General features: G+C 45.8%; 1 long non-coding RNA gene across 2 annotated transcripts; it reads right to left on the minus strand.

Annotated features, from left to right (window-relative positions):
* Positions 1 to 43,102: 43,102 nt before the first annotated feature.
* LOC143380388 (uncharacterized) lies at positions 43,103 to 44,878 on the minus strand. 2 transcript variants are annotated; one of them, XR_013154507.1, is made up of 4 exons: positions 44,830 to 44,878; positions 44,425 to 44,582; positions 44,021 to 44,099; positions 43,103 to 43,575 (listed from the first exon to the last, which is right to left on the minus strand). It is a non-coding gene; the product is annotated as an uncharacterized LOC143380388 (long non-coding RNA). The 2 variants fall into 2 exon arrangements; XR_013088635.2 differs by having other exon boundaries at positions 44,425 to 44,849.
* Positions 44,879 to 72,089: the final 27,211 nt, after the last annotated feature.

Here is a 72,089-nt window from a genome sequence, read left to right on the forward strand (position 1 = left end):
TCCCCTCTCCAGGGGCCTGCGGGTCAGGCCACCTCTTCTCCTCTGAGGTCCGCGGCGCAGGCCACACTGCTGAGGCCACCGCATCCTGAACAGGACCCTGCAGATCAGAACCCACCAGCTGTGGCCAGCAGCTCCGCTGAGGAGAGCCCTCAGGTGAGGACCGGGACAGCGGGGTCCGGGTGGGCGCTGTGGGGACCGCCCCGGCGGATCCGGGGGACAGGCACCCGGGACCGAGGCTCCAAGGCGGCGGCAGAGTCCTCCCGGGTCGCAACCTCGTGTGGGCGCCTAGACCGGGGCCGCTCCCGGCAGCGCACCTTCTCCTGCCACGGACCCCGCGAGCCAACCCGCCAGGACTTGCAGCCCCGCCGCCGGGCGCTACTTCCGGGCTCCTCCCACACGGAGCTCCGCGCGACAGCGGCTCCAATTTCCCGCCCCGGCTTAGCCCCGCCCCCGTCTCCCTGGCGACGGCTCCGCTTCCCCTTAGGGTTGGCCCCCTGGGGGCGGTGCCCTCCGCGCGACCGCGGCTCCACGTTCCCGCCCTGGCAGAGGCCCCGCCCCCGTCTCCCTGGCGACGGCTCCGCTTCCCCTTAGGGTTGGCCTGCTGGGGGCGGTGCCCTCCACGCGACCGCGGCTCCAAGTTCCCGCCCTGGCAGAGGCCCCGCCCCCGTCTCCCTGGCGACGGCTCCGCTTCCCCTTAGGGTTGGCCCCCTGGGGGCGGTGCCCTCCGCGCGACCGCGGCCCCATGTTCCCGCCCTGGCAGAGGCCCCGCCCCCGTCTCCCTGGCGACGGCTCCGCTTCCCCCTTAGGGTTGCCTGCTGGGGGCGGTGCGCTCCGCGCGCTCCGCCTGCTGGCCTGTCACCTCAGCTGGTGACCTAGGTTGCCACCAGATCCTCACCTAGATACAAACTCCCTAGTGTGAGGCCTGCGGCTGCCCCCTAGTGGCCGTGGGACCCTGTGCACTGGGCCGGATGCTGGGCTTTCTGGTCTGAAACAGCTAGACAGGGTGACAGGTGACAGTTAGACAGGGTGACAGGACTGCTGCACAGGAGGACAGGGGCCCCGGGAAGGCACAGCAGGACCATGCTATATCATTGTGTTTTGTCTCTACTTAGTGGTTTTATACTTTCAACGTGTGTCTCCTGAATATGATGTGTTAACAGGTGGGGACATTAAGAGGTCATTAGGCCATGGAGACTCCTTGCTTGAGAATGGCATTAAGGTCCTTACAAAGGAGGCTTCTCAAAGCCGCCCTTGTCCCACCCTGTTTTACCTTCTGACACAGGAGGTCACAGCAAGAATGTTCTCAGAACGTGGCACCTGATATTGGATTTCCAACCTCCAGAACTTTGAGAAATAAAGTCTCTTCTATAAATTACACGGTCTCTGCCATCACAACACAAACAACCCCAAGGAGTAAATCAACAATTTCTCTAATTTTGTAATTGTGTAAAATACATGAAACATCCATTTTGTAATTTTAGCCATTTTTATGTGCACAGTTCAATGGAATTAAGTACATTCATGTTGCTGCACAGCCGTCACCACCATCTATCCCCAGGACTCTCATTTTGCTGTCAAGACTGAATTCTAGTGCCCTCCCCAGGCCCAAGAAAAGAAAATTCTACTTTATATTTTTATGAACCTGATTACTGGGAATGTGAGATAAGTGAAATTCTAAAACATTTATGTTTTTGTGAAAACTGTCATTGTAATTGGATGCAGTTTACCCCCACTCCTGGGAATACCAGGTCAACTTCAACTCTGCAGGTGTCTCAATTGAATTCTCAGTGACAGGTAGTGGTGACTATGTGCTATGACCTGTTTGTTCATGTCAGTGAACTGCTCTGATCATAGGATCTAGGGTCTTGGGTCCCAGCCTGTGGGTTCCCTCCTCTCCAGGTCTCTACAGGCCAATGTACAGACGTGAGCATGCTAAGAAGTGGGCTGGGGCCATCCCCATGGTGAAGAGGAATCTGATTTTGTCCATCCACACACTGTCTTGTGGGTCATGAAGGCTAGAGGTAGAAAAAACACTACCTGGATTCTCCTGGGATCTGAATGCGCCCAGTCTGTGGGCTAAGAATTGGTGTTGTCTCCTAAAGAACAGGGACTAGGGAGTCCAGAGGGCAGGGCTATTTCAGACCTGAGTGTCTTTAAGCCCACTTTCAGAGGGGGTTACATTGTTCTGATGATCCCTGAGGCAGATACACATGCTTCAAATCCAGATAGAGGTGCCCAGGTGCAGACTGGGATGTTATGTGGACTCCCACCTCCACACACCTGGGATGTCCCAGGGTTCTGAGAAGCACAGCAGCATGACCAGACTGAGGGAGTCCACTGTCTCATTGCATCAAGGTAAATAGGTTTTCTTCAGGGTCCCCAGCAATTCCACATAAAACTAACTCTGCACCCAAGACCTGGGCACCTTTTGAGGCTCAGTCAGTTCTCACACCTGTCTCTATCTGGCAGAACCTTTCTGGCTCCCTTTCGACACATTACCTTGAAGATGAAAACCTGGAGGGTGGGGCTTTCCATCATACACAGGTTCCCAGACATATTCCACAGTGTCACTACTTTCTCTATAGATCTCAACAGTTGATCCCAGAAGGGTAGGGTGGGCCACAAGCCCCCTGGGTTCCATGAACTAACCGTAGAAGGACAATCAAGGAACTATGACAGGAAAGAGGAAGGACTGTTCAAGGCACATGACAGGGGCAGAGTCCAGAGTGGAATGTAGGGCTCTCACCTGGGATCTTTGCATGTGAAGTGGAGAAATGCTATGTTGTTTGTGGGATGTCCCCAAGGTTCCCTAGGGTCATGATGGGCTGGGGATGCCCCAGCATGCTCTTGAAAGACATGGTATGAGGTTCCATTGCCCACCATTGTTCCCATGGAAGAAATAAGAGATGCCTTAGTGTGGGGGTGCCACATGAGAAGCCTCACTTCCTCTAAAAAATCAATGTGGGAAGAAAATCCAGGTGCATGAGCCAGGGATGCAAGGTCCATGTATGCTCCCAGTAGTTTCTGGTGGCGACAGTTCACCATCTATGAATCACTTGCCTAACATGATCCTTGGAAAATTATCTTCCTTTCCCAGGTTTTCTCAAGAGCAAGAAGCTTGGGGTTAGGGGGAACAGGGACTTGGATTGTGCAGAGGGTTGTTAGATTGGGCCACTCCTCCTGGTATCGTGGGGCAGGTCACTCAGAAAACACACACGTCCCAGTTTTGTCCAAATTGAAGAGTCTTTATTTAGCCTGAGAGCCAGTGACTGCTCCCCGCACTCCCATAACTGTTTCTGCAAGGAACAGCCCCAAGCCTGAACATTTTAGAATATTTAAAGGCAAAAAACCATCTGGGGTGACGTAGCTCCAAGCAAGCAGGTACAGAAACTGAATTAGGCAGTTAGCAAGACAATGCAATGGGTACGTTGGTATTTCCCATGGGACTTTCCAGGTTGGCATAGCAGCAAGCAAGCAAGAAGGGAAGTGGGTCAAAATGACCCTAGTTCAGTACAAGTTAGAAAATGGATACTAACGTCTAGACAATCAATCTCTGAGAAGGTACATTGCCCAAGAAAAATGGAAACCAAAAAGAACAATTTTACATTGTATAAGAATTGCTATTTTGTGTTGCCAAGTATGTTATGCTAGGTAACTATTAATAGGTACAGAGGAGGGGCTTTCCCATGGGAGAAGCATTTGTTACATGATATGGAGTCTCACTGTAAAATGGGATGTGTTTGGTCATTGCCCAGATAGCCTGGCCCATAACACTGGGTCCAATGAAAGGACTGTCCTTTTAAAATCTAATGATCCTTATTTGGGTATGGGGCCAGGGTCATAGCCCTGGCTGAAGTGAGGACAACACTCTGGGTCCTGCAGAGGGAAGAAAGAAACAAGGGAGACTCTGATTTCCCTTCATTCCCCTGGAATTTAGAGGATTTACTGCTTTGCACCAGGGACTCTGAGACCTCATTGCCTTGGGAATACCCACACTCAGGTCAAGGTTTTGATTTGGGGTTTCCTCCCTGGGGCATAGTGGTGATGCTGACCACCAGGGGTTGCAGTATTATCCATGCTCAGAGGGCCCTAGTCATGGTATGTCCAAAGTGTCCCATGCCATGGGACCTCCCATCATTAGCATTCCTGTGCATAGTAGGAGCAACTAAGAGGCAGGGGGTTTCTGAATCCATTTCTTCACTCATCACTGTATTCCAGCACTCACCCTACCTAAAGGTCATGCTGGGCCTGCACAGGCTCTGAAAATCACCACCATGAGCCCTACCCTCTGGTAGCTGCACATCTGCAGCTGGAGGTGCACAAAATCACAAAGCAGATGCACGTGAAAGAATAGAACAAGAGCCAGAGGCAAAATAGGGCCCAGTGTGAAGGAAAGCTGGAGTCACTAGGTGGGGACTGAGAACCATCTCTGTGATGTGGCATTGCTGCAGGAACTAGAATGACAAAAGGAAGCCAGTCCTGCTCATTTTGGGAACAGTGTGTTGGGGAAGGTATGGCCACATAGAAATTGGAAGTCCTGATTCAGTGTGGCCACAAGAGGAGGATGGATAAAAGACCAATACGGCTGGAGGGCCTGGGCAGATAGGGATAGGTTAGGCCACACCGCACAGCCTGGAGACTGCACTCAGTGTCCAGAGTTGTGGAGAGGACTGGTCTTTATCACAAAGTTGTATACAAAGACAGCATATCATTTCATTCCTTGGATCAAGATTGAAAGGGAGACAGAGTTGGGGAAAATGCTGGAGAGGGAGCCAGACAGAAGTAAGACTTCCCATAACTCAATCTTGGAGATGACATCCCATCACTTTTGCCCAATTCTATTCCTTAGACACAAGAGGGAACCAGGAAGCTATGGTATCTTAGAGTCTCTGTGGGTTACCTATCTCCTAGACTGAGAAGAGGCACTTGGGCCAATGTGAAATCTCACAAGAAGTCTTGGGAAGTTCTATGCTAGAGGATTGACAGTCTGAATCCCAATAGCTTCAAACTGACTATAGATCAGAGTGGGAACTGCAAACAAGAGGGGAAAGTGGCATTGCCCAGGTCCCTGCGTGGGACACAGGCCTGAATGGGTTATGTTTCATTCTTTCCTTCTTGTAATTGTGAATCCTGTCTTTGAGTTTCACAGACAATACAGACCCTAACCCTAACTCATGTAAGCACACAGACAGAGATATTCAATACACAAATCAATGTGTGAAAAAGACAACTGGTATTTCTTGTTTGGGCTATTTCAAATGAACTCCCTTCTGCATGACCTCCACAAACCAAAGGAAAATATTTGTGAAATTCCCAAGTACAAGACAAGATACACTTGCCAAGGAGACAGCGCCATGAATTTTGACACTGCAAATGTAGTGTGTGTGTTTAGGAGGCAGTCACAGTTCCCATGAGAGAGTCCCATGAAATCAATTAGGAAGATCCATGCTCTAGCCCGATTATACAAGTGATGTGACCTTGAAAGAGTCACTTGGTCTTAGCAACCATCATCACTAACCACTAAGTCAATGAATAAAGGTCCTCAGGTGTCAAGCCAGACGATGCAGGATGAGCATGGATGAGGATGGGTGGGAGAAGTCTCCCCCTCTAACACAATTGGGGAAGGCTGTGCCTGCCCTCAGGTGGTGGGGGGCCTGGGATCCTGCCACAGAGGGGGATTCCAAACGTCACATCCCCTGACCCAGGCCAGAAGACCAAGTAGAGTCCCAGGACCCTGGGGAGGCCGAATGGCAAAAAAGGTCCAAAGGAACTAGGGATCTGCCTGGACGCTCAATCCCCTACTCTGAGCAGGGCTGCATGACAAGGCCAGAGGCCATCCACAGCAATCTGCCTTTACAGGAAAACGAAGGCACTGCAGGCTGCCTCTGGCTCCCTGAATCAGGGTGGTGTTTTCACAAAGCAAGACCACTTCCTCACATTTGAGCAGCAGCTCATGCGCTGACAGCATCATGGCTGGCTTGACTCAGGCCCTGAGAAATGACATAGAAAATTCATAGCAAACCCATCTTTAGCTCTTCCACATCATCAGGGGCTCTGATTCATTTCCGTCAACAAAGATGTCTGAAATGGTGTCTACAGATGCTGGGGACTCACCTATGTGTGGAACTTTTCAGGAAAAAGGGGATCAAATCTCATGAAGCAACTCTTCTTCTTCTAGCCCAAGAGCAATGCAAGGAACCTGCAGAATACCAGAGGCTCACTTCTCATGTCTTCTGGAAATGAATCATTAATGCTTTCTTCAAGGTGAAGCAGAAGCCTGGATTCCCAGCTGCACAGAAGTGTTTGAGGGCACTGTCTCCCTTAAAACCCAAGAAGAAAAAACAGGTCATTAAAGAGGCATATGGATTAGAGTACATGATCAATGATCCGTCCTCCCTGGAGCCTTCCACATGACCATCTTCCACATTCACAGTGCAATGCTTAGCCATTCTCAAAGACCAGGAGACCATGATGCTCATCACCAGGAAGTCAATAAGGAACATGAACAGAGCAGCATGGATTGCAGAAGGTGGCACACCAAGGATCTGCAGCACAGCTGCTAGAACACAAGAGCTTAACTTCAGTATTGACTTTCTGCCACCTACCAAGTACGATATTAGTGTCAAGCACAACATGCAGACATGCGAGTAGCAGGTGACACCCCGCATCCATTCACAGAAGTAGGCAACTTCTGCATCGGAACAAGGAAGTATCTTACCCTTACTCATAAAAAATCATCAGAAAGAAAGAATAAAATGAATGTAAGATTTCTCATTTCACTATTACGTAGCTGTTGGAATTCCCTATTAAATAATACCTCCAAAATAAAAAGCACCTCAGACTTGTGTCAACTATTCAATGGATGACATTTTAAAAACTACGGCCTTTATTTAATATTTATGCATGCTATATCCCTGCCTAATGCTCTTTGGGAAAGGAGCACATAAAACTGAATTTTGGAAAATCTCACAATTGCTGATAAATGTTACTATGTCAGGCATGGCGAAGTGAAAAGTGGGACTTTGGATACTCAAAGAACACAATGTGTGGGATTGGTGTCCCTGATTCATACATAGCATATGGTTTCTATGAAAGCCAGTGAGGGAGCAGGAGTAACAAAGCTGAAGAGGTGACCTGAGGGGATACTGGCAGATAGACCAAACTGAAGAACATGTTCCAGCTAACATTGGTATTTGGGCTCCTGAGCCCAGACCTGTGTTTTAAAAAGGTGCAGACAGGCAGTGTTCATGTACTGTCTACCATTTAAGAGTGGGTAATTTCAATGGCATCTAGTTACACATCAGATAGAATGAAATTCATAAACTGGCAGACCATTTTAACAAAAAAAACAGATGATACATATAAAGATAAAACCTTGTCTTTACCAGGAAGCCTAGAAATGTGTTTTATTTGGCTTAGATGCAAATATCTTTCAATAGAATTTCTGATATCTGAATGACTTTATTCAATATAATACTGCACAGATCACAAGGCTTTCTTTGTAGAATATTCTCTTCTTCTTAAAGTCTCACATAGAAAATGTCTCAAAGGACATATAAGGGAAATGACTCAAAGGATGACAGAATGGCTGGAACCATTCTCAAATGAGCACATATAGCCTGAAGTTTGAAGGTATCTAAAATACAATTATGAACCTATTTGATCCATTAATTAATAAAAATCACCACTTTACCACTTGAACCAAATCACAGAAAATTGGAAACAGATGATCATTGGCTTTGATACCTTTACTTCCATTTCATAACCCAGAGATGATCAACTCTATACTTCAAGTGATGTAGATTTATTACAGAATGCCCAAGATCCTGAGGATCTATTTTGGCTCAGACCATGATACTCCTTCAATATTTTACTATTTTCTAAGTAATAAAATGTAACTTCATGTTGGATGATATATTCAAGCCATGAAATTATCATCCAACATTGTTCTTGCCAAAACATTAGCCCAATTTACTCTTTAGGAATTTTACTAATTGTTTGAATGTTCTAGAGGACCTGTTAGACTTGTAATTGGCAAACGATCCAACATACTCCAGAGAACATATGAGTGCCATAAGAACAAAATAAGGTCAGCCTATAGCAATGGGCAGCTGGGAGAAGCACTGGGAGAAGTGCTGGGAGAAGCACTGGCCATGGCACCAGGGCTGCTGGGCAGCAGAAGCCTCCACAGCCCTGCAGGGAGCCTGGAGCACAGCTCTGCATAACCATGCTCAGCCCTGGACAGATGCACATGAGTTCCCATCACACACTACAGTGTGACAGTCCCAGGTGCATGCCTGTCATGCCAACCACCAGGGAGGTTGGAATGTTTGAGGCAAGAGGATGTCTGAGGTCAGCCTTGGCAACTTAGACCCCATGGCCAAGGGGATAAACGTTTACAGGGGTCTCTGAGGGTGTAGCACAGGTAGGTCACTTGCCTAACAGGCTCAGGGCCCTAGGATCAATCTCCAGAATCACACATACACCAAGAAGTGACCTTGGAACATGGTTTAAAATGATGGGTCAGGTACACAGAAGGAAAGAGGAAAGGGTTTTTAAAGCAAGAACTTAAAAAACAAAACAAAACAAAAAAAAAAAAAAAAAAAAAAAAAAACCTCACAGGTGCAACAGGAAAACCAGGCACAGAGTGAGAAGTGAAATACCTGGGCGAGTCTGTCTTTTAAACCTCCTCCTGCTCCCCAGGTCACACTGGGCTCCTCTGTCGTCCTCCCCTCTCCAGGGGCCTGCGGGTCAGGCCGCCTCTTCTCCTCTGAGGTCCGCGGCCCAGGCCACACTGCTGAGGCCACCGCATCCTGAACAGGACCCTGCAAATCAAAACCCACCAGCTGTGACCAGCAGCTCCGCTGAGGAGAGCCCTCAGGTGAGGACCAGGACAGCGGGGTCGGGGGTGGGCGCTGTGGGGACAGGCAGCCGGGACCCAGGCTCCAAGACGACGGCAGAGACCTCCCGGGTCGCACCCTCGTGTGGGCGCCTAGACCGGGGCCGCTCAGGCCAGCTCACCTTCTCCCGTCATGGACCCGGGAGCCAGACCCCACAACCGGGACGCGCAGCCCCGCTGCCCCGCCGCCCTGTGCTACTTCCGTGCTCCTGGGCTCTGAGCTCCAGGGGACCAGGCTCAAAGTTCCCGCCCTGGCTTAGGCCCCGCCCCCGTCTCCCTGGCGACGGCCCCACCCCTCTTCCGCGACCCACTCAGCGTGCTGTGGGCGGGGCTGTGGGCGGGGCTCTGGGCGCCCAGCCTGCTGCTGTCAGCTCACCTGGTGACCTAGGGTGGAACAGCAACTAACTAGCCTCCTCACCTGTCCCCAACTTCCTGGGTGTGAGGCCTGCAGCTAACCCTCGTGGCCGTGGGACCCTGTGGACGCGGCCCTGGATGCTGGGCTTTTCCATGGGAAATGGCTCCTCAGCCAGGGACAGGGGACAACTGCCTAGGAGGACAGGGCCCCTGAAAAGGCGCCTGCCACTCTCCTTGCTTGCAAGGGGACACTGTGACATAAGGCCAGGCAGGGAGAGTGGTGGCCCAGAGCAAGGCCCAGACAGAGCGCTGGATGGACATTGCTTGTAAAATGACTGCTGTGGGTCAGGACACCAACAACCAATTGCCATCTGCCTTAATAGTCATTAGGAAAATATCGCTCACAACCATTTTTCTACCTCTAATATGTGACTGTATTCCATTCCCCATGACTAAGGTCACCGGCATGTGTTGTTCTGTTTTGCTTCTGTCTCTTATCCCAGAGGCCCCTGGTACTCTTTGTGCCCCAGGACTGAAACTCTGTTACCATAGGGGTTTTTTGTTAATTGATTTTTTAAAATTCAGTATATGTGACAGCAGAATGCATTTGGATTCATTGTACACTATTGCAACACAACTTTTCATTTACCTAATTGGACACGAGGTAGCATTGCAGCATATGTACCTGGGGGAATAATGTCCATCTCATTCCACCATCTATCCTGGCCCATACGTCCTCCCCTCCCCTCCCTCCCATTTGGTCAAAATTTCTCCATTTCTCACACTCCCCCCATTTGGGATCAGCATTCAGTTCTTAGAGAGAACATTCAGCTTCTGGGTTTATGAGATTGGTTTACTTCACTTAGCATGATAGTCTCCAATTCCAACCATTTACCTGCAAATGCCATCATTATATTTTCTTTTAATGCTGAGTAGTAGTCCATTGTGTTTATATAGGACAATTTTTTTTGTATCCACAGCAGAACATCTAGGTGCTTCCACAGTTTACCTATTGTGAATTGAGTTGCTATAAACATTGGTGTGGCTGCTTACTACAGTATGCTGATATTAAGTCCTTTGGGTATAGACCGAGGAGTGGGGTAGCTGGGCCAAATGGTGGTTCCATTCCAAGTTTTCTAAGGAACAATAAAGTTTTGAACTGGCTGTTGGTCACCTGATGGTACTCCATGGGTTTGTCCAAGCCTGACTTTCATCTGCCTCCCTCCATCCTCTGGGATGAGCTAGATGCTCAGTTGTGTCATCTGCAGTAAAGATGGCTTTCCTATGTCCTCTCCCTCATCAGCTTGCAGAGCTGGGTCTGCCCCCAAGATGGAACTGAGCAGTGCATGCACAGGCATTGCTCCAAAGTCCTGCTACCTCCTGACATGGAAGGAACATCTCTGAAGTTTGTTGTATATCCACCCCCACCCCTGCTTTTGCTGTCTCTCATTGAAGTCTTAAGTGACTTCATTCCACTCATTCTAACAAGAACTTAAGATATTCCCCTTCTCCAAAACAATGGCTTTTCTCCTCTGATCCATACCCCTCATTCAACACCCACATTTGCAAGTTGCTGCAAAGATAAAAAAAATTAGGTGCTATACTAAAATTCTCAGAACAGATGCTCTAGCATTGAAAATGCTACAGAGACACTTGGCTACACCACAAACAAGCTCTGCCATTGACTTCAGGTCCTTCCCTGCTAAGAAAGGAGGCCAAGTGCTATCCAGATGCTGCTAATAGAATTATCTCTGTTCTCTGGCTTTGATTCTTCAGAATTAAACACACACACACACACACACACACACACTCTCTCTCTCTCTCTCTCTCTCTCTCTCTCTCTCAATGAAATAAAATTTGGACCATGGCACACGTTTCAATATGTTAAATAATAATTATTTACAGAAGAAAGTTCTAGACCATGTGTTTGCTTGATGTTATTGTTTTTATTATTTTCTCAAGAGGCTAGGAGCAAAGGGGATCCTGTAGCTGTTCTCATTAAAGTCTTCCATGGCTCTTCCTTTCTGGCAAATATCATGGGTTGTACAGCCAGGAAGGGGAAAGAATTTGGAGGCCAGAGCTAAGGACACCCCAGCCTGTGAAATCAGATTTGGGGTTTTCTGGCACAGTTTGGAACACTGACCACCTGAGCCCAAAGATCTGTCCAGAGAGTCAACTTTGAAAACACTTGTCTTTACACATGGAAGGCACATCTTCAGGAAAAGATTAAAGGAAGGAAATGTGCCTTGTAATTACTGTGAAGCATGTGTTAGTAGTTCTATATACTAACATGGCCCATGAAGAATGCCAGATTTATGCCCTGTTTCCAAACCACACTCACACACACAGACACACACACACAAATTCTAACAATTAAAACATCCATGACATCCTATCAAATAGTTGTCAAAAATGGGTAAAATTATCTGTATAGCAAAGGAATTTCAGAATAAGCTTCTGAATTTGTAAAATGAGTCAATTTTTAAAACCCATCAATATGATGTCTCGGGGTAAGCTACATCAAATATATGTTTATTCAGTGCAAAGTGTTGGTTTCCTTCAAGAAAATGTTTCATGATACAAATAGGCCAGGAGCCAAAACCTGGAGATTTTCTCAGTTGAGAGAAGCCAGGAACTTTGTGTTTCATTGGACAGTTTCTGCCTAAATCTCAGAAGCTGGACGTCAATCACATGAACTGATAGTGGGTTTATTGGAGAATGTCCCCCATTCCTACCATGATAGTATGGACCATAGCCCGCTAGGCCAGGGGTAGTTTTGGCTTCTGCCTTCTATTTGATGCCATTTTCCCCTCTGCTCCCCCCCAGCTCACTCTTGAAAGGCCTTATGTTCTGCCAGCCATAGTGACATCTGCTGGCGGACATAGGAAGTCACAAATTGGTGGGGATCCTCTCAACCAAACCTTGTTAATGCTGCCATTTATCACAGGGAGAGGGGTGCGGGCTCTGGAGGGCTGGGCATCATGTCATTTCTCCCATACCCTCTCCCAAGAGAGCAACCATGTCTCAAGCAGCAGTTCCCACCTTCCATTCGCAGAACTGAAAGGCAGGCAGATGCAAACCCCAATGTTAGCATGGGCCCTGGAAAAGAAGCCACCATTCCAGGTGACAATAGACTTGACTGGATGCTTGGGGACTGAAGCAAGGTAGTTCTTACCCACCTCTGCGCCCTCCTCATTTTCAGCAGGCCTCTGCCTGCAGCTAGAAGAGGAGTGGAGCTTTCTCCCCCACCAGGCCCCGCTGTCTCAGCGCTGCTTTAGGGGCAAACTTGCAACTAGGTGATTCGAAAGGGGATTATTCCAACTCAGAGTTTCTTTTCTTCTGAACTAATACAGGAGATGTCTACTTTGCGATTCTGAGAAGTTCATGGTGTCCTAAGAACTCCACGTCACTTTGGCTACTCAAAGTGGGGTCCCTTGCTCAGCAGCACCAGCATCCCTGCTCAGAGCTTGTTAGAAACGCTGCCACTCAGAGGTGCTAGAGTTTTGCACTGACAGAAGCCACGTTTGAAACAAGCCCCAAGGCCATACCTGCAACACCCAAGTTCATGTGCTTGTACTCCACACTGGGTTCCTCACCTTGGCACCCCTGGCCCATCAGCCCAGATCCTTCTTGGTCTGCAGAGGTCTTCCCGTGCAGTGTAGGCCTTCAGCAGCACCCATGGCCTCTACCTGAGTTGTGCACCAGCACCCCTGACTTGTGATAAGTCAAAAGGTCTCCAGGCATTGTCAAATGACCCCAGGGGAGGGGGAAAGTCAGTCACCTGTGTGACCCATCACCTTTAGGGTCACCTGAGACCTTGTTACAAACACACATTCTCAGACCCCACCCCAGATTGGCAAAACCAGGAGCTCCAGTGGGGCCCGGGAAACTGGGTAACTCTCTGCGAGACACAGGCACTCTGAGGTGGAAGAGGACTCGGGAAAGGCCCTGCAGTGAATCACTATTTGGTGACAAAGAAGTCACAGGGGCCCAGCATGACCAAGAGGTTGCAGGACGTGGGTGATAAAGAGCCCAAATCTGGAGCCACATGGGAGGGTTTGCAGCCACACTTCGCCCTGTGCTATCTCCATGACCTTGCCTATGTGACCTGAACTGTCAGTCCCTCAGTTGCCACCTGTGGACAACAAAAGCACTGTTTCTCCTGCAACTATCAAGGGATGAGGAAGCCTTTATGGTAAGTTGCTTAGAAGAGTGCTTCGTACCAAGAGCTTCGGACACGTCACCTACTGGTCTCATCTTCACCATCACTTGCCTGTCTTGCCCCCAATTGTTGAGTCCCCTACAAGTCAGCCAGGCAGGTGCTTCATTCTCTGCCACATCCTCAGCAGGGAGCCCTGGCCTGGCCTACATCAGGCTCTCAATGAACATCGGTGGAGAAAGGCATTGCAGTGCCCACGAGGACATGAAGACACCAGCAGAAGCCCTCTGCCTCAGGGGCTTGAACTTTGCTGTGGATCCTGTATGTTCTGAAAAGGGACCCCAGCTTCCTAGATCCAATTCTATTACAAAGTGTCCTTGCAAATGTGGCAACTGGGCAAAAGTGAGCTTCTCTATCTGTGTGGATTAGACAGGACCTCAGGTAGATCTACAGGCATGCTGTAACCAACAGTCAATCAACACACGCTTAGAAAATCATGGAAAGTCTAATGATGGGGGCGGGGTGCTTCATAGATGCCAGGTGTTTTCTTCCTCTACTTCTAGGAGTCTTTCTACCCAACTCCTGAAGTCAGTCATACAACTATCCCCATTTCAGATATGCAAACACTGAGGCCCCAAGAGGTTACAGAACATGCCCAAGGTCATTGTCTAGTAAGCAGTGAAAGTGTTCTTCTCATGCTGGTCTCTGATTCCAAACCCACACCTGCCTTTCTTCCCAGGGCACTTCCTGGTCTGCACACAGGGATTACATGCCTTAAGATTGGGAGGGCAATCCAAATTTCAAACCTTCTACCTCACCTTATGCTGAAGACAATCCTAAGCAGCAGAGCACGTGTCTTATTTGGTTTAAAAACTCCATCTCTGGCAGTAATGAGATCTCTATGCCACAGCCCCGCCAGATAGCCACCTGGGAAGAAGGCAGAGTGACCACACGAGTGTGGAGAGAGAGGACAAAATTGGGAAAGCGAAAGACGTAGAAGCAAGAGCTGAATACACTAGAACAGACAGGACCAGCAGAGAGATCGCAGCTGAGAGGCCTGGAGCAGGGCTGGGGCGAGCCAGCACATTCCACGGGGATTGATGAAGGTCTGCTGTGTGCCTGGCACTATGCTGAGAAGTAGACGCTGCATTGGGCACAGTCTCTGTCCTTGCCCTGCTCAAGATCCCAGTCTGGGGATTCAAAGCTAGATGACATTGTCCAGCACTATGCCATTTCTTCACACCCCAGCTGACCTCCAGCCCCCAGCACCATGGCCCATTTGCCTACAGTGAAGGCCAGCAGCAGCTTCCTGCCATGGCTGGCAGGAGTGGGTGGAGAACACCTCAGCTCTCTCACCCTGTAAGAGGGCTTCTATTCGTAGCATGATCTACATGGAACCCCAGCACTCCCTAGCAGGCCTGTGCTTGGTCGCTCAGTGACTAATCACTTCCTGTTCCCACCTGGAGTTTTCTAGTATTGCCTCCCAAGAAAACTACTTGCTAACAAATCTGGATCACAGGTCCCCACATTTTAACCTCAGGAAAGCCAGAGCATGAAAGAAGGTTCTAGAAAGGTGTGCAGTGATCCCAGTCTATTTGGCCATTTTACACTTGTATTTAGTTCTCCTTGGCTGCTCTGACTGCCCTGATACGTTTAGGAGAAAAGACAAGCCATATTTTGGCATGTAAAATGCATTCAGGCCAAGTCTCTTTAAAAACACAACCTACCAAGTAGGTGTAGAATCTCATGAAATTTTAAGGACAATAGAATGCCAAATGTCTACTCATTCCAGTGAAGACATGCTGCCAATAAGACTTAGAAGATGTGCGGCAAACAAGACTTAGAAATGGGTCCTCAGAGCAGATTCTATCATTCTGCATTTGCTTCTGAAAGTAGAGGACACCTGTTGGTACACAGTTCTAATAAGCCCAGGAAGACAAGGTTGATACACAGTTGAGTTGGCATATGATGTTCCAGAGCTCAGGACTTCAAGGCAGCTGTCAGGTGGTTCCCGGGCTCTTCTGGTCCTCACCTTCACTCAATGTCTTTTTGTTGGGGATGTAGTTCAGCAATGGATTACTGGGCCAGAGACTTGTTCAGTATTGCTCAGCAATAGCAAAACACGGTCACCAGTTGTAGGTAGCCAACTCCAGGTGAGAAACACGATAGATGTTAATGCTCACGGCTCCACACCCCCAACCTTCCCTTCAGTGAAAATGCTCTCTAAAATGTACATCATGCTTAATTGTGTGGAAGAATTCTACATCTAGCCAAACCCCATGAGCTTTCAAAAGCCAGTCCAATAACATTGAGAAGATTCACTCTCCAAAGCAAGCTTGCCAATGCCTGAGTGCCCACAGGCACCTCCTTGTAGAATGGAATGCACACAAGATATCACTGCCTGTGTTGGTTGAGCTGGCCTTTGCAATGGACGAGGTGGATGTGATGTAACATGTGAATGAATTAGCATTTACCAACAACAGGAAGAAAAAAATTTACTCTAAGATATGATGATGGAGCAGCTCTATGATCTAGACCATCCCCGTCTCCTGCGTCCTCTCTGTGTTCCTCTGCCTGGCTGGACCTCCAACTCAGCCCACAAGGATGTGTCCTTTCTAGTCAGAAGCCCTATCATTGCTTCCAATTCCAGGCCCTGATTCCTGGTTAATGCAGCCAGATCTCGCTTTCAAGGTAGTCTCTTCAATCCCTTCCCTACCCTAACCACAGTGTGGGCTCTGGCCCCACCCTTACTCTCTACACCACCATTCCACATTATGATCTTCCTGTCCCTCTCTGTGACCCAGGACTGCCCGTGACCGACCCCACCCAACAACAAGCTGTTGAACAAGATGCCATCAGAGGGTAGAAATGACCAGAGATTGCTAACTTGAAAATTTCACAGAATACTTAATAAGACAAAGAATATCCTGAACCAGTCAAATGACGTAAGAGGATGTCAATGAATTCTAACCTCAAGGGCAATCCTACGGAACACTGGCTCGCAAATTCAGGTGCACACGGGAACCACCTGGGAACTGTACATAGTACTGACCGCTGGACCACCCACTGGCCCTGGGCTGATGGAATGGCTCTGGGCTAAGATGGGACACTGGGGTTTGTAAATTACCAGTTGAGTATAATATAAAGCAAACTTTGAGAACATTGCTTTTTTCCCCCCACATGAAGAACTAGGTGCATACAGATGCAGAAGTACACCATTATGCAGCATAAGGCTCCTTCAGGTCCATAGATTAAATGCACTGCAGTGACCAGCACCCTGGCTAGGAACACCACAGCCCCCTGGAAGCCTCCTATTTCCACCTTCCCAGGTGATCACAGCCCTGCCATCCAAGCATGGAGGAGTCCTCCCTGCTGAGAGACATCAATGTGGAGAATGGAGAGCTCCTCTCTCCTGAAAGTCCCTGCTTTGACAACAAGTGCACTGGAGAAGTTTGAATCAAGTGAGAGGCACATGGGCAGGCTTCCTGGATGAGGCCCTATTGAAGGGAGGATGGGATCTGAGGAGTGGACCAGAGAGAGGAAAGATGGGAAAGGGAGGGAAGCTGGCGAGGGCAGGGCAGCAGATCACTGGAAAAGAGGCCCCAGGAGGAAATTCTACAGACTCACAGCTGAAGACACCCTTAGGGGCCTGAGGAGTTTTCAAGCACAGCCTTCCTTGCCAACGTGTGAGCTTCGTGTGCAATAGACATTTCAGATTTTTTTCTTTTTTTTTTTTATGACAACCACTACCATGCTGGACTTGGGTGAGTTTAGTGGTAAATGACATTCAGGGATCTGCATGCAACAAACAAGTTTCCTGATGGCACAAAGGCTTCAAAGTGAAAAGGTGTCTGCCAGTTATTATATGTCATTCTGCGGCACTCTAGTTCAAACAGGGACAGCCACAAATTGCTCACTGGGAATCCACTTTGTTCCCGGAAGTGAAAGCTGCTTGGATGAAGGGCTTCACTTCTGACCTTCTGAACTCTCCTGACCATGCACGTTCAGACCCCCCTTCTCGACCAATAGGAAAAGTGTACCTGTAAGAGAGCCCTTGTAGCTCCAATCACCAACTTTAAAGAGGAAAGCTGCCCTTTGAAGAAATACATTTGCCAATGTTTCATTGAAGTCAACGGTTCCCACTCACTCAGAAAACAAACTGGAATTGCAGGAGCCTTCATGCAGGGAACCTGCATTTCCAATAGAACAGATGCTTCAGAGAGAAACCGAGAGTGCCAGCTCTGAGAAGCAGTTCTGCTTCATGCAGCTTCAACCAGACACAAAACCCAATGTGCTTACAGAGAACAAGACCGTTCCTTCAACTGGAAGCTGCCTGCACAAAATGCTTCCATTCTGCACTTTCAATCTTTTCTCAGCCAGCACTTTCAGACAACACTTTACATCCAAAGTGCAAATTGTGCTACCCAGAGAGCCCTTGGACCTAACATCACCAATATTCACATGGAAAGTTGGGCAGTTGACAAGATCAATGACCCAGAGTTTCATTGAAATCCTTTTCCTCAAAATTTTTGAAAAGTCACTGGAAATGAAGGTGCCCACGAGCAACAAACTGTGCTTTATGCAAGACACAGAAACTTCTAAGTAAAGCCCGTGACTGCTGGCTCTAAGAAGGGGTTCCAATTCCTACTAGTTCAACCAAGCCCAAATCCCAATGTGCTCTCCAGAAACACTTTTACATCCTGCAGTTGAAGCTGTTTGCACACCCTGCTTCTCTTCTGCACTTCACACGCTTCTCATTGAGCACATTCAGAGAACAGTTCAGGCTCAATATCCAAAGTGTGCTAGCAGGAGAGCCCTTGTACCTCGGAGCACTTGCTCAGATAGGAAGCGATAGGTCTCATGGATGGTTCCATTCCTCGACGATTCTGTGGAATCCATTCCTCAAACGGATTCTGAAAACTATCGTGAAATTGCATGAGCCTGTCTGCAATGACCTGTGCTTTATTGAGTGCATAGATGGTTCCAAGTGAAATGGTGCCATCAGCTCTGACAACAGGTTCTGCTTCCTGCATGTTCAACCAGGGAAAAACCGCCACTGAGAACAAAGCTACTTTGTGCACAAACTTTTTCTGTTTGCCCCCTTCAAATGCATCTCAGGATGCACATTCAGAACACATTTCCTGCAAAAAACATGAGAAAGTATCATTGCAAAAGTCCACTCTGGTGTAGCATCACAAAGTTTATTAGGAAATGAATTGCACAAGGTTTCGTTGTATTCCCATGGTCTCCTTCTTCTAAAAACTCATTGAAACTTTCATGACTGACAGCAACCAACTTACCATTGACCAAGAGCTCAGTTGTTTCCAATGGAAACTGTGCCTGCTAGCTCTCAGAAGCCATTGGATTGAAGGCTACTTCAGCCAGGTACAAAGCTCAATGGGCACGATGAGAAAAAAGTCATTTCCTAATATGAAAGCTGTTTGCCAAAATTCTTCTGTGCTGCACTTCCAAAATATTTTCAGGAAGCACACTCAGAGCACAGTTTCAGCCCATATGCAAAGAGTGCTAGCAAGAGAGCCCTTGGACCTAGGTTCAGCAACTTGGAGGAGAACTGTGGGCCCACTGGGAAGAGCAATTCCCCAAGGTTGATTGAAATCCATTGCTCAATTGTTTGTCACAGAATTCACTTGAAATGCAAATGCCTGCCTGCATTGAACTCCCACTGACCAATTGTACCAATGCTTCAAAGGGAAAGTGCCACCTCTGAGAAGCAGTGGTTCTTCAGGCTAGTTTAAGTAGTGACAAACCCCAATGTGCTCACTGAGAACAGAATGAGCTCCTGAATGTTGAAGCTGCTGAGAGACTGCTTTACTTTTGCACTCCCAAACTACTCTCAGCAAGCACATTCAGAGCCGAGGTCAGGCCCAAAATACAATGTTGGCTGACAAGAGAGTCCTTGCACCCAGGATCACCAATTTTGAGAAGGCCACAGAGACTGCTGAAAAGATCAATTCCACAAAATTCCATGGAAACCCACTCATCAGACCTTTCTGAGAACACTTGAAATGCAGGTTTCTGCATGCAAGGAACTCTGGGTGACAGATGGCAACATTTGCCAAATGCAAACATTCCTACCAGCTCTGAGAAACCGTTCTCATTCACACTGCTTCAACCAGGGAACAAGAACAAGTTAGCTTCTGCTACTTGAAGCGGCTTCCACAAACAGCTTCACTTCTGCACTTCTAAGCTGTTCTCCTCAAGCACATTCAGAGCACAGTTCAGGCATGAAACACAAAGGGTGCCAGAAAGACATCTCTTGAATCTAGCATCACCCACTTGCAGGAGGAAAGAGGACCAGCTGAGAAGATCAGTTCTCCAAAGTCTCATTGACATCCATATGTCACACTTGTTTATAACTGACACTTGAAGTGCAGGTGCCCACATGAGTGAACTGTTCTGGATCAATGGCACAGAGTCTTCAATGGGAAAGCATGCCTGTCACCTGTAAGAAGCAGTTTTGCTTTCTTCTAGCTCACCAGGAAAAAAAAAAAAAAAAACACCATGTGCCCACTTACAACAAAGTTAGTCCTGCAAGTTGAAACTGCTTGCAGCAAATGGCTTCCATTCCCCACTTGCAGCCATCAGTGGTTGACAGATGGCACAAAGGCTTCAATGTGAAACCGTGAATGCCAATCATTACAAGTGCTTCTGACACACTCTAGTTCAACCAGAGACAGCCCAAAGTGCTCAACGAGAACACACTTTGTTGCTGCAAGTGGAAGCAGCTTGCACGAACTGCTTCAACTAGAAAATCCCAAGCTCTTCTCAGAAAGCACATTCAGAGCACAGTTCTGGCCCAATAAAAAAAGGGTTCTAGCAAGAGGATCCCGTACCTATGATCACCTTCATAAGGTAGCTTCCCAACTTCTGTATGGAAGTGTGTTTCTCCTTGGCCATGACGCTGTTGTAGAGACCACTAGGAGCTCAGCTTTGTGCAGGATCATCTGACCAGGACTTTTTGCAAGACCTATACAGCCCTCACACATGCTCAGATGCTACAGGACTTTGCAGACCAGTCCAGGCAACAGTAGGCATCTATTCATTGGCAACAGTCTAAAGATTCCTAGTTGCATGGCATTCATTATCATCAAAGGCAGAATTTTGATCAAAAACCATATATATGTGTGTGTGTGTGTGTGTGTGTATATATATATTTCTTTCCAACTGAATCAAGAAAATAGAAAAAATCCCCAAATCCAAAGAGTGGATCCCTATTGTGATGCTACCAGTGGAAAATTCCATAGCTGACCTCATGGGATGATTCACAGTCAAAATACAGCTGCATGAAAAAGATTACATGACATGACCTTGGGGTTATGTGGAAAGTGGCATGTGAAGTACACATTCATGTCTTCTTCAGACACGGGATTCATTTGCAGGACACCTTATGCAACTGAAAATACTCCAAAATGAGAGAAATCAGAACCATGTCTCCAAAGTATTTCAGCACAGACCAACTCCATCTATCTATCTCTCATTGAGTGTGTGTGCTCTAGTGTGTGTGTGTGTGTGTGTGTGTGTGTGTGTGTGTGTGTGGTGTGTGTCTTTGCTCTAGTGTGTGTTTGTACCATGATGACTAGTCAATACTTCATTGCCCCCATTGGAAAACTGACTCAGATAATGCCATCTGCAAAACTCCTAAAAACCAAAGTTCTTGCTGATAGAATGAAACATTCCTTCCTGTTGGTTTGGATGTGTCCTTCAGGAATCACTGCTACATTTAGTACACTCAAATCATCACAGTAGATCAGGTAACAAAAACATATACATTTTAAAATAATAATATATTAATGGAAACAACAAATACAGGATAGAGTAACAACTGTGTTACTTGACAAGGTCAAGGACAATGGCAAACTATAGGTTCAAACTTTCCAAGCAAATAGTAATCAATGTAAATATTCCTGGGCTGCCTCAGCCCCGCCCAGGCACACAGCAGCAGAATGGTTTTGCGAGCATCCTCAGGAGGGCTGGAGCCTTCTTTGCAGGACGAGAGGGAGGTTTAGGCTGGATCCACTCATCATTCTTTTGGGAGAGGCTCCTTTTCCTCAGCACGAAGTTGGATTTTGTGTGAGGGTTCTTTGCATAAAATACGTTGGCCTGCGCTGGAATCCTCAGCTCTGGGGAGAGAGGCAAGTACAAAGAGAAGGTGGCACTCAGGAGGTGCTCCCTAGGACACCCCAACATCTGAGAGCCTGTGCGTGCCAGGAAGGACCTGAGCCACACACCTGAGAGCTCTCCAACTCAGAACCAATACCAACAAAGACAGCCTCCACAGTAATCCCTGAGCAAAAACTAGGCAGAGCACTTCAACAGACCTAATGTCTGTTCCTTCCAAAGGCTTTGGACTCCAGAACATCCCAGGTCCTCTTGCATCTGCCAAAGCACACCACTAGGGTTTGCATCTGAAATCTCCCACAAAGGCTCCTGTGCCGAAGATTCAGACCCCACATGGGCCGTCTTCATAGGTGGCTTTGGAGGGAAGCATTGGATGGTGAGTGCTCTGATGTCATCATGAAATTCTCATTCAAGATGAACATATTACTGGGAGGTGGGAGTGACTGGAAGAAAGGGTGGGTATGGTTGGAGGAAGACCTAAACAGAGTGCGCACTGGACAATAGTACCTTGGCCCTGTTGGCTCCACTGAATCCTCATCCTCCAAGTAGAGGTCCTCCTCTCCTCTCTGTCTTCTCTCTCTCCCTGTCTGCCAGCCTCATTCTCTCTCTCCCAGTCTATGCCTGTTTGGCAAGGGCTGAGGAACTCTCCACTGCCACACACTAGAGCTTTATGGACAGCCTCAGTGCACAACCAGAGAGAAAGCTAGGAAACCCGGAGAAAAGGCCTAGGATTCCTCTTCTGAGTTATTTTCCTCAAGTATGGCCACAGTGAGGACAGGCTGACCAGAACAGATACCACATTTGAGCCATGCTTCTGTCATTGTTGGTGCCCACCTCCATGTGGACCAGGCTTCCGAGAATGGAGGCCACACTCCAAATGCTGCCCTACTGAGAACAATGGTTCCAAAGACCAGCAAAGGGACTGCTTCCCTCCAACATGGTGTATGGTCCAGTGGTGCCACGACCCCGAGTGGGGGAATACAACAGCCCGCTTCTCCTTCCTCTGAACACCTGTTTCCTTTCAGCCTCGTCAAACCTAGAACCTGTTCTCCATCTTTTCTGGGTTGGATGTGTGGATCTCTGCTATGAATTTCTTAGGCTACCAAGGCCCCAGACAGACTTCCTCTTCCATAGATTCTACTAACCTAACAGTATGTTAAGATAGGAGAAAATTGATCCTAGAACTCATAGGGGTGGTGGTCTTCAGCATACATAGGCTGGGATCATGGCTGCTGTGGGTGTTGGGCTCACAAAAACAAACCAACCCACCAAAAAGCGCTGGCATTATTAACAGATGAGCTCTGTGGCCGACGTGCTCAGGAAGCCCTCATGTGACTTTAGTTAGGGGTCATAACCTGGCTATTGTGATCACTCCTTGGCAAGTGGACTCAGGGGCGGAAGACCATGGACTTCATCCAAACACAGATGATTCAGGCTGTCTCCCAGGCTGTGTATTCTTCCCAATTTCATCCTGTTACTGCTTGCTAGAATCCTGGCCATGCTCTGCCCAGGCAGTGGTTTTCTGGTGACACAGCAGCTTTCAATATTGCTGATTCAGTCCACAAAAGTGCCAGTTCCATCTTTAGCCCATGCATTCCCATGTTCCTCTGAAACCACTCCTATCCCAGACCACAGCCTGTAAGCAGGCTTTCCTCCTCACTCCTCACTGATGTCAGCTTTAGATGCCTGTTCATGTCCAGGGGAGGGCACCTGGTGGGGAGCCGCAATAGCCACTGGGGTATACCTTAGAACCTCGAGAATTACACCAGCAGAAGTGCAATTGGCTTTGTGCAAGAGCCCCAACACACCCTGCTGGAGTGTTCTTGGGGGTCAGAGACTACTCTTTGGTGCTAAGAGTTGACCTGAGTCCACATCCTGAACCTTGCTCCCTGCCATCTGATTGTTCCACTTACTCTGACGGTGAGAGATGATTTGGCCCAGCTCATAATCCTCCGGCTTCTCCTGATCAAGCAAGTGTAGCTCGAGGGCCCTGCGGATGATGACAGGAGCCCTATCGTGGCAGGTCACCTGGAGCAGCATGGGAGACAGGCCTTCAGGAAATGGGCCTTGAAGTGACTACTCAAGGACAGTGGGCAGGGGCATTTTGGAGGCACCTCCACTCTAAATATAAGGGCAACATCCATGACCTTACTACCTGAGGCTGGCTTCCTGCTCATCCTGTGGGCTCTTCCCATAGGCTACTGGCCCAATCCTTGTACATAGGACTTCCTGGACCTGCCATTGCTCTTTGTGGAGCCCCACTCCACTCAAGGTGAAAGGACCCCACTCCCTGTATACAGATGCAATCTCACCTCACAAGTTGGGTGGAATGGGACAGTGGCCTCCAAGATCCCAGGTCTGCCTGAGGATGCAGGCGGCATTTGGGGTTGCCCAGACACAAAACCTAGAGGGCTTTGGTCTGGATTGCCAGTGCCCAAAACAGACCCAGGAACATGACCACAAACAGGAGTGCTGAAAGACAGCCAAGAGAGCTCCTGGCCTCCAGAGGCTCAGTGCTGGCTGGGGTGTGGGAGGGCACCTCATCCGGCAAGGGTGGTCATTGGAAAGGGCTCCTGTCCTGCAGATTACCTGGACATTTAGTGTGCTTGCTCTACACATCCATATCGACTCTGCAGAGGGACCCTCTCAGCTCCTTGTTCAAGGAACATGCAGAACCTCACACTGCTGTCCTCCTCCATGGATGACAGCATCCCATACAGGGGAACCTGCCACCTAGGTCCCGTCCTATTCTCATCTGTCACCCATACCTGTCTCTGCCCTTCTGGACTGCATGCTGCCACCTGACACACAGACTCCCTCAGACGTGGCGGTGGACAGCTGCTGCTCTCCCTCATCTCAGCTCCAGCCCTTCACACTGACCTCTCCCTTCTTGATTCCCATCTATCCTCCTGATCATCCAGAAACTCCAATGCAAGAGGGCATGAGTAGTCCATGGTATTGGACCAGTCTCTGCTCCCCACCCAGGTGTAAGCACCAGGGGACACCCCTGCTCCCAGGCTTACCAGGACAGTCTTGGCCAGCTTTGGACTTTGAGTTTCTAACTGGACACGAATTAAGCAGGTGTCTCCCACCTGCTTGTGGGAAAGTGGCCTGGAGGACTTGCAGGATGATTCTGAGAACTGTGGGGGATGGAACATCAGCAAACCCAGAAACAGAAAGCCACCCCAGCCTGTCAGTTAGCTCTATGGGCTTCTAGCACATATGTCCAGGTGATGAGGCTTCTTGTTACAAGAAGTGGAATGGCAGCACAAGTACAGCTTGAATAAGGTAGGTGTTTACCTCCTTTCCCTTGACCTGGGGGCGTTTCCTCACGATGAAATGGTATTTTATTCGCGGATTCATGGACAGATACATGAGTGAGTGGTCAGGGACCTTGATTTCTGCAGAGAGAAGTGGAGAGAATTGTTAGGGGGCACTCAAGGATTATACCACAAAACACCCCCAACCCCTGAGAGTCTCCGCCAGGGCAGGCCAGCACCAGACTTGAGAGCCCTCCAATCCAGCTACAGTGCCACCAAAGACTCCCTCAATGATTCTTCCCTGGAGAAGATGATGCACAGGATTTTAACCAAAAGAGCACCTGACAATGGAAATAGCACCTTTGAACTGGCACCCCCTTTCTCCACAGAAAAGCCTTCTACACACATGGCTGATTTGAAGACTGTCAGCAAGAGAGTCCATCGTAGATAAACTTCCTATATTCATGTCACCCTGTTTACTTGGCCACTGGCTAAGAAGATACCAACACTCCAGGTGTTGGACACCTTCTTACTAGTTTTTCACAAACGTATCCAGTATAGTACTTTGAAGAAATGTGCAAACAAGGCCTCTGGCTTTGAGCTGAGCTGCACAGAGATGTCTACATTTTTTTTAAGATAAGTTACAAATGGGCTCCATGGTAACAGCTGGCAGGGGGAGGAAAGAAAGGGGAGAAGAAGCTCTCCCCTTCTCAGGTGTTGTCCTTGAAGAGTTAACTTGCCCACAAAAGTGAAAGAAAAGCTGCTTTTATGTGAACTTCTGCAGACTGTGAACTTCTGAGCCCCTCCCCTTACATGCTGGGTATAAAACCCTGAAACTCCCTGAACTCGGGGTTCAGGGGATTGATTGATTACAGCGAAAGCTGTACCCTCTGAACCTGGCTGCAACCAAATTAAACTGTTTCCTGCTATCTTCAGTGCCTTGCCTCTTTGGCCCTACAACACCTTGGGCCCCAGAACTTCTCAGTGCAGGTTGCACCTGCCAAAGAGACACTGCTAGACTTTGCATCAGGATTGGCACCCCAAAGGCTCCTGCATGCTTACACATGGGCATTCAGGGAAGCGTTGGATGGTGGGTCAATTCATCCTCTTGCCTGGATGAATTCACTCATGGATGAATACACGGAGGGGAGGTGGTATCCATCAGAGGTGTGTTGGGCATGGACATGGGAGGACTTCAGCAGGGTGGTGCCCTGGAGAACTCTATTGTTTTCTAGGTTCGCTCTCCTTCCCCTTGTTTCTCATCATGACTGTCTGCTTGGTGCTTGTATTCTGGTTCTTGTTCTACTTGTGGCTCTTCTTTCTGTCCTGCATCTTCTTGTAGTTCTTTCTGGGTCTTTTTCTTGTTCTTACATGATTCCTTCTTGTTCTTCTTCTTGTGTATCTCCCTCCACACTTCCTTCCGTTTCACCTCCTTTTTTCCTTCTTCTCCTCCTGCTCTTCATCGTGTGATCCTCTCCCCACTCAGGAGTGTCCTCTTTCTCCTCCTCCTCCTCCTCCTTCTCCTTCTTTCTCTGGCAATGGCTGGGCATCCTGAGGAGTTCAAATCTATCACACTCTTCTGCCCAGATGCAGCCCCTCTTCAGAACCCCAAGATGAAATCAGTTCTCAATCAATGGCCGGGAGTGAAACCAAGACCAAAGACATGTGAATCCTTTCTTTGTCATACTCATAGTCAGGAAAGATTGAATAACAGACACCGCATTCTGGATAGGCTTCTACCTGTGGTAGTCAGCACCTCATCTGGACCAGGATTGCTAAACTAGATTCCACCTCCAAAAAGCTTCCCCAATGAAAACAAGATTTTCAAAATCTAGGAAAGGGCCAGCATCACTGCCACCCTCCTGCCATAAGGCATAGATGCCATCACACCTAGTGGGTTCCAGGCCCCCTGCTAGTCCTCCCTTTTCACGTTTGTTACACACAAACTTCCCCTGGTCTGGAGCCTGCTCTCAACTGATGCTTGGGTTGAAAGTGTGTTTCTGAAATCACCTTCGTAGATTCTCAGTTTGGTAATTCCTTATTCACTGGCTCATTTTTGTACCAGGGATAAAACCAGAGGCACTTAAGCACTGAGACCATTCCCAGGCCTTTCGACTTGGGTACAGGGTCTCCCTAAGTTTCTGAGGCTGTTGGGAACTTCTGGTCCTCCTGCACAGCCTCCCAAGTCCCTGAGATTCGCAGACACGGCCCCCTTGCCCAGCTCCTTGCACCTCAGTCTTCCTCATGTGTAAGACAGAGCCAACCCAAATGAGGTGGTGTGTGAAAATGGGAAAACTCACTTACATGCCCGACAGATGGTGGATTCTATTGTGGACAGGCTGGGATGGTGGAGGCTAGGAGTGTCTGGCTCACAAGAAAGGAAAGAGCACTTTCATTGTGGACAGCTCAGCATTGTGGCCTATGTTCTTCAGATGCCCTTCTTTATTGCTGGAAGGAATCATAACCTGGCCATTCTGGGATCTTCAGGAGATGGGCACCCAGGCACAGAGGACTTGGAATTATTCCAAAAAGAACCCAAACAGGCTGTCCCCTGGCCTTGACTTCCTCTTCACTGAGTCCTGTTCCCAGCTGCTGCCATCCTGATATTCTTGTGAGTAGGCAGGACTTCTCATATCCTGGCCATGGATTGGGACCTGTGCTGCTTCCGTCCATAGCAATGCTGATCCAATCAGGACCCATGTTCTCCTCCTCTTCATCTGAAGTCATCCTTATCAGTGAGCCATAAACCAAACTGACGATTGATTAAGCCTCTCTCTTCCTTGCCCCTCATCCATATTAGCTTTGCATTGCCTGACCAGGTCCAGGGGAGAACACATTTAGGGAGGTCCAGCAGCCCCCTGGGGCCTCATTGAGCACCTCCACATTGGACACGCCCATCACTTTAGTTGGTTTCCTGCACCAGGCCCACCACACTCTGGTTTTTTTAGGGCCAAGGCCCACTTTCTCTAGTGAGTTATCCTGAGCCCACTGTGGATCATTTCTCCCCACTGTCTGATTGTCCTACTTACTCTCATTCTCAGACATCATTCGCAGCAGCTCATAGTTGTCCACATCCTCATGCTGCAACCTATTTTGGTCCAAGGCCCTGCGGATGAGGCTCGTCACCCTCTCCTGGCAGGTCACCTGGATCAGGGTGGGACAAATGTCATCAGAGAATGGCTTTTAGAGGAGCTACCCTGAAGACTGTGGTCAAACATTCAGGAGAAATCTCAGCTACATAGACAAGGGCACAATCTTGTTATCCTGCTGCCTGAGTGTGGCCTCCATATACCCCCTGGGTTCTTACAATGTGCTACTAGAACAATCCTGATACAAATATCTGCCTGTACCTGCCATCCACCCTCCCCCTGGGGAGCCACATTCCACTCAGGTCAAAGGACCAAACTGCCTATGCACAGACACACTCTCAACTCACTGAGATGAGAGCAATGGACCAGGGACCTGCGTGCCAAGTGTGCTCTGGGATGCAGGCTGCCTTTGTGGGTGGAAGAGGCAGATACACTAAAAATTTTGGTCCTGACTGCCACTACACAAAACAGACTCAGATACAAGAGTGTGCACTTGAGTGCTTCATGATAGCCTCGAGAGGCCCTGGCCTCTGGAAGCTCAGTGCGGGTCTGGTTGTAATGAGGTACTTGACTCAGCACTGGCAGGCACTGGACATGTCTCCTCTGCAGCTGGACACCTGCAGCATTAGCGTGTCTACTGCACATCCATAGAAATTCTGCCAAGAACCCCTTTAGCTCCCTATTCACATACATGCAAAGGCTGACATTCCGAAGCTTTGGCATGACCCCCCAGGTGATCCCGACCCCAAATTCCCACACCTAGTCATGCTACGGAGGTTCTCTTCCCAGCCACCAGCAACACATCCCCTCCTACCCATGCGACAAGTCACTGTCACCTCCTCTGCTCCAACCTCACTCACTGAGAATACCAAGTTCTAGGCACTGCAGCCTGCACCCTGGACATTTCTCTGACCTCATCTGCCCACAGCACTTCCGTCTGCACTTCTGGCCTGCAAAACCCACAATACACAGGCCCACTCACCGCTGGAGCTGGGCATGCTGAGGCTCTCCCTCCTCAGGTCAAGCCCTTAAGATGGACCTCTCTCTTCTTTATTTCCCACCACAGCCCCGGGGTTGGCTGTGTCTCCTGCCTTCTACTGTGTGGACACCCAGAAGGCAGCCCTGCTGTCAGGCTTACCAGGATGCGCTTTGTCTCCCTCCGGCTCTGTCCCTCTAGGAGGACGTGAACAAAGCGGCTGTCTTCCACCTGCTCGCTGGAGTGAAGCAGTGAGGAGCTGCTACTGGTGACTTTCCTCTTGCACCACTCATTGCTTTGGGTGGCCTGGGGCGATGGTCCTGCAGCCACTGCAGAGCTGCTGCTCCCAGCTGCTGGGATCCTGGATGCCACTGCCACGGAAGGCTCCAAGAACTGTGGGGGATGACAACATCAGCAAAGCCCAGCACCTGCACCCCACCCAGCCTGGCAGTTGGCTCCGTGGGCATTCTACAACATCCATTCAGAACCTGAGGTTCTTGTCCCCTTGGAGGATGTGGAGTGGCCCCAGGAGTAAAGACTGAAGAAGGTGGCTGATTACCTCCTTTGGCTTGACCTTGAACCACTTTCTGGCAGCTGTTTCCCGAAGAACGAAGTTATAATCCACTCTGCCATCCAGGGCGTAATATACGTTCCCATCAGCAGGGATCCTCAGCTCTGGAGAGGAAGGGGCAGAGGCGTGGTAGGTGACACTCAAGGAATACACTACCCAACATCCCCCACAACTGACAGCCTCTGCCAGCGCAGGTCTCACACACAGACCTGAGAGCCCGCAAATCCAGCTACTGTTCCACCAAAGACTCCCCACTGATTCCTCCCTGAGGACCCTCTATGCACAGGAGGTCCACTACAGGATCACCTTTCAAGGAAATAGCCCCTTGCACCCCAGAACCTCTCAGTTCATGTTGAACCCGCCAAAGAGAAACAGCTAGACTTTGCATCTGGATTGGCCCCCAAAGACTCATGTGTTGAAGGTTTCCACCCCACTGCAGCAATGATCACAGGTGGGTTTGGGGAAAAGCACTTGATGGTGGGTGCCTCCACCTTGCCAGTGCATTCATCCACTCAGACGGGGCTACGCTAATTTGAGGGGTATGGTTTGGAGGTGTGTTGAGCGTGGGTGGAGGATGTCCACAGCAGGGCTGTGCCATTCAGAGCAATATATTTCTCTTGAGTTCCCCACTTCTGCATTTCCTCCTCATGAGTATAATTCTCGTTCACATTTTTAATCAATTTATTGTTATACTTCTTGTTCTGCTTGTGTTTCTCCTTCTTGTTCCTGTCCTTCTTTATCTTCTCCTCATGCTTCTTCTTATAGTCATCTTGACCTTCTAATTCATTGTCTCCTCCTTCAACTCATTTTCATTTTTCTCCTCCTCCTCCTCCTCCTCCTCCTCCTCCTCCTCCTCCTCCTTCTTTCTCCTCTCTCTCTCTCTCTTTCTCTCTCTCTCTCTCTCTCGCTCCAACAAGAGTTTACAAGCTGTGAAGGGTTCTATTCTACCACACACTTCTCTCTAGAAATGGCTTCTGGTCCTAAGTGGACTCAGTTTGCAATGAATAGAAAGATTGGAAGCCAGAAATGATTCTTCATTGAACTGCTTTTCTCATGTACTTGTCTCAGTCAGGAAAGGCTGCCAAAGTAGGCACCCTGTGGTTGTCTGTCTTCTTTGACACAAGACAAAGAAGCCTCTCTTCTTGGTCCCTCATGGATAATAGCTTTGCAATGCCTCCTCAGGCCAAGGAAAGAATACATGGTAGGCAGGTCCACAGTCCCTGCGGAATATGAAGAACCTACAGATTTATGCCCCATCACTACACTTTGTCTTGTGCACAAGTGCCACCATACTCTTCCTGGGCATTTGGTGGACGCACACTGTGTTTTGGCTCCCAGTTTTCTTGAGCCCACTGTGACTCACTGCTCCCTACCCTCTGATGCTACCACTTACTCTGATGGTTCGAGACAATTTGCAGAAGCTCAAAGTTTTCTGGATCCTCCTGCTGGAGCAAGTGTGCATCTAAGGCCCTGCGGATGATGACTGGAGCCCTGTCCTGGCAGGTCACCTGAGCAGGGTTGGAGAAAGCTCATCAGAGAGGGAATTTGGGAGTAGCTACCCAGAGGACAGTGCTCAAGGACAATCAGAGACAACTGAGCTCTCAACACAAGGGCACCATCTTGTTACCCTGCTACCTGAGGCCTTCATGTGATCATGTGGGGTCTTCCTATGTGCTTCTAGCCCAATCCCAATCTTGGTACAAGAGTTTGCTTCAACCTGCTATGCCCTGCAGGGAGAAGGGAATAAGGACCAAAAGGCTTTGCACAGACACACTCTAGTCCCATCAAGATGGGAGGTATGGTCCAGTGGACTTCCATATCCCTGCTCTGGTCTGGGATGCAGCTGCATTTTTGTGTGGACCAGGCACAAACCCTAGGTGCTTTGGTCCTGACAGCCAGGGCACAACACACACTTAGGACTCTTTAATGATAGGCATGGAAGCTGCTGGGCTCGAGAGTGTCAGTGCTTGCTGGGGTGTCAGGAGGTACAGACCCAGCAGGTGTGGTGGTTCAGCATGGCTCCCCTGCAGCTGGACACCAGAGTCTCATGATGGATACTCCACACCCAGGAAAATTCTGCAGAGAGAGCCGCTCACTCTCTATTCACATACATGCAAACTAGGACACTAATGGGCTCCTCCAAGGCCCCCAGTTGTCTGTGACCCACACCTACCCACCTTAATCATCCCACAATGGCTCCCTTCCCTTCAACCAGCAACATGTCCCCTCCCACACATAAGAAAATGATGCCAACTCCTCTGCTTCAAACTCCATGGTTCAATATGCTCCTCCTCAATACCAAGGTCAGTAGAGGATGGCCTGTACCCTCGATATTTCTCTGACCTCCTCTGAACCCAGCACTCACTCCTGCACTTCTGACCTGCGCACCCCAAAACACACAGGCCCACTTTCACCCAGACCTGGCATGCTGCTGCTCCCCGCCTCTCAGGTCAAGCTCTTAACACCAAAGTCTCTCTTCCTCATTTTCTGCTCTCCTTCCTGACCTTCCAGAAGCTCCAATTCAAGAAGACAGGCCTAGTCCAAGGTGTTTGCTGTGGACTTGGTCTTCCCCAGTGTGGGCTCCCAGGAGACTCCCCTGCTCGAACACTCACCAGGATGCTCTTATACTTTGTCCTTTCATTTTCCATGTACACGTGAATGAGGCATCTGCCTCCCACCCGCTTGCTGAATTGGGGCCGTGAAGAGTTCCTAGTGGAGACCCCTGATGTCCTGGACTCCGGCTCTGCCCCTTCCCAGGGAGAAGGCTCTGGCTCTGGGGTTGGCTTAGGAGCCGTGACAGGAACTGAGCTGGTAGCTAGAGGAGAAAAGATGCCAACATGACTGCCTTGCCCTGACCTTGGCACAGACAGACAATGCCCCTGCTGCCAAGAAGACCTCAGGCCCTTAGCCCACACAGGACCTCTTTGCACACTGGGGTCACTTCCTGAGTGGACAAAGGCTTATCCTAATTTCCAGCCCAACACCGGACATACAGACATCCCGCAGTGGGACAACACTCGGACCTTTCCTCATGTACCCTTAGGTACTCACCCCAGTCCGCCTGGCTCTCAGGCTCTGCCTGGCTTGATTTGCCATCTTCAATTGCGGCCAGGAGGTGGTGTGCCTGGTGCTCCAGGTTCAAGCCACCCAGCAGGAGCCACATGGATCGCAGCAGCAGCTGCAGACTCAGCGAGCCTGGAGGCTGATGGGAAGCCTCAGTGTGGAAGTTCACCCAGGTCCCCGGGAAGGAAGGTGAGGCACTGTGGGGAGGCAGGTATGGAGTCAGCAAAATCCTGGCCTCGCCTTCGCCACGGCCTCCAGAGCAAAACTCGGACCCTATACTCCTGAACCTTCCCTGGCTCTGCACACACCAGTCCACCCCAGACAAGACACAGTGACTGTACAGGCAGGGACAGGACAGGTCGCTAGACAAAGAACCTTCAACCAAGGAGCGTTAGATCCATGGCATGACCAGCTCTCCCCTCCTCTGGGCAGGCCTGACACTCTTCTTCCTCTTGGCTACGTGCTCTCCAACCTGGAATGCACCTTCCAGGAGTGTCTGTCCTCCTGCCCACTCTTCTCAGGGCTCAAGAGACACCTCCTCCCCTGGCGTGGGCTGCAATGCTACCTCATTCTCTGTGAGCTCTCACTGAGTCCCCCTGAGTAGCAGTGGACCTTTCTTTTCCCATGAGTGCAGGCCACATCTCTGTGGCCCTGGGGGAGGACAGGGAGGTGTAGTGTGGGGGGATCCATTGTCCCAGGGGCTTCCCCAGAGGACCATGACTCCACCTACAACTCCCTGCCTTACCCGTCCTACTGTTGAAGCCCCACACCTTACACTGCAGGCAGAAAACAGAATTGGGGAGAGCACTCTTTCCTCAGCCTTCCCAAGTCAAATCACCTTGCAGGTCCCTATTCTGGAAACAGGAGCCCACCCTCTTGACCCCAAGCCCATTCCATGTTGAAGTTGGTCCAGGGGTCTACCATGTTCACTGAAGAGGACAACGTGCAGTTATGCCTCATGGAGTCAGGGATGCTGTCACATGTAGGATATGTACTCATGGCACCTGCGGTTTCGGGCTGACCCTCATGACAAGGGACACAGTGGCAGTCATTTGTACCCCATTTTTCACTGAATTATGAAACGTGACTGAAAACGTGTCTTCACACAGTGGGTGCTTTCTCCATGTTCATCAGTGAATGAGCCCAAACTGCTGATTCCCACATATCTCTCTGGGTGTGGGAGCTGCCATCTCCAAAGCCCCTGTCCAGCTATATCCCAGCTAGGAAGCTCTGTCCCACTATGTAAACTAACATGTCTTTTATGAACCCAAAAGTGCTTTGCCCAAGACCTGAGTTATGAGACGCCTCTGGCACAGAACTATTTCTTCACGAAGCCAACATCACACCAGAATGGCCACCTAGCCTCACTGAGTCCACCTGGGAATGAGCTCAGCGTACACCATTGAGCTGTGGTGCCCAGTGTGTGGGGGCTGCTCCACGGACCTCTGTGGACCACCTGGAGTCAGGATGGTTCTCTGCCTGAGAGGGGGAGTTCATTCCCCTTGCAAGGCTGTGGCAGGCACCTCTAGGATTCATCCCACTCGGGACTGACATTCCACTATGAGCATGGTCCTCTATCTCACTAGGTATCACAAAACTTTGGGTCCCTGAGAGGTACATGGCAGCCCCAAGGCCCAGGCATGAGGGGGCTACACACTTGGGCTTGGTGGTCTGGTGCTTACCTTGGGAACAGCAGGTCCAGCACCTGCTGGGTGGGGATGAAATCCCAGTAGATGAACCCCATGTTGCTGCTGAAATCTAGGTTCCTCCCACAAATGACAGGCAGGAGCCGATTCCTAAGCTGGTCTTGCCTGTAAGGTACAAGGCTCTGTACCCTGCAGGGCTCATCCGTGTTCTGATCATTTTCACCCTGGGTTGGGACCAAGAATGGTGGGTTCAAAATGGAAAAGGTGACAAACAGAAAAATGACTTGAGTCAAAGCACAATGGGACAGTTCCCATCAGTACAAGCACACACACACACACATACACACACACACACACACACAGTCAGAATAGGAGTCCTGGGCCATTCATCAGGGATCAGACTAGAGGGCCTGCTGGGCTCACCTGCCCTCTGCTACACAGGGTTACTCTTGAGCTCCTCTGCGACAATCGCCAGAGGCTCTGGCATCTAAGATGAAGCCTCCAATGTTTCCCCAAAAGGGCTACTTGGCCCCCCTGAGATTCCTGGGGGCCTGAGGCTCGGCATTGTTTGCAACCACAGGAGAACATCCTTCTCACTCCAGTGACTCCAACCAAATGAGCTCGGATGGCTTGGTCAGTGAAGTGGGTGCCTGGGTACCAGGGTTCCATGTTCTGTTTGATCCATTGTCAAGGCAATGATGTCATTTCCTGTGCTCCCCATACCTGAGACTCTTTTCACATAAGTCCACTTTCAAAAGCTCTATGGGCTGCTTATTTCTCCCCCGTGCCTACCAACATCAACTGCACATGAGTTCACCAACAAATACCCAAATACCCCCACCAGTGCCTGCCCAGCTTGGTTTCAATAGAATTCCAGCTTGGAGGTTCACAAATGCATTCACAACAAGTCCATCCCTCTCACCAGGTTTGGGACTCTGATCCCATCATTGTGCCACTCATGGAGTGCCCAGTCTTTTCTGGAAAGTAGGGTAGCATCTAATTTCTAGGGATTATTGTGTCTATTGGCCCATAAAACCCTGTATTCTCTCGGAGACCAGAGATGGGACTCATAGGTGGCTAAAGCACAAATGTAGAGATGGGACAATCACAAGAAGGGGAGAGACAGAGAATGCACTCTAACTCAATCAGGCCTGTGTCCCACACAGGGACGTGGCCAATGTCCGTCCCATCGTGGCTGCAGTTCCCACTCTACACCATGGCAAGTTGGAGGTGACTGAGATGCAGAGGCTGCTCCCCTCTGCCATACAACTTCCCAAGGCTTCTCCTAAGATTTCAAAAGGGCCAAGTGTGTCTAGTGTTGGGGTCCCACAGAGACTCCGAGGTACCACAGCATCCTGCTGCCCAGAACCAGTTCACCCCTCACCTCAAGGGGGCTCAGACTCTGTCTCTGGATTCATGGGAACAGAACAAATCCATTTAGCAAGTGTGCCCTGGGATAAAGACATGACAATCACCTATCCTCTCATCACAAAAGCCCTGAGGCTAGCCAACATGGATCCCACCAGGAACACAGGCATGAACTCAGACTCTGATCCTCCCAGCCGAGCCTCGGTAGAGCCTGGACTCCCAGCCTCCTGAGACAAGGAAATAGAGGTGCCTACCTGAGCCATCTTGGATGAGCTGCACACAAACTGAACTTATCAATGCCTCTTGCTCTCAGTTGTAAATAAGAGGGGAGGTGGCGTTTCACAACCCTGGACCTCAAGTGCAGTCTCTAGGCTTTGGGGTGTGCCCTGGCCTCTCTCTATCTGCCCAGGTCCTCCAACCCACACTGGCCTTTTATCCAGCCTCCTTCTAGGGCCAAACTCAATCCTGCCTCTCAATTTCTGCTGCCTTCCCCAAAACACTGGTCCCAAAATTGAGCAGGGCTGGCTCTCTGTTATCATGCTGGTGCCAGCAGCAATGCCACCCCACTGACATTATTCTGAGTCCCAACCTAGGCACTCAGGCTGTCCTTGCCACACCTGGCCTGTTTGGGCTCTGGCTCTTGCTCTTTTCTTTCAAGTGCATGTGTTTTGAGATTTTGAGTCTCTCTAGCCACAGATCTGCAGCTACAGCAGGGTAGAGCTCATGAGGTCCCATTCTGAGCCATGTTCAAGCCTGTCAGGACTGTTAACTGGGGTGACTGCTGGAACACGGTGATGAGTGAACACATGAGAGGTGGTTGGACTCACCTTGCCTCTCAGGGGCTTCCTTTCAGGACAGGAGTGCTAGGGATGGGAGCCCCTGGTGTGGGATGCTTTAGACAAGGCGTGACCATGGGCTGTCTTCCCTGGAAACACTGGCTCCACTGAGCATGGAGAGCACTGTCATTCCTGGTGGCTAACACCAGCCCTGGACCCCAGAAAGGACCCAAACTCAAGACCTACCCCTGAGTGTGGGTGTCCTTGAGGAAATGAGGTCTCCTGATCCCAGGTGCAAAGGGGTAAGTCCTCTCAAGTCCAGGGACAATGAAGGGACATCTGAGTTTCCCTTGTCCTTCTTTCCCTCTGCTGAACCCAGGGTGTCCTCACACTAACCACAGTTAGGACCCTGGTCTCAACCTCAATGAGGATCATTAGGCTCCATAAAGGACAGTCTCTAAGATGTTCAGTGGACAAACACCCTCTGCACAACCCATAACCCTATTCATGAAGATGCAAGAGGATTTCTATTCAGGAAAACCAGGAAAGGGAGAGCATTTCTCAAGGACACAAGGACATTAGTGGGTGAGGGAGTACTTAATGGATGGAGAACTATGGCCACCACCAACTTCCAGGAGCATATGTGGCCCTTTGGGCACAGGTCCATACCCTTTTTTTCCCATCAATTTTTTCAGAGAAGTGAGGCTGTCTCTTAGATGGAACCTCCACACCAGGAGGGTCTCCTACTTCTTCCACAAGAAAATAGTGGGCAACGGGCTTCCTACTATGTGCATCTGAATCATTCAGGGGGCATCTGTAGCCTTTCAAGACCCTGGGAACCATGGGGGCACCCAGCACCAGCAGAGCATTTCTGCACATCACAACAATCACCCCAGGTGGGAACTCTCCATTCCACTCTGTACTATGCCCTGTCATCTGACCTGATCAGTCGGACCCCTCTCCTTTCTGTTTCTTGATTGTACTGCTATGGTTCCAGACATGGATGCCAGGGTGCTTGTGGCCCACCACAACCGTCTGGGTACCAGGAACAAATGACACAGTGGAATGTGTCTGGGAACTTATGGATGATGGGAAGTCCCACCCTCCAGGTTTTCATCTTCAACGCAATGAGTGCAGAGGGAGCCAGGAGGGCTCTGTCAGGTAGAGAGAGGTGGGAGCTCACTGAGCCTCAACTAAGTGCCCAGGACTCTGGGTTCAGAGCTGGTGTTATGTGGAATTGTTGAGAGACGTGAAGAAAACCCAGCTCACTGTATGCAGAGACAGCAGATGCCCTCATTGTGGCCGGGCAGCTGTGCTTCTCAGAGCCCTGAGATGTCCCATGGGTGTGGAGCTGGGGAACCCAAGTGCCATCCCAGGCTGCTCCTGAGCACCTCGACCTGGATTCGAAGTACGTGACTCTGCATCAGAGTCATCACATCAATATATCCCGGCCCCCCATCCCAAAAGTTCTCTCAGAGACACTGAGATTCCGCTGGCTCTGGACTTGCCCTTTCCTCTGGGATCCTGAGGGCCTATTAATTAGGAGGTCACACCAATTCTCAGCACACGGGCTGGGCCCCCTCACATCCCAGGAGTATCCAGGCATTGGTTCTATTTATAGTCCATCATGACCTACAACACAATGGACACATCCTGCAATCAGCTAAAGAAACCACCAGGCACAGAGCCTTCATGCACACTGGCCTGTAGAGACCTGGAGGAGGAGGGGACTTAAAGGCTGCGTGGAACCCAAGACCCTAGATCCTGGGATCTGAGCTGGACAGACGACAGCTCATGTGAACACAACCACCACTGTCACTGAGAATGCAATTGAGACACCCGCAGATTTGGCAGTGGACCTGGTATGCCCACGAGTGGGGGTGAACTGCATCCCTTGAAAATGATGGTGTCTAGAGAAAAACAAATTTTGTAGGATCTCACTCATCTCAGGTTCCCAATTATCAGGTTCATCAAAAGTTAAAGTACAATGTTTTTTGCCTGGGTCTGGGAGGCCACTAGAATTCAGTACTGATGGCAAGAGTATGTCCATGTGAGTTCTAGAGATGCATGGTGGCGATGCCTATGCACCAATATGAACATGCTTAATGCCACTCAACTGTGCACTCCAAAATGGTTCAATTACAAAATGGATGTTTGGTGTTGATTACTACAATGTAAACACTTGGGAGACTACTGATTGACTCATCTTAGCATAGTTTGTGTTGTGATGGCAGAATACAAGACACTGTTAATTCATAGCTCAGATTTTATTTCTCAAATTTGGGAGGCTGGAAGACCAAGACCGGGGGCCAACTTGTAAGAATGTTCTTGTTGTGTCCTCCTGGGGAAGCAGGTGAAACAGGGACAAGGGCTGCTTTGAGAACCCCCTTCCCAGGAAAGAAGAATCCATGGCCTAAGCACATCTTCAAGTTCCCACCCTCTAACACATCATAATGCAGAGACAGAATAGAATGACAGCCCATGCTCCCCAGAACATCCCAACTTCTTGGCATGAGTCCATTTCTGCAACATTTCACAAGTCATGATTTTGGATAAGACAAGAGCTAAGCTAAACACATGGGGAGAGGGCTCCCTTCTCATCTGCTGCTTGCAGTGTTGCATGTGGCCTTACAAGCCATCACTGAGGTTCTGCACAACAGCTCCGACTGCCCCCCTATCACATCCCCATGGGGCTGACTCACACTCAAGTCCTGAATACTCCCAAGCCCAGAAACCAGAAATGTCACAGGAAATCCAAGGGAGATTTGTTCAAAGTCCTCCAAAAACACCAGCCACACAGGCTCAAGTCTCTTACAAAAATGCCAGAGTATTTGCATCTAAATGCTGCATATCTTCTTCCTCTAGCACTTCCATTATCTCCAGATGACTTCTGACACCTAATACAATGAAAGGACAGTGTCATTCTCTGTAACACTGTAAGATCCAGGAAACAAGGAGGAGAGAAGTATCTGTCCAGAGAGACACAACTCCTTTCCTGATAGTTTGGATTTCCAGCTGGTGGGGACCATGGATACAGAAGAATGGGTGCAGGGCCAACTGCACTTTCTTGCTTTGCATTGAGGGGAGGAAACACTGCAGTCAGGATGAGGGCTTCTAGGAGCTGATATCCTTCAAGTCAACATCTGGACACATCTGATCTTCAGGCCAGAAGAGTTTCTTGCAGGGGATCCAAGGACTTGCCTACAGAGGACAGACTCATGGAAATGCTTGAAATGACAAGAAGCTCCCATTCAAGCTCAGCATTCAGTCCTGGACAGGGTAAGACCAGGCCACTTTGATGTCTGCTCCAAAGAGTCTACCAGACAGAATCCTCTTACTGATCCCTGACTGAGCCATAGGAACTGACTAGAAAAGCCTTCACATCCTGAATACATTCTTCACCTCAGAATACTGGACAAGCTTTGATATCCATCTCTCGTTACCTTGCTCCCCAGCCAACCATTTTTCAACAAATTCAAAGGAGCAACTCATGTAAGCACACAGACAGAGATATTCAATACACAAATCAATGTGTGAAAAAGACAACTGGTATTTCTTGTTTGGGCTATTTCAAATGAACTCCCTTCTGCATGACCTCCACGAACCAAAGGAAAATATTTGTGAAATTCCCAAGTACAAGACAAGATACACTTGCCAAGGAGACAGCGCCATGAATTTTGACACTGCAAATGTAGTGTGTGTGTTTAGGAGGCAGTCACAGTTCCCATGAGAGAGTCCCATGAAATCAATTAGGAAGATCCATGCTCTAGCCCGATTATACAAGTGATGTGACCTTGAAAGAGTCACTTGGTCTTAGCAACCATCATCACTAACCACTAAGTCAATGAATAAAGGTCCTCAGGTGTCAAGCCGCACGATGCGGGATGAGCATGGATGAGGATGGGTGGGAGAAGTCTCCCCCTCTAACACAATTGTTGAAGGCTGTGCCTGCCCTCAAGTGGTTGGGGGCCTGGGATCATGCCACAGAGGGGGATTCCAAACCTCACATCCCCTGACCCAGGCCAGAAGACCAAGTAGAGTCCAAGGACCCTGGGGCGGCCCAATGAAAAAAAAAGGTCCAAAGGAACTAGGGATCTGCCTGGACCCTCAAACCCAAGACGAGGGCAGAGGCCATCCACAGCACTCTGCCTTTACAGGAAAACGAAGGGACTGAGGGTGCCTCTGGCTCCCTGAATCAGGGTGGTGTTTTCACAAAGCAAGACCACTTCCTCACATTTGAGCAGCAGCTCATGCGTTGACAGCATCATGGCTGGCTTGACTCAGTCCCTGAGAAATGAAATAGAAAATTCATAGCAAACCCATATTTAGCTCTTCCACATCATCAGGGGCTCTGATTCATTTCCGTCAACAAAGATGTCTGAAATGGTGTCTAAACATGCTGGGGACTCACCTCTGTGTGGAACTTTTCAGGAAAAGGGGGATCAAATCTCATGAAGCAACTCTTCTCTCTTCTAGCCCATGGGCAATGCAAGGAACCTGCATGATACCAGAGGCTCACTTCTTTCTTCTCATGTCTTCTGGAAAGGAATCATTAATGCTTCCTTCAAGGTGAAGCAGAAACCTGGATTCCCAGCTGCACAGAAGTGTTTGAGGGCACTGTCTCCCTTAAAACCCAGGAAGAAAAAAACAGGTCATTAAAGAGGCATATGGATTAGAGTACATGATCAATAATCCGTCCTCCCTGGAGCCTTCCACATGACCATCTTCCACATTCAAAGAGCAATGCTTGGCCATTCTCAAAGACCAGGAGACCATGATGCTCATCACCAGGAAGTCAATAAGGAACATGAGCAGAGCAGCATGGATTGCAGAAGGTGGCACACCAAGGATCTTCAGCACAGCTGCTAGAACACAAGAGTTTAACTTCAGTATTGACTTTCTGCCACCTACCAAGTATGATGTTAGTGTCAAGCACAAGATGCAGACATCCAAGTAGCAGGTGACTCTCCGCATACATTCACAGAAGTGGGCATCATCTGCATTGGAACAAGGAAGTATCTTATCCTTACTCATAAAAATCATCATACACAAAGAAAAAAATGGATGCAAGTTTTCTCATTTCACTATTACGTAGCTGTTGAAATTCCCCATTAAATAATACCTCCTCCAAAATAAAAAGTATCTCAGACATATGTCAACTGCACAATGAATGACATTTTAAACATTACGGTCTTTACTTAATAATTATTTATGCAATATGCCTAGTAAGACTCTTTGGGAGAGGAGCACATAGAATCGCATCTTGGAAAAGCGAACATTTGCTGATAAATATTACTGCTGATGTCAGGCATGGTGATGTGAAAATTACATTATTTTAAATACTCAAAGAATGCAATGTTATAGGACTGGAATCCCTGATTCATAGACAGCATGTGGTTTCTATGAAAGCCAGTGACGGAGCTGGAGGAATGAAGCTGATTGAACAGATGACGTCGGGGGGATACTGAGCGATAGGCCAAACTGAAGAACCTGTTCCAGCTAACTACTGGCACGTGGGCTCGTGAGCCCAAACCTGTGTTTGAAAAAGCACTCATGTAAAAAGGTCTACCATTTAAAAGTGTGTCATTTAAATGGGATCTAGTTGCACATCTGATAAAATGGCCTGTAAATTGATGAACTTCATGCAAGCGAAAAAAAAACAGATGATGGTAGATATAAAGATAAATCCTTGTCTGCACCAGGATGCCTAGAAATAGGTTTTCTTTGGCTAAGATGCAAATATCTTTAAACAGAATTTGTGATTTCTCAATGACCTTATTCAATATTATACTACACAGATCACAGGTTTTCTTTACAGAATAGTCTCTTCTTCAAGCCTCACATAGAAAATGTCTCACAGGACATATGAGGGGAATGATCTAAGGGATGAGAAAATGGCTGGAACCATTCTCAAATGTGCACATGGAGCCTGAAGGGGGGAAATGGGACCAGACAAATTGCCTCTTCAAGACTGCACTAGGGTTGCAAGTGTATCAACAACTGTCATGGCTCCATGTCACTAACTATGCCTAGGACAGCCAACAACCTCAGTTTGAAGGCACCTAAGATAACCTAAAAGAACTATCACCCTATTGGATCCATGAATTAATACATATCACAACTTGACCACTTAAACCAAATCCCAGAAAATTGGAAACAGATGATTATTTCCTCAGATACCCTGACTTCCATTTCATTGCCCAGAGATATTTTGGAAAGAATAAAATAGAACCTCATGCTTTGAATATATCATCCAACACTTTTCTTCCCAAAATGCTAGCACAATTTCTGGGCTCACTTTCTCTTTAGGAATTTACTAATTGTTTGAAAGTTCTAGAGGGCCTGTGTTGATCTCATAATGGACAAACAATCCAACATCTCCAGAGAACTTACATGTGCGATAAGAAAAAAACAAGGTCAAGCAGAGGAATGGGCAGGGGGATGCAGAGGAAGCTCATTTTCACGGGAGAGAATCCCTCAATGAAAAGCATCAGAATAGACACTAAGAAAAATACCAACAAAAACAGTGTGCTAGCTACTCAACATGTACAAGTCAGAAACCTAGAGAAGAGAATGCTGGCCATATGTGGACAGGTTGAGCTCTTCAGAAGAGCCACCTGGCACTGCTTAGTCAAAGATGTACACAGACATTCTTTGACCCAGAAATTCCACCTGTCCGTGCTTTACCTACATATTGCTTAAGCAAGGGGACATGCATAGGGATATTTATCCTCATGTTCCCTATAGACTTGTCTGTGTTGACAGGGAGTTGAGGGCCATCAGGATGCCCACAGCTGGGAAAGTCAAAAGCTAAAACTGTGACGGCTGCCAATCTGGATCTATTCAAAGAAATCAATGAAAAACAACAGATGGACACATGACAGTCAAATCCCTGAATTCAAGTTCTTGCTATCCTACCTACCAACAATCATGCTTGGTCAACACACTGGCATACCTCAAGGCAAAATAAAAAAATTTTTTAAAAAAAGAAAATATTATGTCATGATTACTTTTCTTCAATGCAACAAAGGAAATGGCAATATTTCCCCATCCGAGATCTGTTACTCAGTTAAGCACACTACATGAGATTATTGTGGACATGCTTACAAATAATTATCTACTCAGATACTTTCTGTGACTCACCAAATGCAAAGATCTAGGAAGAATTAAAGTCTCCATACGTGAGTTCATCATCAAAAGCCTTGAGTCAACAGGTGCTTCACAAAATGGCTTCTCGGCCAACTGGATGACCTCCTCCTCCGGCAATGTTTCCACCTGAAAGATGTCACCAACTTGTTCTCATTCACATCTCCACAGTGCCAGTAAAAAGAAACAAAGTCTGATATTCCATTGAATAAATCCTCAAGTGGACCAAACTCCATACTTCCTTCTATATTTTAAAATTAACAAATGCAACTTCAACTCAATAACTTGTATTAGGGAACATGCAACCGTCACCTCGCACACTGTGCTCTTTTACAGACTCACATGTCCTAGGTTCTGACTTAACATACATGGAGCAGTCAGAACACGTGCTAGTTCACGTTCCTTACAGGTGTCCAATTCATTCTCTGCCAAGCTGAATATAAACCCCTGGTCACAGGAGAAGGGAAGCACATCTCCCACAACAACATGCATCAGGAAACACTGAGGTTTTCAATAAAAAATCGGGCACCGCTCTTTTGAAAATCACTTAACCCTGCCAGCTCACTTTCCTCACCTCTAAAACAAAGGTCCCCAGGAATGTCCACCTCGTGGTTTCCATGGAGTTTCCTAGAGGAACAGGCTTAGGCTGGTGTCTGAAACCAAGCAAGCAGACAACACGTTTTAGCAACCAACCGCCATCGCTGGGATCACCCCATGGCACAGATTGCAAAACTGTCCTCAGGCGACTCTCTCACAGTGGAGACGCTGGAGCCCAGGACGCACTCCCTGTCCCACCCTAAGTCACTGCTCTCTCCCAGGCACTTCCAGGAACTGCACGATTAAAACCCCGCAGGGTCTCTCCCCAGTGCCCACCAGGAGCAGGAGGACACAGGAAAGGGTTTTTAAAGCGAGGACTTAAGACAAGATCCACAGGTGGACAGGAAACAGAAGGACACACAGTCAGTGAGACCGAAGTACCTGGGCGGGTCCCTCTGTAAACCGCCTCCTGCTCCCAGGTCACCTGGCTCCTCCGTCGCCCTCCCCTCTCCAGGGGCCTGCGGGTCAGGCCACCTCTTCTCCTCTGAGGTCCGCGGCGAAGGCCACACTGCTGAGGCCACCGCATCCTGAACAGGACCCTGCAGATCAAAACCCACCAGCTGTGGCCAGCAGCTCCGCTGAGGAGAGCCCTCAGGTGAGGACCGGGACAGCTGGGTCGGGGTGGGCGCTGTGGGGACCGCCCTGGCGGCTCCGGGGGACAGGCAGCCGGGACCGAGGCTCCAAGACGGCGGCAGCGTCCTCCCGGGTCGCACCCTCGTGTGGGCGCCTAGACCGGGGCCGCTCCCGGCAGCGCACCTTCTCCTGTCACGGACCCCGCGAGCCTACCCGCCAGGACCTGCAGCCCCGCCGCCGGGCGCTACTTCCGGGCTCCTCCCACACGGAGCTCCGCGAGACAGCCGCTCCAAGTTCGCGCCCTGGATAGGCCCCGCCCCCGTCTCCCTGGCGACGGCTCCGCTTCCCCTTAGGGTTGGCCTGCTGGGGGCGGTGCCCTCCGCGCAATAGCGGCTCCAAGTTCCCGCCCTGGCAGAGGCCCCGCCCCCGTCTCCCTGGCGACGGCTCCGCTTCCCCTTAGGGTTGGCCTGCTGGGGGCGGTGCCCTCCGCGCGCTCCGCCTGCTGACCTGTCCCCTCAGCTGGTGACGTAGGTTGCCACCAGATCCTCACCTAGACACAAACTCCCTAGTGTGAGGCCTGCGGCTGCCCCCCAGTGGCCGTGGGACCCTGTGGACTGGCCCGGATGCTGGGCTTTCTGGTCTGAAACAGCTAGACAGAGTGACAGGTGACAGTTAGGGTGACAGGACTGCTGCACAGGAGGACAGGGGCGCTGGGAAGGCACAGCAGGACCATGCTATATCATTGTGTTTTGCCTCTACTTAGTGGTTTTATACTTTCAACGTGTGTCTCCTGAATATGATGTGTTAACAGGTGGGGACATTAAGAGGTCATTAGGCCATGGAGACTCCTTCCTTGAGAATGGCATTAAGGTCCTTACAAAGGAGGCTTCTAAAAGCCGCCCTTGTCCCTCCCTGTTTTACCTTCTGACACAGGAGGTCACAGCAAGAATGTTCTCAGAACGTGGCACCTGATATTGGATTTCCAACCTCCAGAACTTTGAGAAATAAAATCTCTTCTATAAATTACACGGTCTCTGCCATCACAACACAAACAACCCCAAGGAGTAAATCAACAATTTCTCTAATTTTGTAATTGTGTAAAATACATGAAACATCCATTTTGTAATTTTAGCCATTTTTATGTGCACAGTTCAATGGCATTAAGTACATTCATGTTGCTGCACAGCCATCACCACCATCTGTTCTCAGGACTCTCATCTTGCTGTCAATACTGAATTCTAGTGCCCTCCCCAGGCCCAAGAAAAGAAAATTCTACTTTATATTTTTATGAACCTGATTACTGGGAATGTGAGATAAGTGAAATTCTAAAACATTTATGTTTTTGTGAAAACCGTCATTGTAATTGGATGCAGTTTACCCCCACTCCTGGGAATACCAGGTCAACTTCAACTCTGCAGGTGTCTCAATTGAATTCTCAGTGACAGGTAGTGGTGACTATGTGCTATGACCTGTTTGTTCATGTCAGTGGACTGCTCTGATCATAGGATCTAGGGTCTTGGGTCCCAGCCTGTGGGTTCCCTCCTCTCCAGGTCTCTACAGGCCAATGTACAGACGTGAGCATGCTAAGAAGTGGGCTGGGGCCATCCCCATGGTGAAGAGGAATCTGATTTTGTCCATCCACACACTGTCTTGTGGGTCATGAAGGCTAGAGGTAGAAAAAACACTACCTGGATTCTCCTGGGATCTGAGTGGGCCCAGTCTGTGGGCTAAGAATTGGTGTTGTCTCCTAAAGAACAGGGACTAGGGAGTCCAGAGGGCAGGGCTATTTCAGACCTGAGTGTCTTTAAGCCCACTTTCAGAGGGGGTTACATTGTTCTGATGATCCCTGAGGCAGATACACATGCTTCAAATCCAGATAGAGGTGCCCAGGTGCAGACTGGGATGTTATGTGGACTCCCACCTCCACACACCTGGGATGTCCCAGGGTTCTGAGAAGCACAGCAGCATGACCAGACTGAGGGAGTCCACCTTCTCTTTGCATCAAGGTAAATAGGTTTTCTTCAGGGTCCCCAGCAATTCCACATAAAACTAACTCTGCACCCAGAGACCTGGGCACCTTTGGAGGCTCAGTCAGTTCTCACACCTGTCTCTATCTGGCAGAACCTTTCTGGCTCCCTTTCTACACATTACCTTGAAGATGAAAACCTGGAGGGTGGGACTTTCCATCATACAAAGGTTCCCAGACATATTCCACAGTGTCACTACTTTCTCTATAGATCTCAACAGCAGGGTAGGGTGGGCCACAAGCCCCTGGGTTCCATGAACTAACCATAGAAGGACAATCAAGGAACTATGACAGGAAAGAGGAAGGACTGTTCAAGGCACATGACAGGGGCAGAGTCCAGAGAGGAATGTAGGGCTCTCACCTGGGATCTTTGCATTGAAGTGGAGAAATGCTATTCTGTTTGTGGGATGTCCCCAAGGTTCCCTAGGGTCAGGATGGGCTGGGGATGCCCCAGCATGCTCTTGAAAGACATGGTATGAGGTCCATTGCCCACCACTTGTTCCCATGGAAGAAGTAAGAGATGCCTTAGTGTGGGGGTGCCACATGAGAAGCCTCACTTTCTCTAAAAAATCAATGTGGGAAGAAAATCCAGCTGCATGAGCCAGGGATGCAAGGTCCATATATGCTCCCAGTAGTTTCTGGTGGCGACAGTTCACCATCTATGAATCACTTGCCTAACATGATCCTTGGAAAATTATCTTCCTTTCCCAGGTTTTCTCAAGAGCAAGAAGTTTGGGGTTTGGGGGAACAGGGACTTGGATTATGCAGAGGGTTGTTAGATTGGGCCACTCCTCCTGGTATCGTGGGGCAGGTCACTCAGAAAACACACACGTCCCAGTTTTGTCCAAATTGAAGAGTCTTTATTTAGCCAGACAGCCAGTGACTGCTCTCCGCTCTCCGCACTCCCATAACTTTTTCTGCAAGGAACAGCCCCAAGCCTGAACATTTTAGAATATTTAAAGGCAAAAAACCATCTGGGGTGATGTAGCTACAAGCAAGGAGGTACAGAAACTGAATTAGGCAGTTAGCAAGACAATGCAATGGGTACGTTGGTATTTCCCATGGGACTTTCCAGGTTGGCATAGCAGCAAGCAAGCAAGAAGGGAAGTGGGTCAAACTGACCCTAGTTCAGTACAAGTTAGAAAATGGATACTAACGTCTAGACAATCAATCTCTGAGAAGGTACATTGCCCAAGAAAAATGGAAACCAAAAAGAACAATTTTACATTGTATAAGAATTGCTATTTTGTGTTGCCAAGTATGTTATGCCAGGTAACTATTAATAGGTACAGAGGAGGGGCTTTCCCATGGGAGAAGCATTTGTTACATGATATGGAGTCTCACTGTAAAATGGGATGTGTTTGGTCATTGCCCAGATAGCCTGGCCCATAGCACTGGGTCCAATGAAAGGACTGTCCTTTTAAAATCTAATGATCCTCATTTGGGTATGGGGCCAGGGTCATAGCCCTGGCTGAAGTGAGGACAACACTATGGGTCCTGCAGAGGGAAAAAAGAAACAAGGGAGACTCTGATTTCCCTTCATTCCCCTGGAATTTAGAGGATTTACTGCTTTGCACCAGGGACTCTGAGATCTCATTGCCTTGGGAATACCCACACTCAGGTCAAGGTTTTGATTTGGGGTTTCCTCCCTGGGGCATAGTGCTGATGCTGACCACGAGGGGTTGCAGTATTATCCATGCTCAGAGGGCCCTAGTCATGGTATGTCCAAAGTGTCCCATGCCATGGGACCTCCCATCATTAGCATTCTTGTGCATAGTAGGAGCAACTAAGAGGCAGGGGGTTTCTGAATTCATTTCTTCACTCATCACTGTATTCCAGCACTCACCCTACCTAAAGGTCATGCTGGGCCTGCACAGGCTCTGAAAATCACCACCATGAGCCCTACCCTCTGGTAGCTGCACATCTGCAGCTGGAGGTGCACAAAATTCACAAAGCAGATGCATGTGAAAGAATAGAACAAGATCCAGAGGCAAAATAGGGCCCAGTGTGAAGGAAAGCTGGAGTCACTAGGTGGGGACTGAGAACCATCTCTGTGATATGGCATTGCTGCAGGAACTAGAATGACAAAAGGAAGCCAGTCGTGCTCATTTTGGGAACAGTGTGTTGGGGAAGGTATGGCCACATAGAAATTGGAAGTCCTGATTCAGTGTGGCCACAAGAGGAGGATGGATAAAAGACCAATACGGCTGGAGGGCCTGGGCAGATAGGGATAGGTTAGGCCACACCGCACAGCCTGGAGACTGCACTCAATGTCCAGAGTTGTGGATCATCACCCGCTAACTCACAACTGAAAGCCATGGGCATTTATAAGGTCAAGTTTCTGTGCAACTGGGTCCAAGGTGGCTCAGCTGGATGCCTCTGTCTCCATGTCCCTGGAGGCTTTGACTGCAGACCCCACTGAGGCTTAGTTGGGAGAATCTGCCTCTGAGCTTACGCCTGTGATCCTGGTAAAAAACCAGTTTGGCTGAGACTCAACACTTTTCTGATGGGAGGACTGGACTTTACCACAAAGTTGTATACAAAGACAGCATATCATTTCATTCCTTGGATCAAGATTGAAAGGGAGACAGAGTTGGGGAAAATGCTGGAGAGGGAGCCAGACAGAAGCCATAACTCAATCTTGGAGATGACATCCCATCACTTTTGCCCAATTCTATCCCTTAGACACAAGAGGCAACCAGGAAGCTATGGTATCTTAGAGTCTCTGTGGGTTACCTATCTCCTAGACTGAGAAGAGGCACTTGGGCCAATGTGAAATCTCACAAGAAGTCTTGGGAAGTTCTATGCTAGAGGGTTGACAGTCTGAATCCCAATAGCTTCAAACTGACTATAGATCAGAGTGGGAACTGCAAACAAGAGGGGAAAGTGGCATTGCCCAGGTCCCTGTGTGGGACACAGGCCTGAATGAGTTATGTTTCATTCTTTCCTTCTTGTAATTGTGAATCCTGTCTTTGAGTTTCACAGACAATACAGACATTTATGGGCACATATGCCCAATGACATCCTAGGAAGTGGTGTGACAGTAATTCCCAGGGAAGAGCTGAGGACACTGGAGCACCCATGAGGCACAAAGATAGGTCTAGCATCACAAACCTGGTGAGGAGGGGGGACTGGTTATGAATCCGTGAGACAGTAATTCCCAGGGAAGAGCTGGGGACACTGGAGCACCCATGAGGCACAAAGGTAGGTCTAGCATCACAAAGCTGGTGAGGAGGGGGGACTGGTTATGAATCCAGTTTTTGAATCCTCAAAGCTGGAGCTCTAGCTGAAGCCAAGCCGGGCAAGGGATGATGGGGGTCGTTAGTGAAAATCTGTTCAGTTGTGTACTTGATGTGGGTGGGTGTGGGGACAGTCAGCAGTCCATGGGGCTTTGGAGTGGTCTTGTGTGAATAAAAGGCTCAGGTACAGGGACAACAGGAAGTGCTTTCACTTGGTGGATGGTTCAAACAGAACATGAAACCTCAGTGGCAGAGATGTGCTTATACTGCATTCAAGGCCTTTGAAATCTTGGCTTCTGACTTGCCAATGTACGACACACCATCTCCATGGTGAATGCTTTGGATCTTTGAAGGGGACAGGCATTTGCACTGAATCCTGACTGGCCCATTGGCACTTACAGTAGAAAGAAGTATAAGCCCATAACCTAGAGGTTCCTCTATAACATTTAGACACAGGAAAAACAGCATAGCAACATGGAGTCAACTGAAGGTACTCCCACAAGGTCACTTCAGCTTCCCTCCTCTACTGCAGACCACTTCTGACACTTCATGGAATTTGGGTTTTCTGTTCCCACAAGAAATCAGATATGATGGTTATTTAGATGTCTTGGTCTAACAGAGCCCTGAAAATTGGAAACCCTAGTTCTTCTATATCCAGATGGGAGCATATGGAATTCTATTCCTCTTTCAGAAAATCAGACCTCTGCCCCAAATCTCAATCTTTCTTTTTAAAGCAAAGGAATAGAGAACGTGGAAGAGGAAAGATGGTGCAGAGGGAAAGAGCGGTCTTTGCTGGTAAACAAGGCATGATGTTACATTTCGCTTAGAGCTGAGTGGTGACTGCTGGAGGCAGAATCAGAGAACTTCTCATGTTCTTGACCAATGAAAAGCCCTACTATGCTCATTGCTAGCACTGTGTGTTTCAGTTGTACAACATTCTTGAAAAGGTTGTCCACATGAAAATCTGAGAATTCCTCTGCTTGAAAGATGATCAGAAATGTGAGAATTCTACGAAGAATTGCTTTTAACCACTTGTATCCTGTAACCTTGCTAAACTCACTTGTTAGGTGTAGGAGTGTTTATTTTGGAGAATTTTTTCCTGTGTTGTCTCTTTTACCAGCCTAACCTGGTATCTTTTGGGGATGGAAAAGCCAAATTCAACTGACAGATCAGGAAGGGTCATGTGACCTTGTGGGAGCGGGAGCGCCGTTTCAGTTGACTCAATGTCCTGTTGCCCTGTTGATTTTCCTGTGTCTGATAGTGATATAGTTAATCACATCATCTGTGAAGAGGGACAGTTTATTGTACTTTTTCCTTCCAACAGGGATGCCTTTTCTTCTTTCTTTTCTTGTTTTTTTTCCTGCTTAATGTTTTATTAAAGATCCTGTTGGATTTTTATTTTTCTAAATACTTAAAATAAGTAAATTTAAAATTTAAATTTAAAATTTTATTTTTTTAGTTGTAATTGGAAACAATACCTTTTATTTATTTATTTTTATGTGGTGCTGAGGGTCAAACCCAGGGCCTCATGCGTGCTAGGTGAGCGCTCTACCGCTGGGCCACAACCCCAACCCAGGAATCTTAATTTTTAAGAAAACAGTTTCTCCTTACAGAAAACTTGGTTTGGAATTATACAGTTTATGGCGGATAGAAAGTATAATTACATGTTACAATAAAATTCAAGAACTTTAAAAAATGGTTTCAAAAGCTGATTATAGGTAGTTTTTTTTTAATCTTTTAGTAGATCCAAAGATTAAAAATATAGGATCATATTCATGAAAGCTAAAAAAATACTTGATAACATACAGCATTAAAAAGCTTCTTAAAATAGGATTCAATGAATACTTTCTTAATTTGATAAAGTACATCTCTCAGTCCAAAAGACAACATCAAGAGAAAACCTGATACAAATAATAACAAAATGTAGTAAGGTAGCAGAGTATAACATTAACATTTGGAAACCCATAGCTTTGGAAAATATAATGAAAGAAATTAATGCCTTTTGGTTAATAAAAAAAAGAGAAAAGAAAATATAAAGTTCATAGGAATAAACAAGAAAGTTAAGATCTATATGATAAACATTTTTAAATACCCTCAAAAACTGACATAAGAAAATCTGAACAAATGTAAGGAATCTGATGCTCTTGAATAAATGGACTCACATGTTAGAATGTCCTTTCTCCCTGATTTATTTTACCAATCAGTGAACCTAAATAAGATGGATTGAGAATTTTCTGGATATTGGTTTTCCTTTCTTATAGCCCAGGTTTAGACTTCTGATACTGAGCTGAATGGGAGGCGTGAGTGCACAGATCAGTCTTGAGCTGATGTGTGGAGATAAGCAGTCTTTCACCGTTGAGTAGGGTGTTAGTTGTAGGTTTGTTGTGGCTGCTCTTTTCAAAACCCCATCATTAAGTCTGTAGTATAAAAATCAAATGCAGGTCGAGGGAAGTAAAGAGAAGGCTTTCCTCAGTTCACTGCACTTTAGCAAGTGCTTCTCTTTTTGTCATATCCCCTTTGGCTCACTAAGTGACCCACTCCTGCTTTAGGTACTCTTAGGCGACATTTTCATTTCACTTATATCTTCTAAGTGTAGTCCCAAAAGTTATGTTTTTGTTTGTTTAGGCCCCTTTTCCACTGTGGTAACATGTCCAAGGAGATGGCATAATTTCCATTAACCTATCTATGTATCTATCGTTACATCCAACCATCTCTCTTATCCATCCCAGACGTCTCCACATCCATGTGTATTCATCATCTGTTTTCAACAATTGACAACATGAGTGCAAGTTTGTTTTGCTTTTACTTATATTTGTTATTGCCCTGTATTTCCATATTATTTAGAAATAAGTGCAAGGCATCTTATTTTTTCACTCATAAATAGAAAAGTAGGACATACAATCATCATGGCCATCATGCAAATAACATTTTTTATTTTTCCAGTTTCAGCAATAGAACTGAAGGCTGCAGTACTGCCAGACATGCACTTTAACCCTGGGTACATCTGCAGCCCTATCCTAAATTTTTGTTTTGAAACAGGGTCTCACAATTTAGTAATTTAACCCAGATTGGTCTCAAACTTGTTATCCTCCTGCTTCAGCCTCTGAGTTGCTAATAACAGGATTCTTAATATTACCACACAGACAATCAGCATTTATATTTCTCCAGTTTTCCTAACAAAATACTCTTTTAGGGTTTGGTTATTTGATTCATAGGATGAAAAGGCCTATGCTTTGCAATTGAATTCACCTGTCTCTTAAGTTTCTTTATTCTGAAAGTTCTCTGTTCATTTTTTTCTTGCAGTGAAAGCAATGAGTCATTTATCCTGAAGAACTTCATACACTAGGGTGTTGCTGATTGTGTCCCTATGTTCTCACCGATCATTCTCTATGTCTCACTATCTTCCTATCATCAGTAGTTATATTTAAGAACTCAGTCTCTGATTTTTGTTTGTGTACATGTGTGTATGTGCATGTACACATATGAAGAACAGTTTACAGGTGGTGTAATTCTTTCTATTAGGAGTTGTGCGAAATCTGTCATCATATGATTTGGGCAGTTATTAATGATCATTGCTTGGATTCATTTATTCATCAGGAGATATAAAGTATTGATATTCTGATTCTATCATTCTTTATTATAATTAGCTGGGATACTTCTCTAAGAAGAAACTTCCCTTCATTAACATTTTTCTTCCCTGAGGATCAATGTCTGATTCCCACTATGCTAAGTAGTTTTCAAAGCAATCCTTCCAAAGTGACCACTTCTTCTTTTGCAGAATCATTTAACATTCATGGGTCCAAAAAGATTGAGTTTCAGTTTATTGTAGCTCTTTTCCTTCCCACTGTTCAAATTGCCCTATTCTTGGCTTTGAGAGGGATCCTTTCCAAGTTGGTTCTGGAGCTGACCATATCCTATTCCATACACCTTTAACTCTTCAGTTTGGTGGAACCTTAGAGGTTTGCTGCTTCAACCTTTCTTCTTTTCCATTGAAGCTCATTTCTTCTCACCATTCAGAGACTTCCTGAGAGCCCTAATTATGTATTTACACTAACTTCTTTCTTCTGCTAATTGAGATGTTTCATGATATTGTGTCAAAACAACAATCATTCTTGATTGACTTTTAGAATATTTGGGGAGCATTTTTGCTGTAACCTGACAATTCTATTATAGCAATTAATCCACATTTATAGAATCTGGACTAAGCCCTAAATTTATTCAGCATGTTATCCTATTATTTTTCAACTCCTTTAATCCCAGAGTCCCTTAAAATATTCTTAATTGAGGATGAACAGCATCATCTCTAAAGGGAACTGAGAAAACCAAAATTGCTGGGTTTTTCTCCTTTTACCTGTTTTGACTCATTGCTTCTGGGGTGAGAGGAAATTTTTGATTTGGTGAGCCTTCTCTACAGTGAGCCAAGGAGCACAGCGATGAAATTATAGTAAAGAACATGAAAATAACAAAACAAACATCAATACCAAAACACATGGGAGGAGATGAGAAAGGGCTACTGTAGGGGTAGGAGGGACTATCTGGGATAGGTCTTATCAGAGAAGTTGGGGATGGAGCCCTTTCAGAAAACAATGAAAGTTACACTGTCAGGGGATTCAGAGGAACCAAGAAAAATATGTATTTAAAAGTATCCATGGATTTAGTGGCAGAAGGACCTCAGTGACCTTGGCAATAGCACTTGTGATGGAATTTTGGATACAGAAGCCTGACTGCACTGGAATAAAATGTGAGTGGACAATCAGCCACTTAACAGGGGAACAGTAAGTGTTTATGAAAGCAAGAGAGACTTGAGAGTGTTAAGTGATGAATAGCAGCTCTGATTCAAGTGGCTGATATATCAGTACACACTTTAATCTCTGCTCCTTTCAAGATCCCATTAGTATAAAAGTAAGTTCTTTGGAGGCACCAGAAACAATGATTGATTTCTGGAAGATGCAAAAGGTGGGACTGTATCTTTGGTAAAAGACTCTCGAAAACAACAGAGTGGAGGAAGGATCCCTTGCAAAGCTCCATAAAAGACTTTGAAAGCCCTTTCAAGATAAAGAGTTTTTAGGAGAAGTGGGAAGAGAAGGCAGTGGGTACCAGTATTCTGTAGGGCAGTTGATAGAATGGTTAACTACAAAAAGTGCCCCTCCGGGCTGTAGTTAGAAATAGCATTGTCTTACAAACTGTGGGTAAAGGTCTTCATTTCAGGGTTGAGATGTCAGTGTGAACCTTGTAGTCATAGACAGTAATATGTCCATTTTGGTAGCCATAACCTGAACTGTCTATGGCTACATAAGGATGTCAAGAACTGTGAAGGGTCTTGATTTTGGTTTACTTATAAGTTACTAAGTTGTAGAGAAGCTGGCAAAAGATGTGAGACTTCTGTGTCAGAGACAAAGGACTTTATTTCTCAAGGCACAGCAGGTGTCAGATACTTCATAGACTTCAGATTAACAGGTACACATGCAGTGGTCTTGTATCAAAGCTAAGAAACATTGGATTCAGGGAAACAAATCTTGTATGTTGGCTCCAACACACCCACTCTGTTCCCCAGAGGAATATATTATGATTATCACTCTGGGTGGTACACAAAGCCACTTATCATTCCAGAAGCAAAATACTTCCAAGGCAGTATTTTATACAAATATTCTTAAAAATATAACCTGGAGCAAAGAGGTACAGAAAGAAGAGCGACCCTTGAGGAATTGTCTCCCAACAGAAAACTGAAGGTCTTAGGCCTCAGGATGAAGAAGTACCAGAGCCAAGATTATAAGCAGTCTATGTGGACTATACGCTTAGCCAAAGGTTGTCAAATCATGGCCTGTTTTTGTATGATTAATGAATCAAGAATGGTTTTCTGATTCATAAAGAGCTATAAAAAATGATTTGTGATACAGATTGAATAAGATCCACAGTCCACAGAAATTAAAATGTTTATATAAAATGCTTGCCAACCTGTGCTCTTAACTGGTGGTCCTGTCTACACCTATCAAATAGTTAGTGGGGTATGGGGTTGGGGGTCTAATCTAGATTTGAGATAGTGGAGATAAGGAAGGTATAAGTTGAAAATTGAATCAGACCTTGAAAGGTGAATAGGAGTTGGGTAAAGAGAGAAGAACAAGTAGGTTACACAAAGAAAAAATTTCCCTGAATGAAGAAATAGCACTTTAAGACCAAAGCTCAGTAATGAAAACCACCATCCACACTTGTTGGTACGTCAGACCCAATGTGCTTATCATTCCTGAGTGCTCTGCAAAGAGATATGGGAGAAATCCTTCTCAGTGAGGTCGCTGAATGTGGCCACTTCAACCACTACATGTTTTTCAGACCAGAAGGCTTGGAGTCTGTGTGGGGTCTCTCTCATCCAGCGAGGAGGTCCATGGAACAGGGTAGAGGAGAGTATGGCTGTGAAGTTGCTATTCAAGACCTCTGGAGACCAAACAGGACGCAGGTCTAATTTTACTGTGCAGCTACCATGTATATATACACAGGCAGTAGCTAAGCAGATTACAGGCAGCCTCCAATGCAATTTCTTGCCAACTGTCCTTGCAGCAACCAATTGAGGAGTGGGCTGTGTAGCAATCACAGAGACTACAACACATGGCCTTATGCCCCGGGGCTGTGCCTATGGGGTAAGCGATCTGCCGCTCTTGCACCTAGCATGAAGGGAGTGGCCTGCCACTCAGACACCCTTAACATATGCCAGTATGCAGTACTACATGCACTTGTCCCCACAGGAGTCATTCTTGATTAGTTTCTTTTTCTTTGCTCCATACCTAAGATATCTAGACTAGCCCTAAAATAGCTGCTGAATCCAACTGTTAATTCTTTCCCTGAACACTACTGAGATTTCTGCCAAGTTAGGAGAGCCCTCTGAACTGCATGGTGCCAGCTCACTTTCTCTTCTATGCTACAATCAGTCTGATATATTTAAAACTCAAGTCAGATGATGCTAATCTCCTATCCCAATCCTATGATGGTTTCTCAATACATTTAAAAGAAAGTTCAAATCCCTATGGCTCTGCCCTATTCTTTCAGCCTCATTTGTTATTGTTTCCACTGTTACTTAGTTTCTCAAGTTCACCTCCCTGGAAATACATCCTCAAATTGATCTCATTAACATTGTCCTCATCCCTACAATTCCGGACATTGCTTTATTTTCTCCAAGACACCCCTTCTTAAAACATTTCTTTGTTTGGTTTATTTTTTTTGTAACATCTCTCTTCAGCCCTCACTAGAAGGAAGGATTCCTAAGGGCAAGGATTTGGTCTTGGTTAGTACTCATTCTCTGTGCCTGAGGAAGTGTCTGTTACATTATGGGAGTGTGAATGCAAATATGTTGAAAGAATTAATACATTAATATATGAGTCTCATTTACACACTGTGTATCACCTATGAATAGAGAAAACCCTAGCCTCGAGGTAGATAAGCGGATCCTGTTGGTGACAGAAGTTGGTGAAGAACCCACCTGGCTTTTCTGATTGTCCAGGAAGGAAGTAGTGATGGAGGAAGTAATGTACAGATATTTGGGACAGGGGACCTGGTGTGCCACTGATCAAATCCCACCTTGTGTTTGTGGATGACACTTGTAATTGGTTTGTAAATGGACTGCTTTGGGTCCCAGCCACTGTAAATTCCCTTTGAACCACTGACATCTGGTGAAAGAGACTGACCAGGACCCCTGCAAACCTGGCAATTGTAGCCAGTTAGATTATATAGTTATAATCTGTATCTGTATTCCTAGACCTTTAAAGGACTCCAAAACTAACCAGCAGAAGGCACTAGAAACTTCTGAGATAGCATCAGCTAATCTCACATTTTAGTATACTAATTTTATATGCCTAAGATTTGACCTAAAAAAGTATAAAATGAATTCCACACACAATGTCATCCCTAATGGACTTATGTTTTATATTTCTATGCAGAAAGATATGTTAGGTTATGGGATTATAACCCCAGGAAAGGTATAATTCTATCCCTTAGATAATTATTTATGACTTCATAAAATTCTAGACTTTGTCAGAGGCTTATTCAAGGCATTGAAGGAGTAATTATTTATGTTCACATGGTGTACAACCACATAGAGATCTTTATCAAGCTAAAAGATCTTGTGTGAAATCATAGCTATAATTGAATTTTTTAACAATTCTAGGTTGACTTTTAATCATTTCAGATTAACTGTAGTTATAGGAAAAAATCTAGGTGGGTTACAAACTAAGATGATTTTTGTGGTTAGATTGATTTAGCTTTTAATATGCCTAAAGAAAAAAGAAGTTGTTAGGTCACTTTTGTGGGGTGTTTATTTGTTTGTTAAGCATCAATTAAAGACAAGAAAAGACACAATAAGAGAAGCTACATGGTCCATATAAGGTGCAATAAGATAAAACTTGGTCCCACATTGCCTATTCCTAAAGGACTGACAAAGAAACTGGGTTTGGATATTCTAGCATGAAGGAAGGTTTCAGACACAGTGATAGTCAGGCAGGGTGCCTCTTCTGGGCTGAGATATAAATACAGAGCAGGTGTAGATGAGGTCATCTCCAACCTCTACCTGTAGTAGAGTGATAATGAGCTGCCGACACCAGTCAGTCTCGCATTACCCAGTGATTTAGGGACTGGGTAGAACATCACACAACTGATTCCTAGTAGCCTTTGAGTTGAGATAGAACAGGAAAAGAAAGGAGAAGCTATTGTGTATCAGTTTCTTCAGTCCAAGTGGACAACATTACAGAGTGTCTACTCCGGTGCTAGGCAGTCGGGTGGAGGGAGGGCCATGCAATTGTAGTTGAGACATAAAAATTCTCACTTATTGAGCTACCCGTCAAGATAGGATATAAGTACATAAACAAAATACGGGTTTTAGGCCTAGGAATGAGAAGGGCTTTCAGATGTTGCTAACCCTGGGAGCCCAGTATCCATATTGGTTTTGCTGTTCACATCTTTATGTGAGTATCTATTTTTAAATTCTCCATATGGGATCCTGACTGATATGGGTGACAGAGAACTTGGCTTGAGGAAGAGAAAGAAGTCCAGGATTAATAGAGAACAATGACAAGTGGAGCAGTGCTAGGAGGTGCAGTTGGAGAGAGTGGGCCAAGCCACGCGGGCATTGAATGTTGAGCTAAGGAGTTTGGATTATATTCCCTTTGAAGTGGGAAGATATTGAGTTGCTTTAAGCAGGAGAAACATGATTTGAGGTATGTTTTATAAAGATCACTCTGGCTTTTTTTGTGGGAGAAAAAAGATTTTGGGATCAGATATTGGGGAGTGAAGCAAAGACCAGTTGGTATGTGTGATAGTGGATCAGCAATGACAGTTCTGTGTATAGTGGTGACCTTAGAGAAAGTAATGAGATGTGATTGGATTGGGGATAAAATTTGAAGTTTGTGTAAACTGTGAGATACAACTATTCTAACAGGTGTTGTGTTGAATGGGAGAGTGAGGCTTAACAAACACTTTTTTGATGTCCATTCCAGAGAAACAATTTCTCACATACATAGCTAAGCACATGAAAACTTCTGGCTCACTTTGTTTCCACCCACATCTTAAACACTGACAAGCCAACTGTGTCAAGGTTTGGGTGGAAACTAAGTGAGGTAGAAGTTTCCATGTGCCCACCGTAGCAGGAGCAACAGGTCAACACTACTTTTCCTCTGGAGAATGCCAGGATTCTCCACAGCTATGGACTGCCTTCTCTATATAGCTCCTCACTGAAGATTGAAATTGAAAAAGACCTCAGAAGATGGAAAGACCTGCCATGTTCTTAAATAGGCAGAATTTATATGGTTAATATGGCCATATTACCAAAAGCAATATACAAATTCAATGCAATCCCCATCCAAATACCAATAACAATATTCTCAAAACTAAAAAAAAAAGTGCTAAAATTCATTTGGAAGAATGAAAGACCAGAATAGCCAAAACAATCCAGCAATTATAAACCAAAAAAGCAACACTGGAGATATCACAATCTCTGACTTCAAATTATACTATAGAGCTATAGTAACCCAAACTGCATGATACTGTCATAATAACAGACACATAATGGTACAGAATAGAAGACACAGAGACAGCCCCACACACTAGACATCTGATCCTGACAAAGGTGCAGAAAATACAGCCTCTTTAACAAATGGTCCTAGGTTATCCATATGTAGAAGAATGAGACAAGACACTTATCTCTCACCCTATAGTGACAAAAGCTGTCACCCTACAGTTGACAAAAGTCAACTCAAAATGGATCAAAGACCTAGGAATTAGATCAGAAACTATTCAACTCCTAAAAGATAACATAGGGTCAACACTCCAGCATACAGTCACAGGCAACAACTTTCTCAATAGAACTCCTAAAGCTCAGGAAATAATGCTAAAGAGTTGATAAAGGGGATGCCATCAAATTAAAAGGCTGTGCACAGCAAAGAAAACAACTGTGAATGTGAAGAAAGAAACTTCAGGAAGGGAGAAAATTTTTGCTAGCTACTTTTCTGACAAAGGATTAATATCTATAATATATAAAGAACTCAAAAAAAGGTAACACACACAAAAAAAACTCCAAATAACCCAATTAATAATGGGCAACTGAATTAAACAGGCCCTCTCAAAAGAAGAAATATAAATGGCCATGAAATATATGAAAAAATATTTAACATTAACAACATTAGCAATTAGGAAAATGAAGATCAATATACCCTGAGATTTCATCTCACACCAGTCAGAATGGCAGTCTTCAAGAATACAAACAGTAACAAATACTGGAGAGGATGTGGAGAAAAAAAGGAGCACTTTCACATTATGGTGGGATTATACAACAACTGTGGAAATCTGTAAGGAAGTTCCTCAAAAGACTAGTCATGGAACCACCATATGACCCAGCTATACCATTCTTGGTATTTATCTTAAAGAATTAAAGTCATCCTACTACAATGATCCATGCATACCCATGTTTATAGCAACCACAAGTCACAATAGCCAAACAATATATAGTATATATGTATTTGTGTGTGTGTGTGTGTATGTCTGGCTGGGCACAAATAACTGAGCCGCCACAAAGCCTTGTAGGTTCAAACAGCAACTACTTTATTTCAACTCTCACTGGCACTGCACACCAAGAGCGCTTTTCCGCCAACGCTGCTCACACGGCCCTTCCAGCAAAACCCCCACACCGGAAATCCCTCCTCCGGCACTTCCCCAACCAATGGGAACTCTCTGGGAATCCCCACTAGAACTCCAAAGTAGCTGCGCCCGGAGGCAGCAAGAGAGAGCCGCCCCATTGCCCGACAGTAAAGGTCAAATATACAATACAATCAATCCAGCATCACAGCAATTATATACAGCTTAACTCAAATCATCATCTCAATGGTCCGCTGGTGTCACCTTTCAAACATTCCCTCTGGCAAATGCCAGGCGGCTGTGGCTCTCAACACACACACACACACACACACACACACACAATAAAATTTTATTTAGTCATATATAGAATGAAATTGTATCACTTACAGAAAAATGGATGGAAATTGAGACCATTATATTAAGTGAAACAAGCCAAACTCAGAAGGTCAAGGGTCATATATTTTCTCTGTGGAAGTTAGTGAGGAAAAAGGAAAAGAAAGGTGGATGGTAGGATCTCATAAAGATCAAAAAGAGATCAATAGAGGAAAGAGACCAGGAGGTGGGAGGAGAGGGGGAAGGGGGAGTGCTGGTGAATGATATTGGTCAAATTATATTGCTATGTTATGTGCATGTATGTATACATAACAACAAATTTCACCATTATGTACAACTATAATGAACCAATAAAAATGTGGAAAGAAAAAAATATAAACAATAACAATTACTGGTGAGAATATAGAGAAAATGCGATATATTTATACAGTGTTGTGAGACTATAAATTAGCACAACTACTTTGGAAAGTAGTATGAAGATTCCTCAAAAGATATGTAATGCAACCACCATATGATCCTAGCTATATCACTCCTTTATATTTATCCTAAAGAATTAAAATCAGCATACTTTAGTGATACATGCTTTCCCATGTTTATAGCACCACAATTCACAATAGCCAAGTTATGGAACTAGCCTAGATACCCATCAACAGATGAACAAAACTTGGTATATATGCACAATAAAATGTTACTCAGTCATAAATAAGAATGAAATTATATCATTTGCTGGTAAATGGATGGAACTGGAAAATATCATGCTAAGTGAAATGAGTCAGACTCAGAAAGTCAAGGGTTGAATGTTTTCTCTCATATATAGAAGTTTAGAAAAAGGAATGAAAATGGAGCTCTCATGAAACTAGAAAGTAGATCAGTAGGCAGGGAACCAAGGGGGAGGAAAGAGGGGAGGTAATGGGGGAAGAAGTTGGCCAATTATGTTATAAATATATCACAATAAATTCCACTTTTATATATAACTATAATACACGTGTGTGTGTGTGTGTGTGTGTGTGTGTGTGTGTAAAACATTAGAAGAAAGGAAGTGTTTTGAGAGAGGGAGGGGGAAAGGAAGAGGGGATCTGGAGATTAAAATGGAGCATATTGTTATATGCATATGGAAATGTCAAAATAACCTCCACTATTTGTATAACTGTAATGCACTAATGAAAGCATTTTAGAGAGAAAATAATTGAAAAGCGGGCAAGCAAGCAAGCAAACAAACCTTAAAGCAATTGGTCAGGTAATGAAACTACAACACTGTTTACCCTCTTGTAAGGGTCCGGTGAACGTCGGAGGAAGAGACCAGAGACTGACTCATGCAATTCGCAGAAGGGGGTTTATTGAGAATCCAGCACGCTGGGGCTCCGTGCCGACTCAACAGGGGAGAGCATCCCAGAGCCCCGAGCAGGGGTTGAGCAGAGCTTAAGTACACTTTTTGGGAAGGGTGGGGACTTTACATACATCACAGTCTCCTTTAACAAATCACCATACACCGCGGGAAAATCAAACAACAATTCTAAAACATGATTAGTACATTCATTGGCGGGAACAGGCCGGGCGGGGGTGATAGGTCGGTCATAAAGTGGGGTGCACATTCAAACTGATTGGTTCGGGCCCTGAATGCCTACGTGCCAAGCTGCACAGGGTCCTAGGTTATTAAACAACTAAATGGTCAGTGGGGGGGGGGGGATATCTACTGGGCAATCCTGGGAATTGTCCTAACAGCTACAGGAATTTCAGGTTTTGGGTGCAGCATAGAAACTTAACAATACCTGGTCCTTTATATTTTAACTCAGGCTTTGCAGCTTAGAAGCAGCTTTACAATACCCGGTCTTTTTCACTTTAACTTCAATTTCTTTTACTCTTACACTCTCCCCTTCCTGATATCTGAAATCCCACCAGTAAAAATACTATTCTTTCAGTTCAGACTAAAAATGATTGCTAACTGAACTTTCAAAAAGCAAGCAAGCAAGAAAGAAAACAGAGGAAGGAGGCACACAGGGTGCCCAGGTCACAGCAAGTGTAAGTTACCAACTATTTCTCCCACTGGAACCAGGTGGAAAGCAATGATTTCTCCCTGCATGATGTATGATGACACACAGGAGTACTGCCAACCAGTGAAGCTCATCCAAGCCTTGGTGTCCAGGGATTTGACTAGGTGTCAGTCATGTGTATATGTTAAATTAAACTCAGTTTGACCTGAGGATGACTGTACTTGAATCCTTACATAATGAATGGCAACCTAACTTAGCATGTAGAGTAACTGAAAACGTGGGTATTCTTTTGCAACACTTAACTGTGTCTTAGCCAATCACAGCCACTGAGTTTTGTCAACAGCAGGTGGTCAGCTGATTATACCAGGTTCAAATAGGAAAAATACCCTACTTTAACCAGTTAGGTTGTTTCTGTACCTCTCTTTTGTTTTATGTCCATAAATGCTGCCTGATCATGTTGTAGTTGGGCATTCTCCCAACCTATACAGCTTTTGGGGCTACCAGATTTAAGAATCATTCCCTGACCAATTAAACTCTGTTGTTATTTTGTCTGAAGTTTTCTGTTACCATAGGTATGGTTGGCTGTCCACATAACTGACCTTAGTCTCTAGTCCTCCAACCCCTACCAGAGTTCAAGTTGATACTGAGTGGTCCAAGGCCCCTCAATCATAAATTAATTGGCACAGACTATCTGGGTGGCCTAAGAATAAGATAGGTAAATACACTTTTCAGGAGTAACATGCCAAGGAAGGAAAATTTCAAAAATAAGTAATTCAAACATTTTAAGTTGCTCACCATTCTGAGTAATATGATTAAATCTCACACCATTCCACTCCTTCTTGTCCATAATGTGTATTAGTCAATTTTTCTATACTGTGACAAAATACTTGAGATAATCAACTTCAAAGGGGGACAAATTTATTTTGGTGTACAGTTTCAGAGATTTCTGTCTGTCATCTCTTTGCAATTTCTGATCAAATGAATGATCCTGCACAATCACATGAGTATGAAACCACTCATTCACTCCCTGAAACCACTGGACTAGTATATCCTGTGGATTTCATATTCTGTTTCTTGAATTTATCTGTCTCCCTTCATCTCTGTTGTCTCTACTGCAATGGAGGACAACTGATTTAGTAGAGAAAAGGATATTGTAGCTCAGGAGCCCATCAGGGAGGATAACAATATAGTTTGGATGGGAGATGTCCCCCAAGGCTCATATGTTGAAGGCTTGGTCCCCAGTTACTTACTTCTTCCAACCATGATCCAACTTCCTATAGATTCCACCACCTCCCAGAAATACATACAACTATCTGTGGATTAATCCATTGATGTTATAGAACCCTCATGATCCAACCACTTCCCAAGAGCTCCATCTTTAAACATTTCTGCATTGGAATCCAAATCTTCAATGGCTGAGCCTTTAGGGGATAGTCCAGATCCAAGCCATCTCCCCCTGTGGCTTGGATCCCTTCCCACCCTTCCCCACCATTTGGGATATAAATTGAGAGGTGATGTTCCATATTTGATTATTGGACCTTCTGTTGGATTTTGGGGTATGGAACCAAAACCAAAGCTTTCACTCTTTTCAGCTTTCTTCTTTGCCACCAGAATGGGGTGAGATTTAAGAGGTCCAAAAAAATAATAATAATAATACCTACTGGGCTGGGTGCAGTTTTAAGCCTCCTGATCATCCTAAGACTTGTCTTATTGCTACTCTGTGCACCCAGAGGAGCTGAAATCTAAATTTATTTCATTCTATTCTAACAGACAGAGCCTGTTCTTTGTACTTCAAAGATAAGTGAAGGCCCAGGGGAGGAAAGGAGAGAGCAAAGTTTAATATAGAATGTTAAACATGTTATTTTTTGTTAGAAAATGAAACTAAGGGGCTGGGATTGTGGCTCAGTGGTAGAGCACTTGCCTAGCATGTGTGAGGCCCTGGGTTTGATCCTCAGCACTATATAAAAAATAAATAAATAAAATAAAGGTATTGTGTCCAAATACAACTAAAAAAATTCTTTAAAAAAAAAGAAAATGAAACTAATACTAATCTCTAATCTGAACACTAGTTAGAAATATTCTTGGAAAACAAAAGCTTTAACTTATTCTAGTTGTCAAGCACTGTTTTTATTAAATGTGTTTAATGAATCATGATATACTTTTCACTTGCTGTATCTATTTTTATGTATGAGGTATTTTTTGAACAACTCAAGTAAGTTTAAACTACAACCTATTAGGTAAAGAAGTTCCTTAAGTGGACTTAACAGAATGCTCATGTGGGTATCTGTCATTGTCATTTCTTATATTCAAAATTATTAGAAATTATGTATTTTCCTATTTAAATTTTATTCCTGCCAGTTTTATTTTTTCCTTCAAAAGAATTCCATTCTCATCATACTCTGTGTCTTAACAGTGTATTCAATATTGAAATAAAAAGAAAGAAGGAAGGAAGGAAACTTAAAAAAAAGGAAGGGAGGTAGAAAAGAAAAAGGGAGAAGGGAGGAAGTGAGAGGATTCGGAACAGGAAAACAGCAAAAAGAGTTCCCAGGAGAACCACTCAGGTTCTAGAGCACCTACAATGCAGACTTGGAACTCTGCAGGGGTAGGGGCCATGATGGTACAACTGCCAGCCATTTGACATACCTGGGCCATTGAGGAAATTAGATACATCTACTGGGACATTTGGGCAAATATTAGTGAGAAGCACACAGTAAGCAGCAAATTTAAAAATTATACAATTATGAACTCTAGGAAAAATATAGGATGCTGAGGGTGAAAAGATAATTATGACATATTATCTTACTTGGCAGTTATCAATAATTTACACAGTAATACTATATAATTATTGGTTCTTATTTAAAAGTTGTGATAGAGCTTTATTAAGGTAAAGTTAAGGAGAGAGGTCATGTACAGCTACGAAAATTCCAAAAACAAAGTTCATAGGTAATACCGAAAGTAACAAAGTCACAGAATGGTAGGATAAACATTACTGAGGAGGGTGGATCAAGCTCAATAATATAGGGCATTTTTATTTTATTTTGATGCTAGGGATTGAATCCAGGGCCTCAAGCATGCTGAGCACACATCTGGCCACTGAACCAGCCTTATAATCTGATTTTTGTTTTATTGTTTCAAACAGATATTTTATGTTTTTTAAATTAAATTATTTATTTATTCTAATTTGTTATACATGATAGAAGAATGCAATTCATTTCATATTGCACATATAGAGCACAATTTTTAAAGTCACTGATTGTACACAAAGTATTTTCACACCATTCGTGTCTTCATACATGTACTTATGGTAATGATGTCTAACTCATTCCACTATCATTCCTACCCCTTGCTCCCTCCCTTCCCCTCCTTCCCCTTTGCCCTATCTATAATCTGTTTTGATTCCAGGTGATTATAATAAGTGTCCAAGAAATTTTCATCCTTCTGGTATGATTCCAACAGAACAAGTTCCTTGCATTCTTTTAATTTACAGGAATTTCATATAAATTACTTTTTTCATAAGCAATGGTGGGTTTGTAGAATAGTATGTGCTGGGAGAGTGGTTAGAAAAAGAAGTAGGAAGGTCTGGTGGATATGGAGAACATCTCAAGATCAGAATGGCCTGAACTTTGCATAGACAGGAGGATGAATCTATGAGGGTTTAACAAAGTAGAGAAGGAAAATCTAATAAAGACCATATGGGTGAAAATCTGGGAAGAGATAGTCAAATAAGAGAATTCAACTAGAAGTATTTTGCATGAAACAACCAGATGAAAAATATAATAGATCAAGTTATATTTGGGGAGGATCCCAGAGGGTTCAGGCCCTCTCCAGGTATGCCACTCTCCAGGCACTTCTACATGCTCAATAGTCCAGAAGCTCCTAATCATGTTATTTAGATAATATAGAGGTTACTCAATGCTAGAAGAAACAGCTAAAAGAATTGAGAGTTGTTATCTTTGGAAGAGGGTCAATATCTAGGGAGGAATAGGCTGTGGAATGGGTGTTTCTTCACTATAAACATGTTGGAAATATTTAGTCTCTCATGCAAGTATTAATTTGGTAAAATTAATACCTTAATAAATTAAAAAGAGAGTGATGAGCTGGGTGTAGTGGATACTCAGAGGCTGAGGCAGGAGAATCATGAATTCAAGGTCAGAGTGGGCAACTTGACAAGATCCTCTCCCAAAATATAATTTTCAAAAGGACTGAGGATGTAACTCAGTGGTAGAACACTTGCCTAGCGTGCACAATCTCCTGGGTTCAGTCCCCAAAACTGTAAGGAAGACTGGGGGTGGGGGTAAAAATAAAAAATTATTCATGTTTTAAAAATTATAAATTATGGTATAAATAACAATCGATTAAAAAAATTTTGGAGAAGATGAAAGATAGGAAACCAGAAAATGTTCTATGATATAAAAGATGATAAATGAAAACAAGCAGTACTTATTTGTTTTTTTAATTATTATTATTATTATTATTTGTTCTTTTTAGTTATACATGACAATAGGATGTATTTTGACATATCATATATACATGGAATATAACTTCCCATTCTTGTGATTTATATGCTATGAAATTTCTTTTTCTGAGTGCAGTTTTTAAAGTTATTTTTATGGGCCTGGAAACACTACTTATTAAGGGTTTCCCTAGGTTTATTTGTAACACCAGTCACTTTTTGCAAAAGGCAGTGAGTTTCAACTTGTATTCTTTAGGGTTATGGAGTTATGGAGGCCTTTCCAGGCCACCCGGAAGATTTAGCAAATGGGGCACTGGGTTCCGCCACTTCAACAGGAATAGTTCTCCAGCAAGCCAGTTTGCATATTGGTGTTCTTCCTAGGATACTTCATGAAAGGGGACCTTTGTTGCTAAAAGAAAGCCTGAAAACCACTATTAGTCTTAAGTCCTGCTGTGTGATCTTTCGTTGAGGAAAGATTCTATTCTTAAATCCAGAAGTGTTTCCAGTTACAACACCTGAGCCACTGAGGGCTTGATGTGAAGAGATTGGAGGTGGGGACAGAGACCTGGACAGGAGCTCTGCCTCTGCTTTCTGATTGCCATGTTCTGAGCTTCTTTGCTCCGTCATGCCCTGCTACCATGATATTCTGCCTCTTTCCAGCCAGAGCTATGGAATTAGCTGATCATGGACTGAACCTCTGAAACTGTGAGCCAAATATGAACTTTTCCTCCTCAATGTTGTTCTTGTCAGACATTTTGATCACAGTGATTAAAAAGCTGATTAACATGTACCACTTGTTGAGTTTTACATATCTGAGTGAGGCTGGATTTTAAACATATACATCAGCCAGATGTATTCCAATAGATTAACATATTCCAATAGATTAAATACAGAAACAGATATGAGAATCTAATTGTCTTTTATTGTCAAACATTAAAGACATTTGCAAAAAAAGTATAGCAATGTTACTCTTCTTACAAAATATGTTTTGTTTGCAAAAACATAGCTATTTTCATTGTTATTTTTGTTTACATGCCTATTTGTTTTATGATACTGGGGATCAAACCTAATGCTGCACACATGCTATGCAATCATTCTACCTAGAGCTACAGCTTTGGTCCCATTGCTAATTTATTTTTAATATTCATTTTTTAATTGTAGTTGAACACAATATCTTTATTTTATTTATTTATTTTTATGTGGTGTTGAGGATCAAACCCAGGGCCTCATACATGTTAGGCAAGCACTCTAACACTGAGCTACAACCACAGCCCAGCCCCATTATCATTTTTAAGTGAATAAAAGATTTTAATATTTTATTAGGTTTGTTGTTTTATTTTATTCTATTCACTTATTTGGTGCTGAGGATTGAGACCAGGGTCTTTCTCATGCTAAACACATGGTTTATCACTGATTACACATCTAATCCCTATCAGTTTTGTTTTTTAAATGGTAAGTCTCAATAGATATATCCTATATAAAACAAAAGTTCTTTAGTGGCTTCAACCATTTTTTTAAGAGTGTGAAGTTGTCCTGAGACTAATTCACTTGAGAACTGCTGGTCTAATTTAGGAAACTGGAAATCTTTGGAAATGTAGGAGGCAACTGGTATAGGGAGTACTAGGTAGTCTGCAAACTTTAGTCTGGACATGATTTTGAACATCATGAAGGCCAGGGTTCTGTGTGCTAGTCATCGTGTCAAGACTTTTAGTCACTAACTTATTTCTAATGATCATCTTAGGCATTCACTTAATGATGAAATTGAGACTCAGATCTCAGTTCATATAACTAGAAATTGCAGCCGGGACTCAGATTCAGCCAGCCAGCCTTGGATCCCAGTTCTTATTTGCCACCCCATGCTGCCCAGGGCACATGTTAATTTTCCTATGGTCCTTTTCCAGTACATCCAGATGTCTCATGAAGATCATGTCTCATTAATTATTTTTTTGTTTTTTGCCATTCTGGAGATTGAACCCAGGGCTTTTCACATGTCGGGCATGTGCTATATTACAGAGCTATACCTCCAGCCCCTCTCTCCTTATTTATCACCCTACAAATGCCAAAGGACTTGCACTGTAGCTCTTATTCAATTACCTGTGATTTTGCTAAATGAGTTCCCACACAGGTGAAGATAGAGTTCAAAATTATCTCTAACAGAGAAATGAAAACAATAAGCACCGAGGTCTTCATTTCTTCATTATGAGTTGATAACTTGCAACTTACCATCTATAGCTGTTTTTAGTTCTGTTATTTAGTTTACTAAATATCACTCCCAGTTATCTGCAGTAGGTAGGATCTTTTACCACTGCTTAAGTGGAAGGGGTTTTCACAAATATCAATATTCACAGGTTTTGTCTTTTTCATTGGAAGGATTTAGAAATGCTGATAACTAATTTCAATTAGTTAGAAATATTCTGTTGAAGCAATCTAGATGTTACCAGAGTCCTAGATCAGAGCCTGACTCGGGTGGGGGGGGGGGGACGTCAACAAACCAGGTCTGAGTGCTTGCCCCAAAAACCAAACAGAAAAGATAATGGTGAAAAGCAGGAAAAGAACTTTTAATCGGTGCAGCTACGCAGGAAGAAAAGAAGACCCACATCCATAGCCCTCTCTTTGGGGCATTATCCAACAATGCAGGTTTAAACCGAGGAATAATGGGGTGGGGGAGGGTTGCATAGTTCAGTAGTCTTGGTCAAACTGTGGTCTGGTTAGTCATTCTCTCAGTTCTGCTTCTGCAAGGTGGCTCTGGAGAACTTATCATTTGAGGGGGCAATTGCCACTTGTTGCTCAGGATATTTATTTCTCAGACCTGTGATCCTAGAAGAAGGTCAGTTAGTTCCTTTAAGATGTTGCTCCTGTTTAGGAGGAATTTTTATCCTGGGGATGATCTGTCTGTCAGGCTCATGCTGCTCCTGGAAGGTGTCAAACAATGACTGAGGACTTCCAGGTGCCCCTTCGGTGATCTAGAACAGGATGCTGTAAATGCTCCTGCAAACCTTGCCTCAGTCTTACGTGGGAATGAGATAGGGGAGGTAAATTGAGGGATAAGAAACCTTGTATTACTGGTTTCCACATGAACATTCCTTAAATGATTAACATGCCTATCTGCAGAGCTGGCAGGTCACTCTCTTAAGGCAATAAAGGAGTCAGAATGAAGGCCGAGTTGCCAAGATTTATCCTGCTTGCAGTCACCCACTGGATATCGGTAGACCTAAGAGTTGTTGCTTTTAGCAAAGGTTGCCAGAGTTCACGTTAAAGGTTAAAAGTTCTATGGAAGACAGTGAAAGGTAGAGACAGTTTTATGCTTAAGAATCTAAAAAAGATTAATCCTTTGATTTTTAAAAAATGCCCCCTACTCTCATCTTAATGTAGGTAAGGAGAGCCCCCAAAAATGACTCCCTTGTGCCATCAATTTACTGCCCACAGGAATTTTCTTTTTTACCCTGGCAAGGAAATTGAAACTCAGAGGGCTCAACAAATTGCCCCTTGTAATGAGGGGTGCCAAAACTCTGAGATTCCAGCCTAAAGGCTTGACAGAGGCCGTGACTATGTTTCCTTCACTTTGTGTCCTCAGATCTACCGTGACCTGGCATGCAAGAGAGCTTGCTTGGCAGGCACTTGCTGAGCAGCATCCAAGTCACAGATCAGGGGTCCCAACCAGGTGAGTGGCACCTTGAAGCCCTGCTTTCCACTATGTAACAGGGTTGGTCAAATAGTATGAATGCCTTGATTGTGGAAATTAAAGAAATCCCAAATTATTGATGACCGCACGTGGAATACAGAAGCACCTTGGGGAAAACGGGGAAATGGAAAGAGTTGTCGGTAGTAGCATAATCACAGCAGACTACGATTCATCTTATGAGCACAAAATTAAAGGTTTCAAGGGAAGGTGACTTTTTCTTTTTTTGCCTCTCCTAGTTTTTCTGAAAGAACCACTTGGGTGGCATAAGAAACAAACCAATCACAAGAGCCGTCAGACAGCACCGTGGAAAGGGTTAGATGTTCTTCCTCACACATTGAGTTTCAAAGTGTTTCACATGGAAAGCGGATTGAAACGGCCATCAACAACAACCCAGAAAGGAACAGGTGGGAGTCTCAGGACACAGAATGAAAAACATCTGGCACCCCTTCCAGTTTGAAAATGGGGACCAGAAAGAAGACCTAGGCAGATATCTGTGGGAAAAAATTCTGATTGTACTCTTACAGTTAATATTTTCCCTCTTTCAATGTCTTTTTCCTCCAAAAATATGACTCGTGTATTTGGAAATTATAGGACCATAAAAAGAATAACTAAAGTATTCACTTAAAGACAATCATTACTT

Source organism: Callospermophilus lateralis, chromosome 14 (genome assembly GCF_048772815.1).
Source record: "Callospermophilus lateralis isolate mCalLat2 chromosome 14, mCalLat2.hap1, whole genome shotgun sequence".
In the NCBI taxonomy this organism is placed as follows: domain Eukaryota; kingdom Metazoa; phylum Chordata; class Mammalia; order Rodentia; family Sciuridae; genus Callospermophilus; species Callospermophilus lateralis.